This window comes from Emydura macquarii, unplaced genomic scaffold (genome assembly GCF_026122565.2).
Source record: "Emydura macquarii macquarii isolate MOO-44397 ecotype Brisbane River unplaced genomic scaffold, CSIRO-AGI_Emac_v2 contig_587, whole genome shotgun sequence".
In the NCBI taxonomy this organism is placed as follows: domain Eukaryota; kingdom Metazoa; phylum Chordata; order Testudines; family Chelidae; genus Emydura; species Emydura macquarii.
In genome coordinates this window covers 6,800,945-6,873,033 of record NW_027130724.1, presented here as the reverse complement: position 1 = coordinate 6,873,033, position 72,089 = coordinate 6,800,945, and the positions used below count along the sequence as shown (strand labels likewise).

At 43.2% G+C, this 72,089-nt stretch overlaps 2 protein-coding genes and 1 long non-coding RNA gene across 4 annotated transcripts in view; 2 read left to right on the top strand and 1 right to left on the bottom strand.

Moving 5' to 3' along the window:
* The window catches only part of TH (tyrosine hydroxylase), a 32,674-nt gene extending 17,142 nt beyond the window's left edge, over window positions 1-15,532 (top strand). For both annotated transcript variants that reach the window (XM_067540395.1, XM_067540394.1), the window contains 10 exons: window positions 396-484; window positions 1,544-1,611; window positions 4,986-5,036; window positions 6,244-6,389; window positions 7,177-7,312; window positions 7,449-7,518; window positions 9,018-9,074; window positions 10,308-10,403; window positions 10,579-10,712; window positions 15,373-15,532. In XM_067540395.1, the coding sequence (XP_067396496.1) occupies window positions 396-484; window positions 1,544-1,611; window positions 4,986-5,036; window positions 6,244-6,389; window positions 7,177-7,312; window positions 7,449-7,518; window positions 9,018-9,074; window positions 10,308-10,403; window positions 10,579-10,712; window positions 15,373-15,532 (1,007 nt within the window). The remainder of the gene's footprint in view (window positions 1-395; window positions 485-1,543; window positions 1,612-4,985; window positions 5,037-6,243; window positions 6,390-7,176; window positions 7,313-7,448; window positions 7,519-9,017; window positions 9,075-10,307; window positions 10,404-10,578; window positions 10,713-15,372) is intronic.
* A 14,724-nt stretch (window positions 15,533-30,256) lies between these two features.
* On the top strand, window positions 30,257-35,347 carry INS (insulin). The gene is made up of 3 exons (XM_067540393.1): window positions 30,257-30,499; window positions 31,867-32,079; window positions 34,293-35,347. The coding sequence occupies exons 2-3, from the start codon at window positions 31,893-31,895 to the stop codon at window positions 34,424-34,426; spliced, it is 321 nt and encodes a 106-aa protein (XP_067396494.1). The 5' UTR covers window positions 30,257-30,499; window positions 31,867-31,892; the 3' UTR covers window positions 34,427-35,347.
* A 1,551-nt stretch (window positions 35,348-36,898) lies between these two features.
* Window positions 36,899-39,948, bottom strand: LOC137147980 (uncharacterized). The gene is made up of 2 exons (XR_010918406.1): window positions 39,614-39,948; window positions 36,899-37,644 (listed from the first exon to the last, which is right to left on the bottom strand). It is a non-coding gene; the product is annotated as an uncharacterized lncRNA (long non-coding RNA).
* Between the last annotated feature and the right edge of the window lie 32,141 nt (window positions 39,949-72,089).

The following is a 72,089-nucleotide window of genomic DNA, read 5'->3' as shown; positions in this document are numbered from 1 at the left end:
TCAGGCAGGATCTTAGGTGTCTTATTGTGGTCAAGTATTATTTTACCCTTGAGAGGGTGAAGCTGCTATGAGTGAAAGCCAATTTCTTTCCTAATAGTTTCCTTTTGTCAGAAAATATTGTGCTGAGAGGTTGAAAGGGCAGCCATGTTTGATCATATGATAGGGCTCAATTTATGATGTCGGGTTGGTGGGGGAGGTGTACCATATGAAGGGATCATGGGCAGTCATTGAAGCACAGTGGTATCATATGCAATTAAATCATTCGGAACCATTATGGTCATGTGTTTATGCATGTGCGACATCAGGCCATGTGTGTGCTATGACCTTATCACCTCCAGTTGACATGAGATATATTCACTCAACTTTCACTTCTATGGTCTTATGTCTCTTTACAGTTTACTGGTTTCCAAGAAAAATCTCTGATCTGGACAAGTGTCACCACTTGGTCACCAAATTTGACCCAGACTTGGATTTGGATCACCCAGTGAGTAGATGCATTCAGAATGAGCCTCACTTTCCAATCACGTCTTCCAACAGAAATGGAGAAATGAAAACACTTGGGATTAGAACTGGTTGGAAACTTTTTGACAAAATGTTTTTTCATCAGAAAATGTTGATTCTGCAAAACCAAAAAACTATTCTCAGAAAAGGGTCTGTTTGAACTAAATTTCTCATTTAAAAGAATGTTTGAAAAAAGTTTCAAAATTGTTGCAATGTCACATTTTGACATTTTCAAAATGAGAAATTATGGGGAGGGTGTTGGTTTGTTTGTTCAAAATGACTTTTCACTTTGAAATTTAAGCTAATTCAAAATCAAAAGGAAGTGTTTTGATAGACTCGAACCAAAATTTTTCTGGATACTCAGTTCATGAAAATTTTTGAGATTCTGTCTTTTCATCGCAAATTGGGATAGGAAAGCTTTTCAAAATATCAAAATTTTTCCTAGGATGGGAAAACCATTTCTGGACTAGTTCACCCTATAATCCCATTTTGCCTATCTCCTTCTAGCCACTACAGGATTGGTTCCTGCAGGATCTTATATTCCTCAGTGCTTTGTCTAGTCTAGTTTTATCAAAAGATGGGGCTTGTACTACATTCCTAAGGAGATTGTTCCCCAGCCCAAAAGATCTCATTTCTGAGGAAAATTTTCATGGCTATCCAGTCTACATTTTAACTGGTTCTATTTCATAATTGGTTTCCCAGAGACCAAGTAGAGATGCCTTGTGTTTGGCTTGAAGGACCTTGCTTCCCAGAAAATGGATAGACAGGACATACATTGGGTTGGGGAAGGGCCCAATTCCTCCCAGCTAGAAGGAGAATACGGAGCTCTCACTTTGAGATGGGGCGTGGAGTTACCTATGGGTATGAAAGGAGGGGCCTCTGTTGTAATGAGGAGCAGCTGTTAACTGTTAATGTGTAGGTATGTATATCTCCCCCACCTTAGGACCTATATTAAATATGTGTGTGTGGTGATGGTGTGGGAAATATGAGAACTTTCCTGTTTGAAATGTTAACTAACAAACACTGTTCCCTTTTGTCACAGGGATTCTCTGACCAAGCATACCGACAGCGAAGGAAAATGATAGCAGAAATTGCCTTCCACTATAGGCAGTAAGACACTTTCCTAACATACTGTATATGAAGGAGCAATTTTCACAGCACAGTGCCACCTTCTGGGAACTCATTATGCTTCTCCCATAAATCTGTCATCCGTCAACTTTTCTTCGTCTCTATCCATGTTTTGCCCTTCCAATCTCCCTTCCCAATTTCTTTTCTCAGTTCCTCCTCTCTCTGCACTCATCCCAGATTCCTCCCATGTTTAAAAAGCTGTATGTTCATTAATTCATAGATTTTAAGGCGGTAACAGACCTCCTGCATAACACAAGCCATAGAACTTCATGCTGTAATTTCTGCATCAAACCCATAATCTGAGTCTGAGCTAGAGCAGCTCTTTTAGAAAGACACCTAGTCTTGATTTAAGGACTTCAAGTAATGGAGAATCTACCCCCTCCCTATGTAAATTGATCCAATGGTTAATTATCCTCACTATTAAAATTTTTTGTTTTATTTCTAGACTGAATTTGTCTAGCATTAGTTTTCAACCATTCAATCTTGTTATGCCTTTTTCTGCTAGATTAAAGAACCATTTACTATCAGAACACTCTTCCCCATGAAAGTACTTACATATTGCAGACAGGTCACCTCTAAACTTTCTCTTGGATAAGCTAAGTAGATGAAGCTTCTTAATTAGCTCATTATCAAATATGTATTCCAGACCCCCAATCATTTTTGTAGCTCATTTCTAAACCCTTTCCAATTTTTCAACATTCTTTTTGACGTAAGAACACCAGGATTAGACACAATATTCTAATAATGGTCTCACTAATGCTGGATACAAATGTAACACCACTTTCCTGTTCCTACTTAATATTCCTTTGCTTATACATCCAAAGGATTCATTCCCTTCCCAACCCCAGACCCTCGCTACAGCATTGCAATTGTAGTTCATGATCAGTTGATTATCTACCAAGATCACAAGTCCCTTTCAGTGTCACTACATTCTAGGGTGCTGTCTCCCATCTTGTAAGTGTGACCTACATTCTTTGTTCCTAGATGTCTGATCTTCTATTTGCCTGTATTAAAATACATATTGTTCAAATGAGCTCACTTTACCAAGCAAACCAGACTGGATTTTGTAACTGACTTGCCCATGTCATTTACCACTCCTCCAATTTTTGTGTCATCTACAAATTTTATTGGCAATAATTTTGTATTTTCTTCCAGATCATTGACAAAGATATTGAATATCATGGGGCAAAGAACAGATCCCTTAGAGACTTCAGTAGAAACACCCCTAATCAGAAGATGATTCCCCCATTTACAATTACTTTAAGATTTATCAGTTAACCATTTGACTTCAATAGCTGCTGTGTAACATCCTCTCTAGTTACTGATGGAATGGAAAGTATTTCCTTATCACACTAAGGCACGAATACATCATTTTGCTTCTTCCCAGATACAGAACAATAGTATGTATGGAATACTACTGCTTTTTCTGCATCATAACTGACAATTTTATACTTCTTAACGATCACCAGATCTATTCCAAAGTTAGGATTTTGTCTGTTTCAGTATATTTAAAGATTTCCTTCTTATTGTCCTTACCTCTACTAGCCATAGAGTTTCATTGATACCTTTAGCTTCCCTTATCAATTCATCTGCATTTCCAAATTGTATTCATTGCTATCAGCTTCCCCATTTACCATGTTATATATAAATATATATAATTATTAATTGCTACTTTTCTTTTTCCTCTTTACCAGGATGGTTTTTAACCAAAGAAGACTTCTTATGGGGAATTTTGGTTTGGAGGGGCTTCTTAGACATCTGCCAATGATCATTCACATTTTGATATTTACATTTTTCCTCCCCTCCCACTCAATTTTAGTCATAATTGTCAGCTTTGAGGAACTGTCCCTCTTAAAGCAGTGTGTGTATCTCTCTCTCTCTCTTGTGATTTATCAGTTAAAACATTGATCCATAACCATTCCTGCTCCTATCCTTCTAAATTTTCAGTAACTCTAAAGTAGGTAATAGTATCTTTAATGTAGTGTGTCACCTGCTCCCCTTCTTGCCAAGTCTACACTATGAGCTAGGGTTGTGTGATTCCCAGCTAGCATACACATACGTGCATTGGCTTCATGAGAGTTAGCATGAGCATAAATAGCAATGTGTCTGTGGTAGCATAAGCAGCAGAGGCACAGCTTAACTGTGCCAAGAACAAACCCACCTGAACCCTGTGGACACATATTCAGCACAGCGTAGCCATGCTGCCACTGCCTGTGCTGCTGCAGCTTACAATACTATTTATACGCGCTCCAGCTCTCATTGAGCTAGTGTGAGTATGTTTATGCGAGCTGGGAATTAAACCCCGAGGTCAAAGTATAGACATACACACAATTTAGGAAATATAGGCTATCCAGTGATTTTAACATACTGGTCACGTGACTCCTTCCACCAGGTTTCAGTAATACCAGTCCTCAATTTCTTTCCCTAAATGAGCATTCCTAATTCCTCCTGTTTATTTCCCAGCTTTCTAGCTTTGGTGTATAGGCAACTGAAAAACTGATTTTCCTTACGTCCCTTAATTCCTTACCTCAAGCTAGGCTGAGTCTCAGTTATGTGTTTGAGCATACGTGCAAGGTTTGACTCCTTAGCACCCATCCCAGTAGATGTTTGTTTAAAGCCCTTCTAACCCTATGTTCAGTTCTTAGCCCCATGACTCCAGAGAGAACTGTTCTAGACCTATATTCACATATTAGCTGTGTCTCTCATTAGTTTTTTGGACCGGAGCTGGGCAAATAATAGATTTTTCAGTTTTTGCTGGCAATTCTGAAAAATTGAAGAAGAAAAATAATTTCTGGTGGGGACAAAAATGACATTTTTTACAGCTTCAGTGAATCAAAATATTTTTAAAAAATTATTTTGTTTGGTCCACCATGAAACATTTTTGTTTTGACTTTGAGCATTTTAAAGATTTTTTTTTTTTAAATCATAAATAAAACGAAAGGAAGTTCTGAAATGTAAACTTCCAATTTTTCTAGAATTGTCTTTAGCTTTCATTTTGATCAAAACCATTCAACAATCTCAACAGAAATTCACTAACAGTGTTGGTATCACCAAATCAGCATTTTTTGCTGAAAAGATGTTTTGGTTAAAAAATTTGGCTCAACTCTTTTTATGATCCATATGTTAGAAACTTATGTTTCCTACTAAACCTGTGCTAACCCTGTGCCCCATATGCTAGCCTTGAGTTCGGTTTAAAGTTGTCTAATCCATATTGTATGGTGCAGATATTATACATCCTAAATTTAGCGCTCTTTCCTCAAAGGGAGGGGGGAGATTTCTTAAGACTGTGGCCCCATAGTGTACAGCATGTTGTTGTTGGGTTTTCTATCATCCTTAACCCAATATTTGTCTTGTAGCGGGGAGCCAATCCCTAGAGTGGAGTACAAGGCAGAGGAGATAGCTACTTGGTGAGTGCTGATTTAATGCAGAATCCTTTCTGGCTCTGTCCAGCTGAAGTAGAAACGATTAAAGAAATAAAAGATTTTGTCCCATTGACCAGCTCTGGGGGAGTGTGCTTTGGGCAAACAGACAAATCAGAAAATGGTAATGAGTTTATACTGGGACCAGCACTGGCAGTTGAGAACTGAATGGCTGTGGCCGGGTGTCTTAAAAAATATATCACTAAGGTATGGCTGTTGCCTGTTTGCCTCTCTGTAAAGAGCTCTGACGATCTTCATGGGATTCCTTGGGAGCTAAGGAACTCTAAGCGGGAGGGACCAGGAGGCCCATCCCTAAAGAACAAGAATGTCAGATGATGCTAATGTCATAACTCAGAGAAGGAGGTGCAGCGTGTGAGAAAACCCAACACTGTACTGCCACTCTGCTTCCTAACTGCTCAGTCACCTAACAAGGACTAAGGCACATCCAGGACCTTTTAGCACCATAAACCAATTTCTGCTGATCCTGCGCTCTAGGGGCTGAACCAAAGACCATTACAGTTCCACTTTTTCTTCTGTCCTCTTAGGGTATGTCTACACTGCATTTTAAAACCCACCGCAGCGAGGCTCCAAGCCTAGGGACAGGGTCAGGCTTCAAAGCCTGAGCTGCAGCCTGAGCTATGATGTCTACACTGCTGCTTTTAGCACCCTAGCATGCGCCCCATGAGCCTGAGTCTGTAGACCTGGCCTCTGAGGTTCGCTACCACAGGTTTCTGTTTGTAGGCCCGCTAATGAGAATGAGGATGACGGTTAACAAGGGAGCTGATGATGCATATTTCTGGATTGTCCATCGGCTGGCTCTCTTAATTGTCTATCGCTAGTGTGACTTTTTTTTAAAACAGCTAAAGCCCTTGGGACTTGATTTTTGTTCCCAGTTTGAAGGAATGCTTGATGCACCCTTGGCCTTAAATTAGTTATCTCCAGATACAGGAATGGTCCCTATCAACAGACCCTCTGACTTCTCCACACCCATGGTCAGCAAGGAGCACTTGAATGGAGAGTATGCATGCTCAAGCGTGTGTGTAAACAGATACAAACTCAATGGTTAAAATAAACAAGGGAGAGGAACTCCAGCAGGATGAATACTGGATCAGGTCTGTCCTGATGAGAGGAGTGACATAAACCTGCAGGGCAAGATCCTGAATTCACACCATCTCTCTCATCTATCACTCTGAAGGAGGGAGGTTTACACCACCCTGAAGAGTCTGTACCCGACTCACGCCTGCAAAGAGCACCTGGAGGCCTTTCACCTGTTAGAGAGATTTTGCGGCTACAGTGAGAACAACATCCCTCAACTGGAGGATGTCTCCTGCTTCCTAAAAGGTGGGTGTGGATGCTCTCCAGGGCCAGGAGTGGGATCACAGGGTCATGGGTATCAGCAGGTAGACATGTGAATCCATGGAGCGGCTGGGGTGCATTGCAAGGCAGTGTGTGACTTGGGGGGAGGGAACCAGAGGGTTAGGGTAAAGAAGTGCTTGCTGAGAGGGCCGACAGTGTGAACTGGATTGTAGGGTAGTACAAATGAGGGAGAGGTCTAACGTGCTCCAGAAGGGAAGTGGGGGCCTCGTGCAAGGGTTTGTACATCCCTAGGGAGTCCGAGTGTGACTACAGAAGAAGGGAGGAAGCCAATGAGCATTCTGGCCTCCAATCTGTGAATCCAGGGGGGTGTCAAATGGCAGTTCTTTGAATCATGGGCTTCCTGTGAGGAGTGTGAAGAAAGATTTGGGGAGAGGCTTACAGTGGAAATGTGTGTTCCAAGCACAGAAGTGAGAATTAACTCCAGGAGTGTAAGGACTGGGTGCTAGTGTGGAGGGTGTCTGCAGTTGGACTGACAGTCCATGCACTGAGATATTAATGCATGGATCCCATTGTACTCAGTGATCAATTTCAGAATTTGTCCCATCACCATGCCCTCATGGCTTACAGGGAATTTGCTGCCTATTGCAAGTACAGATGCTAGCTCTACCAAGGTAAAACTGAAGACATTCACTTACAGTCCTATAGCTTTTGCTGTAAGTACTGACAATACTATCATGGCTAATAAACACTCCACCCTGAAACTCAGCTCAAAGGACTCTCACTATACACATGGTTGTTTGGATTATTTCAGAGAGAACTGGGTTCCAGCTCCGACCTGTGGCTGGCCTGCTGTCTGCACGTGACTTCCTATCCAGCTTGGCCTTCAGGGTATTCCAGTGTACGCAGTATATCCGCCATGCATCCTCACCCATGCACTCCCCAGAGCCGTGAGTATTGCTGAGTACAATGCAGAATCTTCCCTGTCCTCACAGTGCTCCTGACACAGTGTCTAGCCAGGAAATGGGATTTAACTCTTTAGCAATGACTAATCATCAATTCTTCCTCTTGTCTTTCCAATGGAAGGGACTGTTGTCATGAACTTCTGGGGCACGTACCAATGCTGGCTGACAAGACATTTGCACAGTTCTCCCAGGTAATTAGCGCATGTTGTTCCTTGCATGGAAAGACCAGCAGTGGGTCCTGATGCTCAGGAGCCATTTTAGGGAATAGTGTGGGAACTCAAATTTATCCCAATCCCAGTTTCCCCCACCAGGGAATTACTGCAGGGAACTGGGTAGTTATGTGGCTATAGCTACTCCACTTCCAGTTTAACCCAGCAGCATAGTTGTGATTGGTATGGGACTAGTAGCTGTGTGGGAGCTTTCTCCTTCCACTGTCCTAGCAGGAGTTATTGTAGGCATGCTATAGGATCATGGACTAGACCTGAACAGATTATCCATAATAAACAATTTACCCAGGGGATTTAACCTTTATATATATATATATTTTTCAAATTATTCATAGACAAACTTTGCATTTTAGGAACTTACTCATTCTTAGTAGCTGTTCCTAGAATACATGGTGTGAATGTATTTCAGCCCATAGGTTACTTGTGCCCTCTCTATTTCGAGCTATGCTATTTACTCTTTGTTCCTTTCTGATGTGTGACTAGTCACCTAAATCTTCATCATCATCATTATTGTTATTTGTATTACTAGTGCCTCAGAGCCCTAGTCATGGACCAGGACGCTGTTGTGGTAGTTGCTATGAAGTTGCACAGAAGGAAAAAAGGTCCCTGCCCCTAAGAGGTTACAGTCTAGTATGACCACAGATGGAGACAGACAGATGGAGGAGTACAAGGAAACAATGAGACAGTATTGGTCAGCACGTTAGGCTGTGCTCTCGATGCACCGGTAGCCTAACCGTTTTCAAGTTTTTGGTAGGCATCATGGAAAAGGAAAGTTCTAAAGAGGGATTTGAAGGAAGATAATGAGGCAGCTTTATGGAGGTTTATGAGGAGCTCTTCCCAAGCAGGAGGGGCAGCGTGGGAGAAAGCATGAAGGTGCTTGTTTGAAAATTTAACACATTGGTGACGCAAGCTGATGTTTGCTGATTGGAGGTGGAAGTTGACATCTTGATACTGAGTTATAGATGATGGAGATAGACCATGAAGGGCCTTGAGCATGGGGTGTGTATCATTTCTGTTTACAAATTAAATGGACAAGACAGAGAGAAAGGAAGTATTATCCCTGTGTTACAGATGGGGGACTGAGGACCAAGAGTTTAAGTGACCTGTCAAAGGTCACATAAGGAGTCTCTGGCAAAGCTACAAATAGAATCCAGATCTCCTGAATACCAGCCTGGTGATTTAATCACAAGATCATCCTTCTTCTCCTGCACTCTCAGCCTCCATAGCAGAAGGTGCTAGAGGGAATGATACAGAAGCAGCTGCTATAGGCAGAGCTCAAAATTAGTGTAGGGCCGCCTGTTGCTGATTTCTGAATTGCTGACTAGGCGCTGGCATGAGAAGTCCATAAAATGAGTGACAACTGAACAGGCTAGAAGTCAAAATCATTAGCAAAACTGACAGGACTGAAATGGATCTGGATGTAACCCAGGTTTACGCTTTAATCCTGTTCCTTCTCTTTCCAGGATATTGGACTTGCATCATTGGGAGCGACTGAGGAGGAGATTGAGAAACTTGCAACAGTAAGTTTTCCTTTATTCTGATGGGCTCTCTGTTCCCTTAGCAGAACTGGTGAGCTCCTCCTCCTCCTTCAACTATTAGTGGCTGTGACGATTCAGGAGGATGTGATTCAGTTAGGAAATGGGACACTTTTCCCTGAATTACATACAGGTTCAGTAAAGGCACTAAGGTCGGTCATTAAGGTCCTGTCTCCAAATGCAATATCTTCATTGCCTCCCTCCTCATGTGCTCTCAGTCCAGTCAGCAGATGTGTCACCAGGAGCCTCTGCTTGTTTCCCAAACAGCACGCTGTATTACACCACTGGAGATGTTAGTGGAGAACACAGAGTTCTGGTTCCCCTTCTTAGGTGGCTTTCTCCAGAGAGTCACATACCACCAATGAAACATACAGAGCCTAGTCGCCGGGCTCTGCAGTGCCTGTTGAAGTGCATGCTGGGAACATGGCCTACCTCACTCACAGTGAGGGAGATCAATTACAAAAGATTAAGGTAAAACAGAGTTCACCTAGCTGCACATTAACCTCTCAAGTTTCCTGGACAATGGTACCCCCAGCTCTATATCATCTGGCATCACGTTTTCAAAGATGATGTGGGATTTACTGCAGAGCATTGAAGGGAATCTTTAGAGCTGGATTAAGTTACATCCTTTTTCTTTGAGTCGGTCTAACCCAGTTCAGTTTCAAGGCCAATTAGCAAAGGCATTTTGCTGCTACTGAATACTCAGGGATCTAGCCAGGTTATTCAGTACATTATCCAGAGAGATGCATGAACCATGTTGGAACTGGCTAGCGTTGAGCACGAGCAACACAAGCAACTACTTAGCGCCCCATGCTACCGGGGACCTCATTAAGACTGTTCACTCACTGTCTGTCTCAGTCTCTCTAGCAGTGGGTCTCTCCCCCAGATCTTCCAAGGGGGTGAACAAGGCAGCTCATCACCCAGCTGTGAAGGAGGGATTTAGTCTGGAGAAGGTCTCAATTTGTCAATGCAAGTCAGATGTGACCATAGTGGGCACGGTACAAGCAGACAGGCTAGAGAGATGCAAGCTGTTCCAAAGCGTATGGATATTCTGACTGGGGTTTGTGGCCAGTGACCTCTCTGATTCGTTTCAAACTGATCTAACAGCCCCAGGAAGACTGTTTTCTGATCTGAACTGGCTGCGGGGGAGGTGAAAGGAAAATGCTGAGGAGGGAGAGGAGGAGTGACTCCTTGCTTGTTTTTCTCTTCCCTTCACAGCTTTATTGGTTTACAGTGGAGTTTGGGCTCTGCAAACAGAATGGAATAATCAAAGCTTATGGAGCTGGGCTCCTGTCCTCCTATGGGGAGCTAATAGTAAGTCTCAACCTGCCCCGCCCTTCTCTGCTCAGAGACATTGCAGCAAAAGGCCCCTTTTCCCTCTGCTCACCTCCAGTTTCTTTAGCTCACCTGCTTTCCGCATCTCTCCCTCTCATGCACATGAGCTCTCTTCCCTGCCTTTAAGCATTGGCTCTTGTTTATGCTTTCCCAGCACTCCTTGTCGGACGAGCCAGAGGTCCGGAACTTTGACCCAGATGCTGCCGCGGTGCAGCCCTACCAAGATCAGAACTACCAGCCAGTGTATTTCGTATCCGAAAGCTTCAATGAGGCCAAAGACAAACTCAGGTAGGCTCCGGAATGGAAATGCTACCATGGCAACTAGCTACACACCGTTCATTAGATTATGGCCTGCCTTTCCCTTGGGTCATTCATAACAATACTTGGCACTTAAATGGTGACTTTCAGCCAATGATCTCAAAGCACATTAGAAACAATAATTAATTAGGCCTCACAAGGCCCCTCAGGCAGGTAAGTATATTCGCCTAAGTATTAGGTGTGTAAGCTAAGGCACAGTGAAGTTTAAAGCAACTCCGCAAAGCTCACACAGCAAGGCCAAAACTAACCCTCTGGAATTCTCACTCCTAAACCTCTGCTCAAACCACTAGGCCATAGTGCCCGCCGATCTAACCCTTAATCCTTCATAGGCATCAGAGTTGTAAATGGCTGAGAGATGGAGGTCAGATTGAATGAGGTAAAGGAATGGACACTTCTAACTCTACTACCTGACTCCTATGAGACGGGTCACAGAATGGAGCCCCAGCTCCACACACTCAGTGGTGATATGGCACATCTGCCAGCCATTCCGTTATTGCTGAGTGTGGGCAAACAGACCAAAGTCATAGTTGGTTGGAGATCCCAAGGTCTATGGCCGTATTTTCCCCCTGGATCTCCAGGCTACTCTCTCCTTTTTCCCCTCATGTCCCCTACCCCTACCACTCTACTGGCAGGCAGCTCTAAAGCACAACTATGTGAGCACCCGTGATGGGCAGGAGAATTTGGCTGCTGTTTAGAAGGAGCTGCGGGACTTTTTGTTTACTTTGTTCCGTTCCCTAAATTTTTATGTGGAAAGGCAACCAGCAGGCCTCAGTTATCAATAAGCTTCAATACAACTTCCCTCCCCCCTCATATAAATGTGTGTTAGATGACAGTAAATCATATTTGTATATTTGCCCTTTGGAAAATGCAACACTTTGGCTTGTAGCATGAATATTGCAGTGTATCTAAGACCCATGAAATGGTTAATTTGTAAGGCGAGCATCACTCAGTCCTTTCTAGGTGCCTGTCCTGGTCTTGTAGAAATGTTCAGCCAATGAGAGTTGTTCTGAAGATATAATGTTTCTATCTCTTGTTTCATTGGTTGAATACATCGCCACTCGGTATCCCGCTGGGAGAGTTGTATGGGTGAAGTTTTGGAATAAGGCACAATTCTCCTGCTCCAAATTGCTGGTGTAATTTGAATTTAGCTCTCTGTAAAATCAATTATTTTTCTGATTAGCCTTTGAGCTCCAGCACTTTACACTTAACTCCAAACATGGCAAGAATACAGGGCATTATTTTTAACTTACATAGCCCCATAGACTCGTGCAGCCCTCTACAGACAAAATGACAGGTTCTATCTCAAGACCTGGAAGATATCCTGCATACCTGCCCAGAACAACTGATTCCACACAGAGCAATCCACATCACTGCATGAGGTTATTTATATATGCAGAACAGTTTGTAGGAAGAAGGCCTGAAGTGATGCATCCAATCCTCAAGTGCGGGACATGTGACAAGCTGCAGAAGACAGCTCTGATTAGTCTATAGGACCATGCAAAGAACTGTGCCCAGGAGAACACTCTTACACTCTTTAGTGTCGGGGGGAAATAATATATATTTCTGTTAGTCATTAGGAAAGAGAAGGGGTTTGTTTTAATATCACACAACATACAGGACCAGGACGTCTCGAAGGTAGAATGCTCCAGTTTAAATAATGTGCTCAGAACCTGCCATGTTTAAACCTGAATCCCTAGTGAACCCCTGAATATACAAAAATACACTAGCATCACTTCCAGACCTTCAGGACTCAGTTACCAAGATGTAAGTGCTCTCAGGCTGCCCCCCTTAAGAAATGAGCCTTTTTTTCTTACTGCCAGATCATTAATTATCCACCTGCAGTTTTGAGAACCCCACTGTGCCACCGGTGTGGACAGAGGATTGCTTAGAATGTCTCCCACTGATGGAAGAAGCCCCAAGGCCATTTAGGTGTCACACAAGAGTTGAACATGAGGTAGCTTCCCTAGAATTATCATCATCCTGGCATCTAGGAGCCTCTCTTGTGGTGCTCAGTGATCACTCAGGCTCAGATCCACAAAGGTCCTTAGGAGCCTAAGCCCCAGGTTTGCAAGAGATCTGCTTTATTCTGTGCCGGATCCAATAGCCTTGTATAACAAGAGCTTCACTGAGCCCCGCACATACTGTCTGGGAAGCTCTGCCCTTAAATGCACTCCCCAAAACCACACCAGTAATGGAGTAGGACCTCATTGTGCTAGGTGCTGGACAAACACAGAACAAAAAGATAGTCCCTGTCCCAAGACGCTTACAATCTGGCACACACTTAGTTACCCATGAAGCTACCCACAGAAGGGGTGCTATGTTCCTATGCGCCAAGAGAAGCAAGATCTCCAAGGAGTTCTGTGCTATGGATGCTCAAAGGGAATTATTAATGTTTCCCCCCATGACTTTCCCCATCTCTATGTGCAGTAGACCACTGACATTTCAATAAGAGCTATTAATTCTAATCTGAGTAACAATGAAAAACAGTGTTCAATAAAGGTATGATTAGAAGAGAGAGCAAGGTAATACATCTGGCAAAAAAAACAAGAACTCCATTTCATGAAAAATTTTGACATATGGTTTCATTCCACACTGGAACAAAACTAGAACTTTTGGGGGGAAAACATTTTTGTGAAGAAAAACCAACAACCAAGAGAGACCGAATGACCCATCCACTCCAGAGTAGCCAATAGCTTAGTGATTACGGCAGTCATTGGGATGTTGAAACACCCAGGTTCAGGTCACTGCTTTGATTCAGGCAGATATTTCTTGTTGGAAAATACTGATTTGCTGAAAAAATTTCAACCAGCTCTAGAAGATAATACATTTTCCCAAAATTAACTGTGAGTGAATGGCATTTTAAAGGCCACAAGAGGGTGCCAGAACCTAAATAAAGCAAATGTTACTTGCTACTATAAAGACAATCAGTAAAAGATTCAGGTGAACCAGGTATGACAGATCTCAGTCAAATATTGGCAGCAAAGAGTTCAATGTGAAATGTGCAGGATATTGCTTTACACTGTTGGTTATTCTAGTTCTCTTATGCTTGGGTGCTCATCATCCCACTCAGTCAGTCAGTCCCTTGTCTGCCTCTATCCCACATGAACCTGCTGTTACCTATTTACTAATGTCAATTATTGCCATCAAAAATAATGAATCATGTAACGGGTTCATCAGAAATACTTTCTTTAGTAGAACAAACTTGTTCTCCCATTTTTGTAAGCTTTTTCAACTATGGGATGTCTAATGTCAGGATCCTAAGTCCATATTTACACAGCAGTGGAAAATCAGGTCACTTATTTAGGTGCCTAAATATTGGTGTAAGAAAAGTAATGCCAGAGACCCAGTTGTGACAGTCTTGGCCTTTGTTTATTAACTTATCCTGTGACCTTTCTTAGGTCTTTGTTGCACATTTTGGGTTTTAGAAGGCTGACAGCTATGGGCCTGATTTTTGAGAGGTGATCTACAGCTGAAGTCAATGGGTTAATGCTGAGTCAGGTGCAGGGTTACTAATTGCAAGTGAAGTACTGACTTGAGTCAGGACAATGTACAGAGAAGGTGTGCATACTTCCCCTTCACCAGCAAAGCTCTGACAACACAACCTCTCTCCCCCATGGTCCGCTCTTGGTTCCCAGCTCTTCAGATGTCTCTCTCTCCTGACAGGCAGCATTCCCTGCTATTTCATGCCTAACCAGAGACTATGAACTACGGGCAAAACTTTCAAGAGTACCTAAGGAGCATAAACCCCAATTAATGTCAATGGAACTTTGGTACTGAAGTCACTCGGGTGCTTTTGAAAATTTTACTTAGGGCTTCTCTACATGAGAAGTTATACGGGTCTAAATATACAGCTATAGTTAAATCACTACAGTTATACAGGTATACCTTGTCATGTGGACACTCTTATTCTGGAATAAGAATGGCTTTTTCTGGTTTAGTTTAAACTACTTCCAAAGTGACTTAAATTAGACTGGGAAAAGGCCCTCTTATTCCAGAATAAGAGTGCTCACATATGGAGTTGTGGTGGTATATCTATATTAAATTCACACCCTACCTTCAACCAGTATAACTTCCCCTTAGGGAAGTAAACAAACCCTCAGGCTCCAAAGACATTAAAGCCCAGATCCTCCAAGGTATTTAAGCACCTAACTCCCATTAAAATCACTGGTTAAATACCTTGGAGGATCTGGGTGTTAGTCACTTTGCCCTATGCCAAAATGGATAGTGTTTTGTCATCTACAGAAACATCTGCCCAGACTAAATGCACTGTCACATTGGACTAAAGGCAGCATTGTAACCCACATTTCCAGAGCTTCCTTAGCCCAATGGAAGGGGCAGGGACAAATTCATCCCTGATGTAATTCTAATATGTGGAAATACACCAGAGATAAATAGAGACGAGATCTGTGCCACTGCTATTGGAGATAAACTAGATGTTGGGATAAGTTAAGATTTTTTTTTTTTTTTTTTTTTTTTTTACAAATTTTTAAAATGGCAAGTGATTTAAAAACAGAGAAATAGTTATGAAGAAACTTCATGGCAGTATGCCCCCCCTCCCCGGTTTTTCAACCCACTCTAGTCATAGCCCCTTTCTAACTCTCTACATTTGCTTTCTGCCCTCTCCCTGCAGGAGCTATGCTGCACGCATCAAGCGACCCTTCTCGGTGAAATACGATCCATACACTCGCAGCATTGAGCTTCTGGACAGCTCGCAGAAGATCCACCACTCTCTGGAGAACGTGAGGGACGAGCTTCACTCCCTAATTGATGCGTTGAATGTTATCAGTTAATATGAAAACCATGATCCTCCCCTCCCCTCTGCCACTGGTGCTTCCTCCTTCCACCATCCCAGAGATGGCACCCTGCTTTGGCACTTCGCCGCTATGCTCTAAGCCAGCTCATGGGCAACAGCTTCAACCTGTTCTCTCTTAGGGTAGGTACTGCTGCCCATCACCACTGTATCTCCAAAGTCATTTAAAGAGGGATGTTTGTGTTTAGAGATGGCTCAGTTTGACTGGAAGATGGAAGGATTAAGGGCCTGATCCAAAGCCTCCTGAAGTCATTGAGAGTTTTCTTCTTGACTACAACGGACTTTAGATCGGTTCCCAGTAGAGTCTCACACTACAGTCATTCTAGGTGAGCTGTAGTTCACAGACTCAAGTGCAATTCAGGGAATTAAGAGCAGAAGAAATCAGGAGTCCTTTACAAATATCCGACATAACGGATCTTTCATTTAAGATCCCATAGGAAACATGCTCATTTAATTAAAAAAAACAAACAAAAAACTAAATAGCTTCATAAAGAACAAGCAGCCTTGCATCAAATCCCCTTTGAGGACAAAAAGGCTTCTAAGTGAATCCTACCAGCTCTAGGTCCTAGTTTGAGCTGAACTCCTAACGCAAATTAAACTTCTGAAATCGGGGTGGGCTCTTTGGCCTCGACTAAACTCCATAAGCTAAAACAAGCCTCCGAGCTACACCAAATTCCTGAGCGCCGTCAGACTCCCCGATGAAAGTGAACTCCTGAGCTGTATTAACCACAACCATCACCCCAGAACGGGAGCAACCTTCTAACTAGATTGAACTCCCCATCTGGAGTGACCTCCTTGGGCTTAAGAGCCAGTTATATAGACCCTTAGCCCCACCCCTAAAAGAGTCTGACCAATCGGCCCCCCTCTATCTGACCCAAAATGGAGTCAGACAGCTAGTAGTGAACAGTGTGGCCTTTTCTAGCTCCAAGGAAAACTCCACCCACATGTATAAATACCTAAAATCTATTTTTTCCCCAGGGTAAGGACAATTAGAAGGAGGGAAGGAGAAACCAACCCTTCACTGGAGCTCTATTTTCCTGCCTCCCATTGGGACTCATTAAGGAGTTTTACTGCAAACACCACACATCATCCTTTTAACCTATTCACAGAGTTACGTTGGGAGGGCCCCCATGCTCTGCCTGCTCACTCAGAGAGAGAGAATAACCCAAAAGGATATGCCATTCTGCATTCTGCCAGTTGAGGGCACTCATTCCAAAAGGGAGAATTTTAATTATTTTACATTGTTCAAATACAAGAAACAACCCCCTCTCTCTGTAGGCTGAGTAGAGGAAATATAGAGGGGTCAAAGGTGCCTTAGCAGGAGTGTCTGATGCTTTGATTCAGCAAAGCATTTAAGCACAGACTTAACATTAAGCACATCGGTAATCCCATCCGTGGTAATCTTTGTATTGACTTCAGATGTGTTGGATCACACCCATTGTGAGCTTGCTCAGGTGCTTAAAGTGAAGCATGTTCTTCAGAGCTCCGGGGCCAGAAGTGGGCACAACAGTACCATTTCCCCAAGCCTCATGACACGTGGAGGCAGTTTGTATAAAAATTACCTGGAAAATGAACGAGCAAACTGGTCACTGTTTTGACCCTCCTATAAAGGAAGCATGCTGGGGGGAGGAGACCCAGGGCAGGGAGGAGGAGGAAGAGACAAAGCCTTCATCTGATTCAGCCTTTAATTCATTCAATGATATTTGTGTGTACTAATGTCTCAATGAATGGTTCTCTCACTAGTTTTGCTGCTGCTGTGGATGGATCTGTCTGTGTAAAGAAAAACAATTTATTTTTCAGTTCAGAGTCGTGCTGCTGCTCACATATTATTAATAAAAAGGATTATATTTCTGGTCTAGCATCCTGGGTTTGGCTCCTGTGTCTTTTCTCATTTCCCGATCCAGGTCTGGCCCCATGTCAGCCGGCAGGACACAAACAAGGCAAAAGATCTCCGACTTGTCCCTTATACAGAACATGGACTAAGAGGTGAAAAGTGATCCATTGTGCCCTAGGTAACAGACGTATTTGTTGCTTTCAGAAGGTTCTATTAATTGCACAGTTACTCATGTAGCATTAGTGGAGATGTCTTTTTTCTTACAGGTAACACCAAACAGAAGTTTGCTTCAGCCTTGCTTTCGCTATCCTTTTTTCCTTCTTAAATTCCCCGCTATTGCTCTAGGGATGATCATGAACATCCTAGGGATGTCATTACAAGTGCACTTATATAGGAACAGATGAATGTTATTAACTGTAACACAATTAAAGTGATTGGGGATGGAAAATGCACCTGCTGCTGCTGGAGTTTTACCCTCTATGTCTAGACCTGCTCTGAGCAGAGATACAGACGAAGCAGTGGTTAACACAGCAACAGCCATCTGCAGCATTCATTAGTGCTCTCATCAGAGAAGCCACGCCAGTGGTAGTAAAAGTGGGAAATTAGATAGAGAAAAAAGTATTGTGTGGACACAACCAATTAATGACCTGCAAAATGTGTCACAAATATATAGAGAAGATTAATGTCAAAATCAAGTTAGGTCTGTGCAATCTTCAAAATATGTTACCAATATTTTCTACATGTGTTGTAATTTCTTGCACACTTCTCTGTGGGTTATAAATGAAGATGAGTCAGCTAGCCTGACCTACAGTCACACCATAGGGGGCTGATTCTGATCTTACTTCTGATATGCAATGGTGTAAGCATTTCTACTGCAGTCTTTGGAGTTAAAAGCAATGTGAGAGCCCCAGATCTGCAGAAGCCCCAGATCTGCAGAACCGGAAAACTACTAAAGCATTAAGGCTTATGAGTATTCCCATTGAAGTGAATGGGATTGTATACATTTTTAAAGTGAAGCATGTACCTTGCTGAATCAGTTTATTGACTTAGATGAACTTTGGCTCCGGCCCAAATCACAGCACAAACTAGTGCAATTCAATGTTTTAGGTTTTTATGAAAGATGATTTTGTCCTGAAAAATATCAAAAATATTTCCTAGGAAATACTTTGTTTTTAGCAAACAAAAAAGTGTTCCAAGTACTAGTTATTTAAAAAATATAATTGTGTATTATTATTCTTCAGTGACTTTTAAAAAAAAAAATTGTGACAGATGGCTTTGCTGTACCACAGTGGCAATCCATGAACTGAAGCCCTGCCTATGGCCACTGGAGATGGATTCCTCTATCTTTGGCACTTATATATTACATGGTCACTATTACTGTAGTGTGTCACAATCTTTAACGTATATTTATCCTCACTATACCTCTGCAAGGCAGCAAAGTGCTGTTATCCCCAGCTGTCAGAGGTTGAGTGAGACTAAGGAATCCAAGGCTACTGTCTATGGCAGAGTGGAGAAGTGAACCTGAGCCTTCACTCCTGCAATGTGATGCATGTGGGCAGACTGCTGAACTCCTCAAAGCGCTATTGAAATCAGACTCTAAGCATCTTAATACCACTGTGCTAGTCTTTCCAGTTTACAGAAAGGGAAACTGAGTCACTAAGAGAATTTAAGTATCTTGTCCACAGTCACACAGCCAGTCAAAACCAGATTGTCTGAATCCCAATCCAGCCTTCCTCTCCATGCAGTGCATGCCCACACAGATGCATACCAAAAAAACAACCTTTGCAAAGACAGGTCTATACTGCTCATTTCATTCATCACTGCAAGGCAACCACCTCTGGGTGGAAGCAGGAGCACTTTAGAATAGCTTTTGTTGAAAGAGGAATGATACACAGAATAAAAATATGAGAGCAGTGGGGCCTAGTGTATAAAGTTCTTGTTTAAGATTCAAGAAGCTCTGGTTTTATCTAGTTCTGGGACCTGGAACTAGTCATTCCTTGGCTAAGTTGCCCCTCCCACTTTTTGTCTGTCTTGTGTATTTAAACTGTAAGGTATCTAGGGTGGGAAGAATATTTCGCTATGTGTATGTACAGCTCATAGCACAATGGGGACTGAATGGCAGATGGGGCTTCTAGGCACTACAATAATACAAATAATATATAAAATACTGATTCCAACTGCAACTACAGGAAGTAGAAAGAGCCACGTTAGCATATGGCCAGGACACTGGTGTTATTAATGTCACTTTTATTAAATATGTTACAGTAATGGCAGATAAGATGTGCTGAGCTACTCATGAATCCTGTCAGTGTGTGTATACGTACATTCACATAAGCACATGTGAATTTATGTGGATAATAATAAGATAAAAATAATAAGACCTGAGCCATCACCCAAAATTCTAATCAAGCTCAAATCAAACTTTTTTGAAAGCGAGAGGCTAAAAAATGTTCTGCACCTTTTCTTTATTAGTTTTCAGTAGTCCAGCTCCGTTGCAGCTCTGCGTTGTTATGTTTGGGATTGGAAACAAAAGTCCTGCAAAAAAGCTGGTCTTGTGGTATTTCTGGCATGACCAAAAGCAGTAAATATCAAGAGATCTCATGAAAATGCCTGACAGAGATTTTCGGCCCCATTTTATTGACTAGTGAGATTTGGAGAGCTCAAACAAGGATTCACAGTTAAAAATATATAAACATTTACTACAAAACAGAAGTCATAATAATATAGCCTTGATGAGTTCTCAACATACAACTTCCATTACAAACTATGCAAACAGATTACAATTATTATTCAGCATTTTTGTAGACTTAGGTGAATAAAATGAGCTGTTGGTGGCCGGATGTTCAAACCTGCACAACTTTTCATATATGCCTGCCTTGCATATATACAAATTGGGGTTTATGCATGTCCATGTCAATATGCACACACAATTCCTGGCTTGCATATACTCATTGGGTATTGCACATGCACAAGTCAAGTTTGTGCTCTACTGTGAATGGAGTTTTGGATGGGTCGGTTTAAAAAAACCTGTGATTATCCTAACTAGAGATGGACCCCCGCCCCCTCCCACCCCCCCAAAAATGAACCGTGTCTCTGAACAACCCAGAATTTTGAAGAGTTTGGATCCAAAATTAAATTTCCAGCATCAGACTCTGAATCCAACTAATCTGTGAGTGCTGGTTCATCTAACCTTAACCCTACCCAACCCAACCTCCAAATCTTTAGAGGTTTGCCCCTCATTGACAAGGGGAGAGATGTGTGCATACACTGCTATATAAATTACTAGGGATTCAGGCAGAGGGATGCTGGAAGTGCTAATTAGGAATGAAACACAGGTGCTTTTTGAGATAGGGATGCCAGATTTGAGGCACAGAGTTAAGCAGGAACTATCTTAATTGGTCTTGTTGGAGAGACAATGATGTAAGATCCATTTTTATTCTTGCTGTTAATCCCTCTTACTCCTTTATTATTTACAGTGATTTACTGTGTCTAAACACTTGGTAACTGAGCAAATGAAATGATTAAAAAAATATTCAAAAGGCCTGGGAAATATTAGGTATCCTGTTCTGATGATCCAATGTAACAATAATAACCTGAGAGAGAGAAAAATAGTGAGAAAGGGGAGTTGTTCATTCTTATTCCACTGAGGTCAGCCCTAAATAACTCTTGTGCCTCCCTTTGGGACACAGACAAGATAACAAGGACAACAATGTCAGAGCAAGGTACCGGGCCCCTCGATTTATAGCTAAGGCCAAACCACTAACGAACAGATTGGAGCTCTCTTTCTAAATGTTGATAAGAACTGAGAGGAGGTAACTTTGAGCTAATGGGACCAGATCCTCAGCTGGTGTAAATGGGGAAAGCCCCCACTCTTAGTGATAGCTCATTGCCTCGAGTCACTTCCACACAGTGATAGCAAGAGGGATTCTGAAGCACCAGATGCAGCCTGCACAGCTGACAGCCCCTGTGAGAGGGAGAGCAGAGAACCAGCTCTCCACTAATCATCTCCCTTAAGGACCTAGAGATTCATGTGCCTGTCTCCAACCAAACCACTCTCCAGCCTACCACTGGCTTGGTTTCTGTGAACTCTGTAATACCAAGGGTGCTTATCAGTGGGATTTACACCTCGTTGTCTAGGTACCCAATAAACCAGTAGTCAAAATCTATCTACAAGTTATTGCTGAGCTTCTAAGTCTTAAGTGCTCCAAACAATCCACTTATCTAGTGATTGTTATTGGTATCAAACCCCAAGGGATTTGATAGATTTCTAGAATAATTGGGAATGTCTTAAAGACCCATGTGTCTGTGTTTGTAAAAGAGAATTAACCCTTCTGTAACCTCACAGTGCAGCTCAGGGCCAGACGCTATTCAAGAGTTAAGTGTAACTGATGATACACCAAGGTATGGATAAAATAAAGGCATTCTGGGCACAAGCCTCAGAACAGCAACCTCCCCACTCTGTGCCTCAATTTCTCCATCTGTAAAATGGGGAAAAATAATGTCACTGACCCCTCTTTGTAAAGTGCTTTGTGATCTGCTGATAAAAAGTGACAAGAGCTAGATATTATTAAGAAGTCCAGGAGGCACAATGATCTTAAATTCATTCTGAAGGACAAATTGTCTTATTTTCAATACAAAATACTAACACTTGATGTCATGCTTAACTTAAACTACAAACCTTCTAAATGACCCAATCTTCCATCACAATTAACAAAATCTTCCATGTTATTGCTTGGGAAGGAAGGATATGTGGAGAAGCTTAACCAAAGATGGAAGGGTGGGTGGAAATCAGAATCATCCATGCTCCCAATTGACTGTGAAAGGGGATGAAGGAATTGGGCCAATTGTTTCCTCCCTGCTATAATGTCACTGCTGGATGAAGGATTCATATTAAGAGCTGGACTCAAGAAGCCATGTGCTCTGTATAGCAAAACTTTATTGAACCTTCTACCTTGTGAACAATGCTATGTATTCTTACATACCTGTATATTGTACTCCTCGTATTCATTAGCTACTTGTCCATATATACAGCTATAGCTCTTTTCTCAAGCATTCTTGTAATGAATCTGATCTGATGTCTGCTACAAAAGCCATGGGAAAAGTCTACTTGACTTCATTGGATTTTGGATCAGGCCCTCCATTTTATACGATGTACCATTGCGATGGATGGCACCCTACAAACAAAGACGATGACAAAGTTCCCTGCTCAGAGGAGCTCAGAAAGTTGTGAAATTCAGTCTGGTAGTAATGTTGCTCCGGTGGCCCCATAGCTGGAGGGAAGATCAGGTCAGCCCATCAGAGGTGTGCCCAGCTGACAGCCTGGATTAGTTTATAGAAACAAGCTGGATTGCTTTTATCCCAGATAGTGGAGTGAAGTCCATTTTGGCTTGCACAATGTCCCTTTTGACGAAATGATCTCTCTCATTGTACTGCTCCAGATAAGCCTTTATCGCTCGCCATCACTGCTCTCCAACTCCGGGCCTCCATCTCTCCCCCACAGGCAGAGATTCCCTGCCACACCTGTAGATTGAAGCTACATCCCTCTTCAGATACCACATGCTTTTAATTCTGGATAGAAATCCCCTTCTTGCTGTCAGTTCACCCAACATTTCCACTGAGGATCCCTCATTCCCTCTATCACTTTGTTATTGTGTGTAATGCAGTAGCACACTGAGGGTCCATTGTACTAGGTGCTGAGGATTTAATAGAGAGCTAGACAAATGCATAGTGAGAAACAGCCCTGGATTCTACAGTCTAATGTAACAAAGGAGTATAGGGGAAATGACTTGCTCAACGTCACACAACAGAGTGGGGAACAGACTCCAGGTCTCCTGACTCCTAGTCCAGTGCCCTACCCTCTCCACTACATTATGTCCTCATCTCCTCTTTTTCATTATGCCAAGCATATGATGTAGTATGAGGGAGAAGCACATGCAGAATGACACAGAATATGGGTGCAGGGTGGGACTGTGAATTGATGCACTGACCTTTCACCATTAGACTCCCAGAAGCTCTATTTTCCCACCACAGGGTACAAAGCAACCCCCATTGAAACCAAGGGGATTTACTTTCACACTGCAACTAGAGAAACAGACCCCTGGCTTCCAAACCAGACTAGATGTCAGTTATGTCCTTTGCTAAGCGGACATCATAAAAGCTGCCCCAGAAGACATCAGATCTTTACAAACATCTTGAGAGGCCCTGTTGCTGCTGGATCAGTATGAAAATGCATTGGCAAAAATGGACGGGGAAAGTTCAAACAGTGCTCATGTACATTATGTCTAGCTCTGCTACTATTAGTTTAATAAGCAATGAATTCACCCTCAATTAAAAAGAAAGAAAGAAAGAAAGAAAGAATATGACGATGACAACACACGATCCCTAGAGAGAAAGAGTCCCTGGTCTCTGCCCCATTTCCTGTAAGATAGGTGTCCACATCACAAAAACCGTAATCACAGCTGATGGACTCCTGAGAGGATAAAAGACGGACCAATCAGCTTGTCAAGTACTGAACTTCTGTACCCGTTTAATGGAGTCAGGGCTTCAGTTTCTACGGCTGATGCATACCCTTTCACGAGCACTTAAATCCAAACTGAGAGCAGATGAGTAACAGTTGGATGCCATTAAACAGAAGTACGATAAGATCAGGCTGGTGAGAGAACTATCAGTGGCATGGGGATAGGGCAGCCCTAGCAGTGAATGGTGAACTCAATACAAGTGAGGCAGCAAAAGCCATGGGTGTCACTTGTGGTACTCATTGGTTTACTCACCGAGAACTTGTTCACCTCTAAATCTGACCTTTGGTTTCAGTAAAACTTGCACAAACTTGTAATCGTTAACCAGTCCCCCCATAATAGTCCTGTTCTTTTTCAGGACAGCGTTAAAAATGCTAGACATCTACTGTAGTAAAGGTTTATTGCGCTGGCAACAGACTGTAAAACCTGATTACACGACACTGAGGATTGCCTAAGACAAGTTCCCATTGAGGTAAGCGCTTAGGGTCGGGGGAGACACGAATCTTGCTGGAAGATAGTTTCAAGTCACGTTCAGAGCTGCTATGTCACACAGGACAGAAGTCATGAACAATGCAGCAACCCTTCTCAACCCCACACAACATGTTCTTCTGTCCAAATGACAGAGATTGGGGCAGTGTAGGGGGATTGAACATACTGTTCAAAGCTAACCTAAAAATCAAAGAAATGTTGATGACTTTGGCCCCTATTCCATCTAATCAAGTGAAGATCCAGAGATAGGTGTACCCCAGAATGAAACTGAGTGAGCTGGTTGAGATTTTTCACACATTTTTCACTGAAAGATGGCCTTCTTTCAAAAGCACAGCTTTTTGCAAAAAATTTGTCTACATTAACACTTTCCTTCTTGCACAAAATTTCCCAGAACAGTTTTATCAATATTTTATTTAAATTTATATCAAAATCATTGTCAATATTTTTTATTTACCAAAGCCCATGTTTGAAATGAAATAAAATTGATGATGATACTTTGGACAAAAAAATCATAAAAAGCGTTCACAAGAACTGGAAAATGGGTATATTTTGAACCCCAAAACAACTTCGGAATTTTGAACTTTTCCCCAAAATCATTTTCCCACCATCTCTAAAAACTGAGCTGTCTGCAGAAATGGGAAATGAATTGAACGAAATATAAAATCCAATAGTCTTAAGTAAGTGCTCTCAACCACTGCCGAGACTCAAACCATGGCAAACCTATGGGAATTACTGTCTGGGACAGATAGTTTGGCTTTTCTCCTTTTCCATAGCTAGCTGCTATTTTTTTCCTGAAAAGATCTATGCCATAAAATAATAGATCATATGCTACAGAAACAGGATGAGATTTGCAAATCTGCCGAAAGGATTTGGATATCCAAAATTAATGGGAACTATAGATGAAGGTATAGGCCTGTGGCCAAAGCCCATTTAATCACAAAACAAAATTGGTTTTGCATGCAACTGGAAACAGTGCTTCAGACATCTAAGTATGGCCCATAAATGAAATGATAGGACTAGGACAGCTGGAGCAGCAGCACAGTCAGTGTCATGTGGGTCAGATCCTTGGCTGGTGTAAATCACAAGAGCTCTATTGACTTCACTGGAGCCATGTCATTTTTCAATAGCTGAGGATGCTTCCCAAAATGAACAAAGTGTCACAAGCCCTTGCTCCAGAGCAGGCTCCTCTTGGAAGCAGCCCCTATGGCACTTGACTTTCTAGATTAAGCAAATCTGCTGCCCTCCAGCTCTAAATTGTAGCCAACAGGCAGCAGCTGCATAGGCACACATGCCAGAGTCAAATGGCTGCAAAGGATGCTTAGTATAGGTGGGTGGAAATGGGGATAGTTGCAAGGATATGCTGACTCTGAGGTAGTGGGAGCTTACCGTCAGACGTTTCTGGGAGAGATCAGGATGCTGAAAAGATCCTGCTTATCAAAGCTCGTTTTAAAGCCCCTAGAATTTTCAATAGCTCTGAGGATGGAGGCTGTAAACAAAGAGATATGGGCCTCTTCTCTGCAGCAATCTGTCCTAGGCACCCAGAGAGAGTTTACAGTCCGGCCTTCCTGCTGTGATGCTTTTGATGCCTAGTAGCTGTCACTAGTGACTAAACTGACAAAGCAAAGAGCAGGGTTGAGAGCAGACAGCCTTGCACAGTGTCTCTGCTCAAGGGACACTGCTCTAAAGTGTGGAAAAGAAAAGAGGACTAGGAGATATAAACAAAAGTAAAAAAAATAATTAGCAGCATAAAAAAGACACATTGGACACTGCTATTGCCAGTCATATAAGAATGAGGGAGCACAAAGGCAACAGATAAAAAGGAAACACTTTTCTAAAATAACATCACTTGTAATTAACCTGTGGAACTCATTGCTTTAGGATATTATTGAGGCAATCAGCTTAGTGAACTATTGTTCTTCAAGAGCCTTAGTTGTGCTGTGTATTGATAAGGGTACACATAGCCACATTGCAGGAGGGGGAACTAAAAAAAAAATCTAATTTATAATGGGACTTGTGCTCCTAAATCATTTATGTTTTTTTGCAAATGCCACCCATAATGTCAGGAGTTTAACATGCTGTGGGATTCATTTCTTTGGATTGATATATTGGGAGAGATTGCCAAAGGCACAAAGAGCTGGTTGGCACCTAGTTCCAATTTGGGGCTTTGAAAATCTCCTGAACATTGTATAATTTCAGTTTTAAGAGTTAGGCTGCATTTACCCTAGAAAGCAGGTAATGCTTTAGCCTAGCCCAGTGGAAAGTAGATATGATTAAGCGAATTCACTGTATTCAGATCTTCTTGGCAGCCGAGCCCCTATGCCTGAATATGCCGTCAGATCATTCAGTAGTGCATAAAAGCTTTTGGGGGGGCAGGGGGGTGGAGATAACATTACTATTAACCAATTTGAACATCATGACTTTAGATATATTAGCATGAGAAAGAGAGAGAGAGAATATATAGCAGGGACATGACTGATAACCTTGACTTACATCCATTTAGGTAAATAAATCTTCTATGTAACCACTTATCAGAAATTTGCCACTTTTCAAAAACCTTTCTGCTCACATAGTCATTTAGCAAACACACTCTATTCCCTAAAAACATGAAGATGCCAAACAGGAATTATTACTTACTGAGCACTGATAGCAAAAGAAGACACGATCCTTTCCCCGAGGACTTTAGGCTCTGATTCAGCTCATCCCTTTTTACACTGGTCTGAGTCCACTGATTTCAATAGAATTCTGATTTATACTGGTGGAAGAGGAGAATCAGGCCCTTAATTTCTGAAATTAAACAGACAAGAGAATTAAGAGATCTAAGGTCCTGAATGTCAGAGGTGCTGAGTGCCTGTAATACCAGTGAATAGTGTAACAGGATGCCAGAAGATGGCCTAATCCCGAACGAGTCTGGATTTTTTAAATGCATTTCTTTTGCTGTGGGTCTTTGCAGAAAAAGTGCATTTTGAGGAGGGTGGCAGCAGCTAGAGGAGTAGAAGGAAGTGACCTCAGGGATGCACAGTAGATGGAGCCATATTCTGAAGGTGAGGCAAGAAGCTGCAGCCTGGTGGGGTAGGCTACAGCACCAAGTTCTGAAAAAGAAAACTAATGCCCCTCCCCCCTTTGCTGGTTAGTCCTTTTGACATCACCAATTTGGGTAATGCTGGTGTAGATCTTCATAACATAATGCTTTTTCCATCTCTTTGATGAGCAGTGAAATAGTTAAGCACGTTGACATTTAAAGTATCATCATTGACATCCAGGTTAGCAGCCACTGACATGAACAGGGCATCCCACACCTCAGAGCTACTGTTTTGGGCTCTCTGCAAACTCAGGTGCAAACTTCTTTACAGTGGTTACACTCACTTCATGTTCTGAAGATTTTGTTCTCAAACCATACCAGTTACAGACTGGAGGACGATAGGGAGTTCCATCCATACCCCACACTTTGGGAAACAATGGGCAAGAGCAAATCAGTAAAGAGGTTATTGACAAGGAGCATCTGTTTGTGATCAGATAGTTAGAAAGAAGGCTGATTTTAGCAGCAGAATTCTGTAGCGAGTGGAGAGGAGTAAGATGAGTTTCAGGAAGGCCAGAAGAAAAGGAGGCTATTGAAGGCAAAAGTGAGATATGGTCCAAGCAGTGGTTTTGGGAATACATAGGGTGTTTCTGTTGATGTCTGGTAACTTTCCTGCATATGAACTAGTTGCACTTGAACGTATAACTCCTTTTGGGATCATATAGATTTCCCTAGGATATTCCTTCAGCCTCTCCTTTGCTCATTCTCACCCAACCTGCATTCTGCCGTGAACTAAACAGCTACACCTTGTGCTTTTTATCTTCCATAATTCCCTTTATTGCTGCATGATAGAGACACAAAGGTAATAAAGCTCTTAAGGGGAGCGGAGATGTCCACCTGTTTTATTTCCCCTATTGATTTGGATACGAGTACGGAAGAACAAAATAAAAAGAATTTTTAAAAAAAAGTGTGTCTGCAGTGTGTAGTTTTATACAGCACCTTTTTACGCTGCAAGTGCTTTCCAGAGTAACATAGCACCTGGACAGGCAAACATAGCAGTCATTATGCACTCAGCAATATGAACTCTGAAAAAACATGGAACAGCAGCAACTTCCCATGTACTCTGAGGAGAGAGAGAGATAAATTCTGCAGCATTCTACTAGAAATTCTGTGGCATCTTATGGTGAATTAAAAAAAAATCTTTTTATGATTATGAATAATTTAATCAGTACAGTAGCCCCTCCATTAATCATTCTGATATTAAATTCTATTTATTTTACTCTGTCCTCATATTTTCAGTTTACAGTATGCTAAATGTTATTATTAGGATTCAGAATTAACAAGCTAATAATATAAATGGGGATAGCTCCCAGCTCTCCAAGCTATTCCTTCAGGCTGTCTGCAGACACCAATGGATTTTTACATTTGGATCACATTTTTAACTTTCCATTGAAAGGCAAGAAAGCTAATTCTTTTAACAAAAAAATCAAAAGAGATTAATAGATTCCAAGGCCAGCAAAGACCTTGAACATCATCTAGTTTGATCTCCTGTCTAATACAGGACATAGAAATTCCCCAAAATAATTCCTAGAGCATCTTTTAGAAAAACATCGAATCTTGATTTTAAAATTGTCAGTGATGAAGTAGAATTCTGCAGAAAATGACATGGCAGCAGAATCGTGGAATATACAAGTGCATGAAGGTTAGAACTTGTTTCATTCAGAAGGGTGGATGAGCAGTAGTAGTGAGGACTCAGACAATGATATCCTGTTTTCTATTAAATCACTCCCCACCCCACACACACGGGAGGAACCTGAATTTCAGTAGCCCACCATATCTAATTACCTTGAAGGATGTGTCTACACTACAGACTTAGCTCAAGTGAGTCAATCTTGATTCAGGCTAGCATGAGAAAAGGTGACCTCATTGCAAAATAACAATCTGCTCTAGGCCACCAAGCATGGTAGTTGCGTTGACCACTGTCACAAGCAACACACAATTGAGGGGGGTTGTGTCTGGATGGGGGAGTGCATTAATGGGTTCAATTAAGCTAGACAAAGGTGAATCTCTACTCAGGGGAAGTCCTACAAGTACAGCAGCACCCCCTCCCTAGTCTTGCATTGTAAAGGTCACATACAGCTTAGCTCCCATATCAGTTTCAATGAAATGGTCATCAGGAAAGTTTGCCAGGTGTAGAATGCAATTTTTAGTCAACATGTGAAAAAGAGAGAGAGAGAGAAGGAGAGCGAGCAAGCGTGAGTGTGCAATCCATCCCTCCATCACCTGCTGGCTAGTGCATATGGCTGGGATGCAGAAAACCCAGGATCAAGTTCCTGGTTCAAATCAGACAGAGTAGGGACTTGAATCTGGGTCTCTCGTTTGGCTATTCCAAGGTGGACTCATGTTTTTGGCTGGTTTTTCAGCCAGCCCTTGTATAGGACACATCCACCTAGTTATGCCAGTGCTCCTTTTTGCCCCATACACGCTTACATAGGCAGTATACATGGCCTCAGCTATCCTTCCCTATAACAAAGTGTTTTCTTTCCTCTTTAACACCTGGCTCCAGCACACTCTCATCAACAGCCCCAGCCTAGCATCAGTTACTCAGCAGGGTGAAATTAACCTAACATATTAACATGTTTGCTTTTCTCTAATTTTACACTTCAGAAACAGCTGTTGAGACTGGCAGCCACTTGGCCGTCTCATTCCTGGCAGTGTCTATTGCCCTGCATTAGTGTAATCGTTAGAGTTTTAATAGCAGCATTATCTCCTGCTAAAAGGGTCACCACAACTCAAGGTAGAGCTTCTGCGAAGCAAACAGGCTGCAGGTGAAATGAGATGGAAACTGCAAACTGTTGCTTCTATCTTCATCCTCCTAAAGACCTGTTGACACTGTGCAGAGAGGACTTAATGTGCCTAGGCAGCAAAAATTTTGGCTAGGGCATTGATGGAGAAGGTGGAGCTCTGACTAACTCCTGTTGTTCGGACAAATGCAAAGGATATAAATACAGCAAAAAGAGGATGGGGAAGTCACTACAAAGCAACCTTTGCCTCTCCAAGCAGACCTCACATCTCCCGCTGCCACCTAGTTGGGTAAGTCCATTTTCTTCTCTATCACCATCATCTCAGCTTCTATCTGTGCTTTTTTCAAGCTATTTTCTTAAGAGAATGTAGTTCCAGTGAAAGGTGGTGTCTTGAGAGCTCTGACAAATGATGTCATCTATCTGCAGTGCAGGCACAGCATATGAATCAAAATTTCCCATACTGTCCTGCCAAAGTGCCTCAAGTTTGACATGAATGTGTTACCGCTAGGACATTTGCTTCTAGAATGTCAGCATCCAGGCCCATTCAGTCTTTGTAGTCCCTCTGCTAGGAGAGCAAACCAGGGTGATAGTAAGTGTCAGTGGTGAGGGTGGTTTTGTGATATTCATAGCACAGATGGGCACCACAAGTGGGAAGAGGTGACCACTGAAGCTCAACAGTGAAAGTTCATCTGGAGTGCTTTCCCTCCAAATATTTATTGCTGGGGTAACCTGATGGAAGGGGGGAGGGAACCCACAGGGTTTTAGACAAACAAGGGGATATTATTTGGGCTAAAATTAAAAGCAGTTCCTTATAATTGGGTGTTGAAGGCTGCCTCCTTATCCAAGCCATGGCTGAGATACTTTGGTAGGAAGGGTAGGGAAGCTGGCATTGCTATGGCTTATGTAGGACCTGTTCTGTGGATAAGCAGAAGCTGCCTGATCAGGTGTGTTTCACCCTTTTGCATGCACCTTGGGATTAACATCACATAGAAAGAGGATTTCAGTGTTCCGATCAAAAGACATTAGCCCAGGTCCTGGTGTGTGGTGCAGCCATCCCACGAACATAACTGGCCATAGAAGGTCACCTTGGTGTAGGTGCAGTGCTGCTATTGTGCGTCCTACAATACAACCCTACAATACAACCCTTACAACCCAGTGCTGGTGTAGGGATTTCCAAGTGCGCCTCTGAGCCTTGGCTGCTTTCCTGACCCAGGCTTTGGGGAGATCATAGACTATCTTTGTATTATCTCCCCTGAGGTTCTGAGCAGCTGCTGATGTGCAGGAATGAGGAGCAGTTCTTTGTTATTTCATACTCAGGCACTCGGGGTCCAGTCAAGTTCTTTGGGGGAAGAGGCCAGGGGAAGATAAATTAGACATGAGCCGTTTTCTACTGGGCTGGGTTCCATATGTACAGGGTACGAGCTTTATTTTTAAAAAAATTATTATTGTTATTCATGTAATTACATGGGAGGCACCAAAGTTTTCTTGCTACTGTGGATTCATAAAGCCCCCATAATTCTATGGAATTGATAGAGAGGTCCTTCCATCACCTTGCATTGAATCGCATGGATTTAAGATGCACCATGACCCAAGTCTAATATTAAACTCTCTCCTGCTTGCCCTCCCCGTCTCCCCTTTCCCTCATTCTCTCTCTAGCTTTCCTAGGTCTCACCCATCTCACCATGGCTCTCTGGGTCCAATCACTGCCTCTCCTGGCCCTCCTTGCTCTTTCCAGCCCCACCATCAGCCATGCTGCTGCCAACCAGCACCTCTGTGGCTCTCACCTAGTGGAGGCCCTCTATCTGGTGTGTGGAGAACGGGGCTTCTTCTATTCTCCCAAAGCCCGACGGGATCTTGAGCAGCCCGTAGGTAAGTCAGTTCTTTCCAGCAGTCCCACTTGGCTCCCCTCCAGCTCACATGAGCTTCTTTCACTTTGTAAACCACTTCTCTTTAAGGAGGAACTCGCAGGCTATGTATATACGTGTAGGAAACATATTGCTAAATCATAATGAGAAGATGCCTCTCCATCACAGGGTGGCCTGTGAGAAAAGGGGAAGTCTGCATGGCAAGTGTTGGAAGGGAGAAAACTAGGACACACCGTGTCTTGATATTTCCATCTGTCCTTCAGGGCATGCCATTGAAATGTTAGCAGCCCCCTTCTGTTCAATGAGGAGAAAACGTATGAAGCAAAGAAATGATACTAATTAGTATTATTAATTTGTACTGTGGTAGAGTTTAGCAATCCCAGTCATGGACCCGGCCCCCATTGTGGTAGCTACTTGGAAATACAGAATCAACCAACCATATTTCAAATGAAGCTTTATTATTTTTCTCCCTCTCTTTTTTTTTTAAACGTAAAAGCTGGCGGGGTGGTCCTGCAGTAAAGCACCAACGCTGCCATGCAGTAGGAATTATCACTGAAGACTGAAACGTGGCTCCTCCCTCAGAAAGCAGGGGCTGTGAACAGTGCCATTCCCAGCTCCTGATGGGGTCACAAAACACTTCGCACTGACAAGGAGGTGGTATTGACAGGCACCAGAGCTCTTCTCAGCCAGTTGGTTGAGCACAGAACACTTGAAGGAAGGACAGGGCTTGTCTACATGGCGCTGCAGTCCAGATTATGGGGGTGTGAATTGTAGAGCGCGCTAATGCGTTGCTCTCTACCTGCTTTGAGTAGTCCCTGCAGGTGCGAACTAAAAGATACCACGTTCACATTAACATTGTCCTGTTTGAAACCGCACTATGTCAAAGCTAACGAGATACCCTTTAGTTCATGCCAGCAGGGTCTACATGAGGCAGTCAGAGTGCAACATGTTAGAATGTTCTACATTTGACACCCCTGTTGCGGCGTTATGTAGAAAAGTTGTTAGGCTCCCTAGAATTAGTATGGGGTCCTGCCATGGGCTAGGTGCAAAGAAGGAGTTCTTCAGCCCAAGATTTCAGGTGCGTTCAAAGGAGAAGAGGCGCTCCACCATGTAAAAATGTGATGGTGTTGAAATCAGGAGCTCACTAGGACACCAATGGCACTGTAACATCTGCCTGTCTGTGGTGCAGAGTTAGTGGGCTCGTTTCCAAGCTATTCTGTTTGACAGTAAAAGGATTGACTGGAAAATTTCAATTGAACAGGAAGCCCTTCAGTGCTTTTCTTAACACTTCTAACACATAAAACAGAGAGCCCCAAAGCACTGACAAGCAAAGAGCCGGGGGAAAGTGATGCAGTAATGGAAACAATCAAAAATTTTCCATCTAGACTTTTGTTGTTGTTGAGAAAGTGCCTACTTCCCCCATGCACAAATTTTTCATTTCATCCGAATTTCAAATTTCCATCTGTTGAAAATGTTTGTAAAAATCCTTCATTATTTTCAAAAAATTCAAACAAATACATACCCTTTTCCAGTCATCCCTAGGCCACCTATAGGCCTAGTAAAGAGGAAGAGGTTATTTAAGATCCAAGCGGCAGCACCTCCAACCTCACAATTAACCCTTGCCCACAATCACTTGGGCAGTGCAGTTGTTTGCTCAGACTCACAAGATGACGACTCCCTGAAACGTTTGCAACTCCAGCCTAACTCGCCTCCATGTAACAGAGCACCACATCTTACAGTAGTCTATTACCAGCCAGACATCTCATTTAGTTCAGGAGGTCTTTCTCTATCTCCACAATAATTCTACACCCTCTTCCCTTTAGTATTGCCAATAACCATCAGGCATGGTCGCTCTCATGAACTACAGAACGTGGTTTGAACATGAAACCAGAGATCAAGTGTGAAAAATTGGAGCACTTTTTTTTTTCAGGTGGGCGGGAGGGTGAAGGCAGGTATAGTTGCATATATAAGACAAAGCCCCTAATGTCAGGATGGTTCTGATAACATCAGGACGTCTGGTCACCACAAATACAGGGCCTCTAGATGCTACAATAATAAAATAATAATAATAATAATGGGAAAATACATGCAATTTTTTCTGCTATTTTTCAATCTGTTCTAGATAGCAAGTACTGGTCACTTATAAAGAGGTACCCCAGCTGAGATACAAAGATAATTCTATATATGTTCACAAGGTTTTCTTCTTTTTCCTGGCAGTGAATGGCCATCTGCAGAATGAGGTGGAAGAATTGCCATTCCAAGAGGAATATCAGCAAGCGAAGAGGGGAATCGTTGAGCAATGCTGCCACAGCACCTGCTCCCTGTATCAGCTGGAAAACTACTGCAATTAGAAGAGACACAGGTGGAGTGGAGTGTGTGTCTGTGAGAGAGAAAGGCACTTTTGATACTGCACCTTCAAAGCAATTGAATAAAAATGCTGTGAATCTACTTAACGAGCTGTAGAATTCATTATATGTTTGCCTGTGGAGCCTACTGTATGTTTCAGGAATCAGAGTTTGAAAAGTTTTGAAAAGTCCTTTGCAGTCTGATAGGTCTGGGTCAAAGAGATCAGAAAGGAGTGGAGTCACCCATCATGTAACAATGCCTTTATCCAACTCAGAAGACCTCTTGGGATTTAAAAGCCCTAAAAGAGGAGAAAACAATGCTAAACTGGGCACGTCAGGGTTAGTACTAGAAACTACCATCAGCCACTTAGTGAGGGGTAGTAAAAGGGGGTTTAGATGAAGCATGTCTTGCCAGCAAATTATTATCATACCATCTCCATTAACACTTGATGCTGACCAACTTTCTGTACGTCCATGGTCCAAATATGGAAGGACTGCTGGAACTCATTCAGATAGCAGAAGATAGCATCAGATTGCCATAAGCAAAGAATGGAGTCATCTCTTAACTATAGCTGGTTAAATTAATCATTACGAACTTCTGATTATTAAGTGAGTCCAGCTCTCTTTCTGTTTGCAAATTGCCCGCAAATAGATCGTGATTATTAAAAATGTGTTTGTTACTCAAAAATCTTTGACAAATAATTGATAGAAAGCTAATTTTAGCCAAAGACATTTCCCCAAACCATAGACAGTGATTACTCATTGATTGTTCACTGTTCAGAATCTCCTGTGTGAGCTGTGGAACGTGGAACTGTTTCTGTTCCTGACCGGACCTTTCTAACATTCTGCCACTTCCATTCAAAACAAGTTGTTGCATTACAACTTGAATTTCATTTCTTGATTAATCTGATCTGCAGCCCTGAAATGCACCTACCCCAAACTGCCTCTTCTCTGTAAAATGAACAAGGTTACTGAGATTCAAGTGCTGTGTGCTTTGGGAGACCATTCCCATCTAATTTTTGCAACCAGCATTCAACTTTATCTTCCCTTTATCTTCCCTTTTCATGTGCTTAACATCTAGCTCCTCCACTGTAACGTCAGCTATGGAACTACTTACCCCCTTATAAAGAGAGACAAGGTGGGTGAGGTAATATCTTTAACTGGAGCAATTTCTGTTGGTGAGAGAGACAAGCTTTATAAAGGACATTTAATTCCCCTGACTAAAAAAGCAAGCTTCTCGAGGTGGCTGCATCCATTTTATTCCCTCCTGTATCTCCAGTGAATTTTTGTTTCTTTGTCTGCAGTATAAGAACCCCCAATTCTTTCCTTAGGAGGAAAATTTTGATCATTTCACTTGGAGTTCAGTACATGAGAGAGGCTCCTGAAACATAGTAGTATGAACACATATGTCCCCTCTTCCCTGAAACAAGAACAATGGTTAATTTTAAATTGCTCATAAGCAGGTGTTTTATAGCGTGTCCTCACTGATCTGCAGGTTGACAAGCATTACCTGTACTGCTTGGGTTCTACCTGTCCATGTCTCTCAGAGATTCAGACGCCCCAGCCTGATCCACCCCAAGTCCTCTTCATGGAACCCGGCCCAAAAGATACCAGAACTGCTGCATCCCAGCAAGGGATTACCATAGCCGGGTGCCAGCCTTTAATATGTTCCCAGAGTACAGCTCCTAGTTCCAGCACAGACACAATCTGGCAAAATTGGTGACAAGTTCAAGGGTTGGAAAAGTGGGGGCACACGTGGGTCACCTTAGCAGAAGGGCAGGCAGGAAGCAGACTTGTACAAAATGGAAAATCAAACAGCATGAGAGACTTTCCTTTCAGTCATTGTCATATCTGACAGCCTCATACATGGGTTCATTTATCCTCACCATAGCCCGGGATGTAAGGCAGTGTTGTTATCCCCATTCTACAGCTGGGAAATGGAGCCACAAACTAGTTCTATTGAAAACTCCCCTTGACTTCTACAGGGACAAGATTTCACCCAAAGAAATTAAATGACTTCCCTAAGGTCACACAAAGGCTGTGGTAAAAGCAGGGACTCAAACCGCATCAGTGAGGTCTTAGTCCAGCACCTTTACCCCAAGACTATTCTGGTCTCTGCACCCCAGCCATACAATTGCCACCATCCTGGACAAGAAGCACATTTCTTTTGTCTCTACTCCGTAGAACTGTGGGGCCTGTAGTTGTGCTAGGAAGACTCAGGTCACAAGCCCGAGGCTGGGAAGATGTGACAAGAAGTTTGCACAGCTGCTGCTTTCACTGCACCCGGCTCCAACCAAGGCTATCTGAGTATCACTTCATTAGTTTCTAGGGAAGACCCCAGAGAAGAACTTATCACAGCCATACTGATGCCAGTGAGGCCACCAGGATTCAGATCATTGCAATAAAAATACCAAGGCAATTACCAACGATAAGGCTGTTGTTTAATTAAATTCAGGCATTTAGCTTAAGTTCCAGCAATCACACACTCTCCATTACGCCCGAGAAGCAGAGCTACACTGAGCCACAGAGACAGAAGAGAGATTCTGAGGCTGACTCCCACTCACAAAAGTGGAAGGCCAACCAAGTCAAAGGAGAAATGCCTCAAGAACAGAGATCCTTTGTAAGGCAGATGTTCTTCCCCTCAAAGACCGGATTTAGAGGTGCCAGAGTAGTTCCTTCCTTAGAGAGAAACACAAATTGGGGTCCCCTTAGAAATAGCAGAGGAAGAGTCCTGCTTAAGTGAGTCTTGTCCAAGGACAGTCTGTTGTGGCCTGAAGTCATGTCACTTTTCACCAGGAACCTGTAGGATATGCAGTGCTGTAGAGGGAAGAGCTCAAGAAACACTCATGTACTGCAGAAAGTGGCATTGGTAATTCAGCAGGTGGCACTCTTCCCTTGGAATCAGAACTGAGCCAGTGCCCTCGCCTGTCACTCTGCTGCCGGACGTGCTGTCTCTTGTGTGAGGCAGAAAGCTGTGCAGTTGGTCACTCGCTCTCTTTAGCATAGGCAGATTCAGACAGTGTTGCCAGACTTGCAGCAATGGAGTCCCACTAATACTGGTAAATAATAGTGGGGCCCACTAATACTGGTAAATAATACTGTTATTTACTGCTCTTGCTCCAGCGCCATATGGTGTAGTGTGTAAGCTGCTTCATGAAGACAGAGCTCAGGGTGATGTCTCAAGCCCCCACAGGGAAGCAGGATGTCTCCCCCTTTATCTTGGCCTGGGATAGAGTACAATGCAGATTCTTTCTCCTCCTGCTCAGCAAGAATCCTCCACCCTCTATTCCCCTAACTCCTCTCGGCCAAGCATGCACATCACTTCTCTGGCCATAGCCCATTCCACCGTAGGGCTGAAATCCTATCTCCTTACTCCTCCCTCTCCCACAGCTGGCATGAGATCAGAGTTTGTGGTGGGTGGGGAAAATTACTCCCTGCTTCTTGGACCTTGCCAGTGAAAGCCCCATCGAAGGGCTTTGCAGGGACCCCCAGATTTTTGTCCACACCATCCCAGACGCTGTGGAAGAGAATGCTCAACATGAGTGCCCACCCAACAAAAAGCACCCCCCACCCTTGGTCTTCATAGAGCCTGCCTCAAAAGATGCAGGAATTCCTCCCTCCTCCTCTGTTCCTTCTTCCAGAAGAGATTCCCTACCTCTACCTTCCTGTGCTTGCACATGGGCACCAAGAAAAGATTTTCTCACTTGCTTCTTCTGCCCTCTTCTCCCTCCTGCCCCTTTCCCTTAGACAGTCTACCTGCATATAGAGGAGAGGGGATGAGAATGGCTGGTTCTAGTAAAAAATCAGCAGCTCTCAGGCACCTGGGATTATATTCCTATGTGTTTAAAGCACTTGGATACCACAATGATGAGTATGAGATCAATGCCTAGAGAGAAAGCGGTTTTACAATTTTTTACATGCTGTCAAAGTTTAATAGGGACTGCCCAGTAAAAAAAATCAAGGCAGCTGCACATTTACATCACTGCACATTCCAGGGGTGCTATTTATCTTGTGTAGGCCCCCTATACTGGTGGTGTGACCTGAGAGGAAGCATCATATATTTGCACTATTGCCATTGTGCAGGTGCTTATCTCAAATTAGAGGAGAAATGTCTTCATTTACTATTTGTATGAAAGTAGCACCTAAAAGCCCCTGCTTAGGTCAGGATCTCACTATGCTAGATGGTGTTCAGATACCTGCAAAGAGAGTGTCTATGCCCAAAATAGCACACACTCTAATCAGACAAAGATTGTGAGTGAGGAAGTTATCATCCTGGTTTTATAGAGGGGGAACTGAAGCACCAACAAATTAAGTGACTTGCTCAAGGTAGAAGGGGAAGCGTGTGTCAGAGACAAGAACTGAACCTGCATCTCCAGCTTCTGTTTTAGAACCTTAACCATACGAACAGTCTTCATCTCTGCTGCCTCTCTTCTGCTTGGTAGTAAGGGACATCCCCAATAGAGAAAGGGCTTAGCATCATTCCTCTTCCCCACCCTCTCAATGAGCAACATATACTGACTGTTCTCATTGGATATAGCTACATTTGTCTGCCTCAGACTATCAAAGGCCAGGCTCTCCCCCCCTTCTAGTCTAACATTTGGGGGAAAGAGTTGGTGTTGTGAAGGGTCTGCTGCACTGAATAACTGTATTTGTAAAGATGACCTGCAACTGGGAAAAATAAATCTGGGCCCTTTCATGCTATGTTAAAAAGACGTAAAAGGTTTTTGGTAAATTCTTATTTTTTCATAACTGAGGAATACTTGATCTCATTCGCCACTGATGATACTTCTGTGTAAAACCAGCTTAATTGACTACATGGAGGTCAGTGCAGTTATATTCAGTGTTGACTGAAGCCCATTGACACTTGTCTTCCCTGTTCTTACTAGAGAACTCCTTAAAAGATCTAATGAGCTCAGAGTCTCTCTTGACTCTTTAGTCAAGTTGTTTTCAGACCTTATCAACTCAAACTCCTACTAAATAGATCACTTCCTGTCTCATTTGCTCAAGTTTCTCTCTCCCACCTGCTGGCTGGGTTTGGAAATTAACTTTCCCCCTATCTGGCATCCCCTTCTGTCAATAGTTTGGGTTGGAGCCCCTTTCTTTCTCTCCCTGAGTCAGGGTGCTTTCTCTTTATGACTCAGCCCTCATGACAGGTCACTCTGTAGTACCCCCCAGGGGGTAACAAAGCCTCACCAGACAAGCTGTCCATATGCCTTCTCTGGCAGTCTTCTGTTCCAACTCCATATGTCATTTTCCAGTGGAAGGTAGGGGAATCCAAGCCCAACCACTAATCCATATCCCATCCCAGGAACTAGCAATCTAGGTTTGCTCAGTTTCACACCTCATTGCTGTTTCTGTAGGCCCCTTCCTTCCTTTCCCACTTCTATCTCCTTGCCTATCTCTGGGTTTACCCACCACAGCTTTCTCTACTCCCTATAGCTACTTCACCCCTCTAGGTCTCTTGTAAGACTCCTTAGTCCACAGCAGGACCCCAATGCCTTCTCTCCCACCTAGCTCTCCTCCTTATCCCTTGCCGCCGCCACCACCATCAACCCTTCCCTCTTTGGAGTGGCTGCTGACAGCCTCCCTAGAGCCCCTGCCTGCTCTTACTTCCTGGCTTTTTACACCTAGGCCAGCTCCTCCCCCAGCTGGGTTTCAGCTGCTGTTAGGCTCTACCAAGCTCTGGCTCCACTTCAGCTGCGGCATATAATGTTAATTGGCCCCTTCTAGCCTAGATTAATCCACTCAGGGCTGCCATGGGGTGAACACCCTATTGCACAGCTCTTGTAATGTCCCAGTGTAACTAGATCCCCAGTGCTCCATGGAATTTTTCAGCACAAACAGGGAAGTTAAGACCTGATATTTCTATTGAAAGAAAAAAAAATCCCAAGTAGAAACAATAACATTTTCAGGCCTTCTTCATACCGTAGAAAAGAGTGGACAGGGGGGACACATGCAGTTTTTTTTCCTTTCCAGGTCACCTGTAAAGCTCTCCGTGGATGTGTTGTTATGGCAGACTCCAATCTGTCTGGTAGAGCTGATCTGAACAGTTGATCCTCATGCTGCAAAGCGAGCAAAGATGGAGGTCTTGCTTGACATCAGAGCCTCACCCAACATTGTTATCTTAATTTCAGGCAACTGCAGAGTTCCTGAGGCATAACAGGTGCTTCCCCTCATAGGGATAGAGTCCCCCCCTCTCCCCATATTAACATAAACAAGAGGGTGTCAGTGGGATAAGACATGGGAGAATCATCACTGAGAAAGTTCATCTTACTGGATTCTCAAGGAGAATAAATAACATAGCCTTGCAAACCTGCCTAGAGCCTAGAAGCTGGGGGTGGGGGTGGAGGAGGGAGAATGCAAAGCTGGCATTTTTAGTAACTAGAGAGATGAGAGAGCAGGCAAGGACCAAAGTCTATTCTTTCTGGTTCAGGTCATGTAACATTGATAACCTTTAGTCACTTCTGACCATGTCTGAACAGTGTCCAGATTGAAATTGCCTAATATGGCCTATTAATTCCATTGTTTCCAGCTCAGTTGCACAGAGGGTACAGCTGGGGGATAGGGAAAAAGAGTAAGTTAGCTGCCTATGTTACCTAACCTTTTTCTGAAAGTGATGTAAGCAATTTGCTCAGAAAAAGTCAAACGTGCCTTTAGTTGTCTACAAAGCACTTGGCTGGTTTTTCTAGGAATGGGATCTATGAGTCACATGTACTGTAACCCTTCCCAGTAATTGTACTTTTCTCTACTGCTTGGGGAGAGTGAGGGGAGGCAGAGATAGGAGAGGGTCTATTTTACATTTGAAATGTCTGGGCTAAAAATTCACCATTGGAATGAAGGACACCAGGCTAGGGAAGTGGGGAAGGGAAAGGAGAGGGGGGAAAAGTAAACTACACAGGAAAAATAAAAGGCAAGCCGTAGCTTTCAAGAATCAAGTCAAAACTAAGCCATTCGTACAAAGAAAGGATGTAGACATCACTAGGAGGGGCCTTACCATAACACTCTTTAATTTAATTTCCCAGACAGACATGAACAAAATCTATTTAGTTTCACAGAAGAGTCTAAATATTTCCCTATTCTGATCAACCAAACATGGGCACAGACATGCTCTACCTCCACCCTATTAATAAAATATGGGACTGGTCTCATATTTCTGAGAGCTTTGAATTAATACACCAATGCTCTATATTAATGTAAACACTGGCAGCTTTCTCAGGCTAGCTGTCTACACAGAACTAAAACTCCTATCCCATCATGCAATAAGTCTTGTGTAAATCCCGAGATGGATTTATTCAGGGACTTTTGTTATTCCAAACTCCTGGTCAGGATTATGGAGTGAAACTTCCCAGCACTTTACATTTATTCAAGTCTGAAATTGGTTGCTGACATGGGAATGGGTGGTAAAATCAGGGGAAGAGCAAGAATATCTCATGTCATATAACTTCTCTCTTCCATGCTAGCTTGAAGGCCACATTGATCTCAAGAGGGCAGTAAGGGGTGGGGGAAAACATGATAAGGAAAGTTGTGTTCTTTAACATTTTATCATGTAGATAGGAGGAGAAGGAAACTAGAAACAATTGTTCAAGAGGAATGATTGTTTCCCTCTGATAATATTAAAAAATGGACCCCTTTCCTTCTCTCCCCAGAAACAGTTTTTTCTAGAGTGACAAAGAAAATACAAAATGGTAAGCATCGAACATCTATATACAAGGAACCCAAAAGAGATGGAGCTATTACACTTGGGACCAGGAAGTGACGGTGACTCTTGGTTTTCAGAGCTCAGTGATTAGGATATATTCAAATTCATTATTTGTGTTATTATTTGTGGAAATACTCCCAATGGTCAGTCCAGTATTTGCTTTGCACAACTCAAGAATTAAGGTTCCATAGTTGCTGACATGAAAATCTAACTGAACTAGTTAAAATTATTACAATTTGTAATTCACCTGTAGTAACAGTTGTGGAAATCCATTTATTTTACAAGGCTTTCCATCTTCAAGACTGGATGTCCACATGACTCAGTTGATAGTCAATCAGCAGTGCTTATTCTATTTTACCAGAAGCTAAATTGAACTGTTGTGTTCAGACTTAGCAGATGGGTTTTCTGTTACATCCCAGAGAAATCGCTTCCATATTCTAGAAACCAAAGGGGTCTAAAAATCCTCTGAATTCTAGAAACTCTGAATACTTCTGTATTTTAGAATTCAAAGCTCCACAAACTTTCAAAGCAGGATTTAGAAAAGGCTTCATTTCTGCTTTCCAAGTGATGAGGGAAAGTGAAGACAAAGGTGCTCGGTTTCTCTTTTAGTTCTTTCTTGAACAGTAAGCAACACACTAAATGAGTCTTTGTCACTAACCAATTCTAATAAAGGGATCTACTTTAGATTTCTGAGAACCTATTATTAAAATTATTATTTATGTTACCAAAGCACCTAGTATACCTAGTCATGGACCAGGACCCCATTGCGCAAGGCGCTGTATGCATTGAATATAAGTGTAAGGAAAGCACCTAGCACAGTTACTGAATAATGCTGATTAGAATTTTCAGTTCCTATTTATATTCTATGCAGCATGAAAAATCCAAATAAAACACCCCTACACCAAATTTAAGGCCCCTTTCTAAAAAGCACACACTTTTGTTCTGTTCTGCTTGCTGCCTGCATTATCTCCAGTAACTTGCTCTTTCAATGACAGAGCATTACCATCAAGGACAAAAACATGGAGATAGGCTAAGAACTGTGAGGATGTGAGAGAAAAAGTTCCTTTTACTGAGCCAATTGTCAGACATTGAGGAATGCAGCTTCCCTTTGGCTAGTATGAATTCCATTACAGACAAGGTTAACTTGAAAGAGACTATGGTCAAATGGATCCAGCATAGAGCTGGGAGCCAGGAATGCCTGTGTCCTTATCCGAAGTCTGTTGTCGTTTCCCCATGTGGTCTTGAGCAAATCAGTTCATTTCTATGTGCCTCTGTTTCCCCAGCTGTAAAAAGGGGATAACGTGCTTCCTTATCTCATAGGGGTTTTAGCAGCAGTAATTAGCTACCATATGTACAGTGCTATGAGAGCACATGGACAGGAGAGAACAGTGTATCCAGATTCTAGACAAATACAGCTTTTAATAGAATTATTATTAGTTACTTGGATTGTGGTAGTGCCTAGAGCTCCCAGTCCCATTGTGCTGGGTGTCTGTACAATTAATTTGTATACCTCTGGGATACCTTGAGTATTATAATAAGTGCAATGATTTTATAACCAAATTATATTCAGTTATTTCAATGCAGCTCAATTTTCAGTGACAGTCTGTTCCTGGGAAAGCTGATAAGAATGTCTTCACCCCTGAGGGTCTCCCTCCTTCAGCCATGGAAACGTTGATTCGCTCCTGAAGATATTTTGGAGCACTTTTAAGGACCAAATTTTCAAAAGTTGGCACCTAAGTTGCACTTCCAAAATTTATGCTGGCACCCATTTTGTGACTGGCATTTCCAAGTGCAGGAAAAGTAATTGTAGGTGTGTGTGTCTATATGTGCACGTGATTACCAGCTTGGCTGGTGCAAATGCTTGTTTGCCTACAGTTCTGTGTGCACTAGGGATTCTGTACACATGCACATTTTTGTGGATGCTGTTTAGACAGCCACTGATAGAGCCTCATCTGAGCCTCAGCAGCACTGAAGTCAATGCCACACCAGTTCACTCCAGCTGAAGACATGGCTCCTAGTTTTGAATATTTGCCCACTGCTGCTTTTCAAGCCCAGCTACTGTGCAGCATGCAGGACAGCCCTAGATACACATCAGGAAGGTGGACAAGTAGCGATCTGAACTCATACATACCTAGGACAGACAGTGGCACTGCCCCTGTTTGTAGCTCAAGCAAGATTCACGTATAGAATCCACTTCAAAGTTTGGCAGACCCGTTGTACACGTATAAGAACAGGACAGCTCCCCAGTTCTTATAATCCAAAAAAGAGTTGCCAACACTTGTTGTGGATTCCTGAAGGGTAAGTGACTGAGGGTGACAATGTGATATCCATTTACCCCATCATGATGTTTTGCATCACAATCTCGAGGGGGGGGAAGGGGGAATATATCCAGAGCAATTTATTCTGACTCATCAATTGCCTTGAAGTGATTTTTGTGGTGGTGGTGAGGACTCATGCCCCACTAAAATATCTTGGCTGGCTCTGCTATTCTCGCAACAAACATACAAAGGTCTCATGCCAGCAGTGGAGGGTAATTTGAAGAAAATGCAAATAAAGACTTAAGTTCATTCAGATTGTTTGAATAGAGAACTGAAAACTAAGCTGTGGAGCGGATTGCAAGACAAACTTTTTGGGCCATGGTGTTGTTAACACTGCCTAGAAAGGGAGGGATAAAAGTTGCCCTCTGTCCCTGTTTGTGAACATTTACCAAAAAAGAACTTGGTCTAGTTTCTAGGAAACAGGGTTGAATCACTCTGAAATAAACAATGCTTGTATCTAATTGTGAATCAGAATTACCTCTTTAGAACCAAGTGAGGCAAATCAGCTGTTGGGGGGTGGCAGAAGTTGTCAATGAAGCTTGTGCAGATGTCTCAGATAGGGAGTGACAAATGATGTCGGCTGTGTGACCAGCCATCTCAAAAATGGTATCTGGCTTTATCTAAAAAGGAAGAGAAGCTTCCCAATTTGCTGAAGCTAATCTCACTGTATTATTTCCCTTTCCTGAAAGGCACGGACAGAGGAATACTATTAGTGGCCCTAAGGACTACTGGATTCATTCCTATATACGAAATAGCCAAACTAACCCAAGGTATTTTTTAAAAGATCAGGCCAGGTTTTAGAATATAGACATGTGATGCATTTTAAATCCACCTACAGTCTTTCTTCTGACCTGGGAAGATATTTTGCTAAGGAATCCCAAGCTACTATGTATGTAAAGCCTGTCTTCTCTTTAGACTGGCCTCAAGAATGATGCACCAATTTTCAGCAAAAATCTTTGCTGGGGTGTCCAGCCCCTTCCTACTCCTGCTCCACAACCCTCCCCTTTCAGATTGTTGGGGCTTTGGGTCCCTGCTGTAAATCGAACTCCATGAACAGTCCTAAATAAGTATCTCTGGATTATTTAATTTTTGTTTTAAGCCCTGAATAAAAAAGTGCAATTGCTTGTTTGGTCCAAACCGAATGCCACACCTTCAGCATTCACACTCCGATTTCTGCTGGTTAACACTGGCATTAACAGGCTCAGGACACTAAAGGGATGTCAGCTGAGTTGATAGAGCTTACAAGGAAATGGTTCTGAATCTTCACATTTTTTTTTCCGAAAATTGTAACACATTTTATGACAGAGGCCCAGGAAAACAAGGATATGTCATGGGAAGGGGGAGAACAAGAGGCTCATTGGGGGAGGGGGAGACAGCAAGCCCAGGCTGGGGAGGAGGGGAGCCCCAGCAGGTGGAGGTAGAAAGAGACCGGAAACTGAGCTTACTCCACACTCATCCCTCAGTGGTATCTCCTGTCCTAGGGCCCAGCTCCCCACTCCAGGTGTTGTGACCTGGCCCAGATGGTGGCAGTGTCACTCAGGTTAGGTGTGCCTGCCCCTCCGTATATAGAGATGAAGAGGCATTCTGACCTAGAGCACAGGGTTGCAAAGCCACTCAGGTTTGGCACGCCTGTCCCACCGTCTCCATCTACGGAGGCATTAGAATCATAGAACAGCGGTTCTCAACCTTTTTCCCCCGAGTACCACTCAGGTCAGGTACAGTCAGGTCAAGTACCACTTGACCTGATTGTACCTGACCCGAGTCAGGTCGGTGGCAGCGGGGTTTCACAGCGGCGGCGGGGTTACATGGGGAACAATGCCCTTTGCCGAAACCCTGTCGCCATTTGCCCCTTTTCAGCGGCAGGGTTTCGCAGCGGCCGGGGGGGGGGGGGGTTCCCCGGCGGAGGGGGACTTTCAGCGGCGTGGTTTGGCTTGCGTACCACCCAGCCTTCTTCGAAGCATCACTGGTGGTACGCGTACCACCTGTTGACCAAAGGAGGACCAACTCCAACTAAAGCATCCCAGCTCAGGTCAGGTAGATCAGTCAGGTCATCAGTACCACTTGACCTGATCTCTCCAATTTGTCCACATCCTTCCTGTAGTGAGGGTCCCAAAACTGGACACAGTACTCCAGATGTGGCCTCGGGAAAAAATCTGCTGGAATGGCAGCCCAGTATGCTGTTAGCCTTCTTGGGGTCCACTGTAACCCCCAGGTCCTTTTCTGCAGAACTGCTTTGGGATTCTTCCGTCGGCACTTGTCCTTGTTGAACCTCATCAGATTTCTTTTGGCTCAATCCTCCAATTTGGCAGCTTAGGGGTTTCACAGCGGCGGCGGGGTTACATGGGGGGAACAATGCCCTTTGCCGAAACCCTGCCGCCATTTGCCCCTTTTCAGCGGCAGGCATGACTTGCCCTTGGTGAACCCATGCTGACTGTTTCTGATCACCTTGCTCTCCTCCAAGTGCTTCAAAATGAATTCTTTGAGGACCTGCTCCATGATTTTTCTGGAGACTGAGATGAGGCTGACTGGTCTGTAGTTCCCTGGATCCTCCTTCTTCCCTTTTTAAAAGATGGGCACTATATTTGTCTTTTTCCAATCGTCCGGGACCTCCCCCAATCGCCACGATTTTTCAAAGATAATGGCTAATCACATCGGCCAACTCCCTCAGCACTCTCAGATACATTGCATCCGGCCCTATGGACATGTGCATGTCCAGCTTTCTAAATAGTCCTGAACCTGTTCTTTCACCACTGAGGGCTGCTCACCCCCTTTCCATACTGTGATGCCTAATGCAGTGGTCTTGGAGCTGACCTTGTCTGTGAAGACAGAGGTAAAAAAAAGCACTGAGTACTTCAGCTTTTTCCACATCATCTGTCACTAGGTTGCCTCCCACATTCGGTAAGGGGCCCATGCTTTCCCTGTCCACCTTCTTGTTGCTAACTTGTAGAAATCCTTCTTGTTACCTGTCACATCCCTTGCTAGCTGCAACTCCAATTGTGCGTTGGGAAATCTGGGACAAATGCTGTCCTGGAGTCATTCAGCCGGAGATGGGACCGGGACTTGAAATGTACATTTTGAGACTGTTCCACCCAATTAGGGATGGGGTGGTCACCCTACTGACCACATGGGCCAGGTTGCAAGGTCAGGAAGGGAAAAGAGCCACTTCTGGGGCGGGTGGTCGTGGACTTTATTCAAATTCTCAATTACCATGAACAGCGTGACCTCTGTGCCAGAACAGTAGCCTTAGTAATTATCAGCTACAGCTGGTCAAATGTTTTCAAATGTCAACACATTTTATCATCAACATTTTGAACTTCAACTAAAAAACAACAAAAAGAATGAAGAAAACAATGCTGATGACAATTGCCATGACTTCTTCCACACTCAACAGGCCTTTAACCTATATTAAAAATACAGAAATAAATGTAACAGCTTCCCCAGTACATGAGAGGAGGTGCAGGGACTGGCAGAGGAACCATTAATTCCTCCTTCCTCAAAGCCTGCAATGAAAGATGAACACAGATTTCTGCATTTTTTTCTCCTGCAGTCCCAGACGTGACCAGTAGATGGAGTACAGGTTAACTCAACAAATCCTGTTCCCAGAGCTGCCCTGACACCATAGTTGACGTAGGTAATGAAGGGTATGACAACGAAGTAAAATATGCCCTGGAATTCTGATCCATCACAACTGGTTTGTGTGTATGTCTGCAAGTGTTTACAAAGGGCAACAAAATGTAGGGATTTTCAAGCTTCAGAAAGCTAGGTGCTGCACTGATTAGAACAGGAGATTGAAATCTGGGGGTTAGGGCTAACTTCTGGACTCATTTCTACTTGTGTAAATCCAGAGTAGCTCTGCTGAAACCTATAAAGTTCCACCAGGATAACAGACATCAAAGTCTGACTTGTGGTGACTCTGTCCCCAATTTCCTGTGAGATCTTGGGTAAGTCATCGAGTGTGTCTCTTCCCACAGCTGCATAAATAGGACCAATACTACTCGCCATTGTAAATGTGGAAGAGTTTGGACTCTTAGGTGCTTATGACAACTGAACCTGGGCAGGTTATGTGAATGTCTGCCCATCGCTACCTGTTACTATTATCCAATATTTATTGAGCACCAACGGTGTGCTCACTACAGCACGAAGAACAAGCGCATGGTCACTCCCCCTGCTCCCAGGGATGAGGGGAGTCAATCAAGGCTGCCACTCAGACAAGCCAATCAATCATTTCAAGGCTGTCAGTCACCTTTCCCTTCTATTTTGAAAAGGGGATCGGTTAAGAAACGCAAGCAGAGAGCAAACCCTATAGCTGAGCCTGGCCCCATTCAAGTCAAGGGGAGTTTTTGCCATTGATTTCAGTAGGGCCAGGATTCCACCCCTCATAAATATAATGCAACACTCATGGACCCAACTACAGCAAGCAGGGACTCACGAATATTTAGAGTCACTTATTCATGCCTCTCACTACAGCAATGTGGCCCTACCTCTAGCTCCTGCTGCAATATGAACAGTTAATAATCACACCTGCCTTGCACTGCTTTGCTCATGCATCTCAGTCCTGCCCCGCCACCCACCCTATTGCACTTCTCTTGAGCTGAGACCATCAAGTGTCCTAAAAGTTTTCCTCTAGTTCATAGACAGTGGCGAGCCTAGGCTGTTCTGGGTGAAATTCTATGGCCTATGCTATGCTATGCAAGATGCATATGCCTATGCAAGATGATCATGACGGTCCTTTCTGGCCTCAAAAATCCATCAATCTATTGTGTATAAAATTGTTGGACATGATATGCCGAATAAAACTAAATAAAATCTTCTTGGACTGAGCAGCACAAATGATTACGTACATCCAGACCTCTACTGTAACTCCTAGATCACAAGGACTCTCTTTATCTATATGAACAGTAAACCAAAAATGCTATTTGTTTCCCAGAGAGAAAGTAACCTTGTTACTGTACATTGCATATAGTACCAAAAGAATGTACAGTCAAGGTGTCTGTAAACCAACAATATCTTAGCTCATGACACTGGATCAAGTCCTAGAATCAAGGACACAGGACCAAAGAAACCAGAACAGTAACTTGAAAGAAGCCTGAACAATGGGGGGAATGATGCGTAAATAGAGGGCGTGTTTCTGATAAAAAATTCCAGCTGATTTGTGGTTTTGGTAAACAGAATGAGGGACGCTGCATGGTATCAGTTTGCAGAAGCACATTCTGTAACCTCGAAGCACCAGAGAGCTGGAGTTTTGAAAGCAGTATTTCTGTCAATAATAAAGATATTACTTTGCACTCAACATGGCATCTTTCATCTGTGAATTTAAGTGCACTTTATAATATTTAATTAACACACAACAATCCACTCCCTGCCAGCCAGGGTTATGACTAATTTTCAGGCAGGTGTAAATTGAGATACAAATACAGGTTTGGTATGGAAAGTTCCTGAGCACCCACAGCTCTAATTAAAGTCAGTGGGAGCTATGGATGTTCAGTACCTTTGAAAATTTGGCTTTAAACTGCTTGCCTAAGGTCACACAGTGAGTCAGTAGCAGAGGCACTGTGGCAGAGCGGCAGGAGATAATTGCATCTCTTGATTATTGCTCAGCTTCCCTAATCACTAGACAACACTCCCACAGCTGGTCTTTGGTCTGGGTCAAGTGGGGATACAGAGAGAGTGTGTCCCCTCATACTCTTTATCTTGTCATAAATAGGACAGGGTGGGAAACAATTCTCCTGTCTTGCAAATAATTTTGCAATCCTGGAAATTTTCCAGTTGGCCACCAGGATGAATGTGAGACCCTCCCACCCCCCAAATCAATAAATATTTGAGAGAGAGAGAGACCCACCCACCTGAGCATAGCCAATAGCCCAGTGGTTGGAGAAGTCACCCGTTTGCTTTTATACGCTGTTACCAGTTTGTAGCTGTTTTTACTAGCAATTAGGGTTCACGTTTCCAAAACTGGGCCACTGATTTGGGGTGCCCAACTTGAGCCTGATTTTCAAAATCTTGACTTCAGTTACAGCTGATGGTGCTCAGCACTTCTGAACAAATCAGGCCCCTTTAAGGAATCTTATGTTGGCCACCCAAACACAGCGCCCATTTATGAAAATGCTGGTCTTAATCTTTCTGAAGCAAGGGCCTCTTCTTCTGCTGTCTCCACCTTAAAAGTAAGTTGGAATTCTGAGTTCATGACCTAAATGTAAAGTGGATTAGACGTAATCCTCTTCCAAAGTAAACTATCTGTGTATCCAGGCACCATTTTATCCAAGCTCTAAAGTTTGTCAGTGACCATGTGATGTTGGCTAATTCTAGCTGTGGCTACCTAGAAAAACAAAAGGCCTCCAAACGGGCTTGTAAGGAACTGCCGCTACTGCAGTAATAAAGGGGCTGGCCCAGTTTCTGCTACTATACCAGTGTCCCATTTGATCCCAAAGATCAAAGATCCAAAGATCCTTCATCTTGCAACAAAACCTCCTGCCTGTCCATGCAACGAGGAGCTGCCAGAGCCTCCTGTCCTTGTGCAGTATATAAATGTTGACATTCAAAAGCAAACTGGAACTTATCATCATCTACCATTTTATACTATGCCAGTGCCCAAAGACCCAGCCAGGATTGCAGCCCCACTGGAAAGTGTCTGAATTCTAGTGTCTTATTCATGGTCCCGGGTGCGTGCCATCACCTTCCCCCTCTCCAAATCACTTGGGCCCGGAAGCCACACTTAGCCATGCATGTCAATTTAAGCAGGTAAGCAGTCTCGTCATGGAAGTAGTTAAGTGCTTTGGTGGATCAGGACTTTAGAATTTCATTTGTCTTCATTGTTGCCTGCATTGCTATCTCTGCAAACTGGTTAGCCCCTGCACGCGTATTCTTTCATACCCCCTACCCTTCATCTTGAAGTCCTAGGAATCTGGTGAAATTGTGCTTCTGTGCAAGAGAACTAGGGACCGTGAAGGGAAGGGACTCATGATATTGAAATGTTTTGGGTTTTTTCCCCCAATCTCATGATTTTGAGTTGAGGGTTGAATGCTTGGGATAGGTAATACTCTGGGTCTGGGAGCTCTCCTTTTTCTAACACAACTGCTCTTATGCTCTTTAAATGAATGTCTGGACATTCCACCACCCTGTTCAGGCTAGCTTAACAAAAGGTGAACATGCCTTTGATAAAAGATCTTTTTGATTTGCTTTGGGTAAGTGTTAAGAATTAGCCTCTGTGGCTGGGTGGGGAGGGGAAAAGTGGCCTCTGCAAAAGGAAAGAGTGGGGTGATGATGTGACAGAAATTAATGAGGATTCACTCCACATGGGAAGGGGCGATTGTATGAACTGTCTTGTGTGTGTGGATATAGGGGTGAGGGATATGACCCTTGTCCTCCACCATTGTGTATTATATTTTGTTTGTTCAGTATAAAAGTTTTTCTAAATACTTCGGTTAAATGCAGCAGATTCAGGGAAGATAAAGGATTTGGTGTTTATAAACACAGATATAACATTTTAAATGAAAGAGACCCAGAGATTGATTTTTTTTTATGTTAAAAAAACAACTTTTCACAGGAGTTGAACTCACTACCTTTGAAATATAATGCGGACATTATCTGTCTGGAGAGAACTCATCAGTAGACAGGAGCTAAATGTGTTATGTTGGCCAGCAGAGGGTGCTCACATTGTTCCCGCAACAGAACAGAACATATTGGAGACGGCAGAGGAAAATGAATAAAAAAGTGATCATAAGACTTAGACGTTTGATATAAAGGCCCTGAGCCTGCATGAACTCCTTGCGAATGGAGATTGCACCCACGTGGAGCTCCACTGAAATCCATGGGGGTCTGTCCATGCAGACATCATTGCAGGATCAGGGCCAAAATATTTTCCTTGGTGCAAATCAGGCTCTATGTGCATGGAATTCACAATTTAAAAATTCAGATTTAAAGTACTGTTCGGTTTTGTTTAGCTAGGCAGCAAAGGCAATTTAAAAACCACATTTGGTTATACGTTCCTCCTGTAAACAGAGCTCCTCTGCAAATGTCTCTCCATAGGTGAGGTTCAAGTGAATTAGGAGTCCAGGCCTCATCCCAGTAAAGCCAAGGCTTCTAATGATTTCAGTGGAGGAGCATTAGGCCCCTGCACAAAAGAATAAAGGTCCAGAACTTTGTATTGTGGTTGTAACATAGCATAACTTCTTTGACATTTGGTCTTGTTACAGGGCCTAATCAAAAGCCCATTGAAGTCAGTGGAAAGACTCCCATTAACTATAACATCAGGATTAGCCCCATATATTTGTTTTCTCACATGCCTTCAGGTCACTGTTGCAGCTCAGCTTTCAGAGAAAATAACTCCCACATTACTGTTATCATTTCTATTTCTATTTTCATTTCTATTAAAGCACTTCCTAGTTATCACCCACATGGCACACAGTACTAAACAGTGAAATAGCCTTTCAAACATTATTTCAGTTCTTCTGCTTCCAGATTCAACTGAAACCAGGAAGAACACTAAGATATTTTGGAACCAGCACTAAGTTTAGTTCCAGTCTGAGTCAATTCTGATCACTAGCCTAGGGTTCTGTTCAAGTTTAGGCCAAACAGAGAAAAATGAGCAACACACACTTTTGGTAGTTTTTCTTTGCCCAGTAAGGGCCCAACAACCAACATTTGTAATTTGCTCTTAACTTGACTCTGTAAAAGGGTCTCATTTATTCTCCACAAAGTCTCACTATGGTAGGCTGGCATCTGTTCTCATATACAATGACATAAGTGTGCAGTTAGTTACACAAATTTCTGGAGAATCTTAATTACTTAAATTCCCCAGGTTTTTAAATGAATCCCTTTCATGAACAAATGGGTAATTTTCAAATCTTAGTTCTACACAGCTCAGTAACTGGAAAGAGACTGATGCAACATGGGTACATCTACATTGTAAAAAAAAAAAAAACAAATAAACAAAATAACCCACTCCAGCACCAAGTTTCAGAGCAGTGAGTCGCAGCGCCCAAACGGGAACACTGATATTGCTATTTTCAGCCCCATAGCACGAGCCTGAGTCAGTTGATCTAGAATATGAGACTCACTGCTATGGTTTGTTTTGCAAACAAAGGTATAAACGAGATCCAATGGCTGGAAGTTGAAGCTGGATAAATTCAGATTAGAAATAAGGTGCAAATGTTTACCAGAGGGTAACTAACCATGAGAACATTTTATTTAGCGATGGGTAGGTTGTCTATCACTTACACGCTTTCAATCAAGACTGGATGTTTCTGAACGCTATGCTCTAGCTCAGATAGAAGAGGTGGGCTTGAGTCAAGAATCACTAGGTGAAATTCTCTGATTCCTAAGTTATGCAGAAGGATCAGACAAGATGTTCATAATGGTCCCTTCTGGCCTTAAAATCTATTTAGGCACCAAAATAAATGGCTAGATTTTCAGAAGGGCTTAACATACTTGGTGCTGAGCTTTCCTGAAAATCTGGTTCCAATTGTGGGTGCTGAGCACATGAAAATCTGGCCCTGAGCTCTTTGGAAATCTTCTTTTTCCACCCAGTTGGTAAATGTTTAACTCCTAAGCAGTGAGCTGGTACAACTCTATACTATGACCCAGCAGTGCCACTGTCCAATTCCATTCTCTAGACAAAATGATCTGATTTTATATTCTCAGTTTTCAGGATGCGTTTCATCAGCTGTGAGTCTACAAAAAAAGATCCTTTGTCTGCCTCAGGGCTGGCATTTCAGAGCTGGGTTTCTGAACTATTTTGTGGCATGTTCATATTAAAGTCTCTCTTATCTGTGCTAAGGACCCAGTATGGTATTGGTTGATGCTCCCAGTACCCACTCTCTGGAGGGGAGTCCGCAGGAGCCATTGTCTGGTCTGCGGAGGGGGGTTTCTCCATCCTCACCCAAACTTGTGAAGATTTTCAGAGGTGTTTTTGGCTATAAAAGCCCCATGCCATCATTAAATCATGGACTTAGAATGTTATATATAGCAAGCAGGCTAGAAAGAAGAGTATCTTGATAAACACTCACTGGTTCCCCCCCCCCCCCCGCCCCGGCCTCTTCTTTTACATTTCTTTTCCTTTTCTGCACTTCTCCGTCTGTTTCTTGATCTATCTTTTTTTTAATTTTCTGAGTACCTTTTCCCCTCCCCGTCCATTTCTATCCAAACTCTCACCCTGCCCAAATCCATTGCCCCACTTGGGCACAGAGAGCACCAGTCCTCTTCATCCTCCATTAGGTGGATGATGAGAGTGTTTTGGAGGTGGATGCATTAGTTTTTAGGGTGTCATCTTCCAACTGTGATTGAACTGACCAGGAGATGAGCTGCAATGGTTCACTGATCAAGTGGTCCCACTATCCAGGTAAGCCCCAGGACACAATGTCCAGGTTGCTCCTCCTACATCACCTGGATAGGGAACTCTGTGCCCAGTTTTAAGATGGTTCCCTAGGACGCACTGTTCTGATTAGGCTACCCATATGCCGTAATTGTTGTGGGTCCTAGTACTTTTTGTCTATGTGTTCCCCTTGTCCTGTAGAAGGAGCATGTCTGCAGGGGTGGAAAAACAGCCTTGATAAACCAAGCTCTCCGATCTCTATCACACAGATTCATGAATATTTATAGCCACTTATTCATTGCAATTTGCATAACGGATTATTTGGCTGCTCTGGAGAAAGACAGTGTTTGAATTCTATTTATGCCACTTCACAGCTTCTGCACACCAATGATTTCAGAGCACAACTGCCCTTCCCATTCCCAGATTTTGTTATTTCATTCCCTATACACAAGGGGGAACTGAAGAGGACAAATAACTAACCTGACAAGAGCGAGCGAGCGAGCGCGCGAGCCATTTTATTCTGAATCTCATGTTTGTTTGGTTTTCCTACAAACACTAAAGCTTTCCAGTATAGGAAAAACCTTCTTTGATTCACTAACAGAACAAGTTTTGTAGGTCATATGACCATGCAACATGCCATTAGCAGATTGCAGCTTCAAAATAACAATGATATGGCCCAAGATAGTATGTAGCAACTTGGCTCCAGGCTAACAATAAAAACTTAGAGAAGCTTCCTAAGCAGACATGTGCAACTTGTGATATAGGCCTGTCCATTCAAATCATGCAACCTGTTCTCATGCCAAAGCTGGGCTGCTGGCCTTTTAAAAATGGGCAACAGTTAATTATAATAATTAGAATGGAAGCAGATGAAACAGAAAAAAATGCCCAAGGAACTGCAAGGTTCAAATATGACTACAGGTCTCATTTTTTGAGGCTTTTGAAAGTGAAATACAAATAGCTCTATTTACAGGTAGTGCAACTAAGCTGCCATTGTCTCCTTTTTGGACCTGGAAGAACCTCGGGGCTCCTGCACAATGCTGTAAAATTCACTTCAGTTTTAACCTATAATCCCCAACGTAGCTCTGCTCTTCCACAACCTCACACTGCTAAATCTGGATTGCTTCTGGGTGATCAGGTGTAGGAAGAGTTCAGCCTTCCTAGTCACAAGACAGTCAGAGAGGGCAGAGGTGAGACTTCATATTCAGACAGAGTTGTATGGTTCAGTAATAACATAATAGTAAATAACTGTTGTCTCCTTTACAGAACCTTCCAGCCAAATATCTCAAAGTGCTTCACGCACATTAATGAGTTTATCCTCTGTACATCTTGTGAAGTGGGTATAATGTATTATCGCAATTGTACATATGGAGAAACCGAAGCACACAGCAGTTAAGTGACTTGGCCAAGATCACACAGGGAGTATGTGGCAGTAGTAGGATTAGCTAGGCTCCGGCTCTTGTGACTTTACTGCAAGACCTTTTTGCTCTGTGTATACAACACTAACTTGCCTATTTTGATTTTGCTGCTGAACAAAGTTTGGCAGACTATAGTGGGGTTGCTAGGTGAACCAAGAAGCCAGTGCTTAATTTTTGTCAGGGCTGAGCCCCGGCACCTCTAGGCTTAGCAATTCATAGCTCCAGCATCTAAGGGCTTTCTGCATCAGTTATGAATGTAAAATAAATTATTTCATCCCCGGCATCTAATTGCTTGAGCCCCAGCACCAAGTTCATTACAAATTAATCACTGCAAGAAACTGTCCTGGTGAGAAGGCACTGTGGCAAATTGCCTAGACTTACCTGTCAATAAGGCAAGGAGCAGCACATACTTCAAAAAGGCTTTGGATGAGAAAGCTCACTCTCCAGAGCTTCCTTTAAACCCCAACAACAGGCAGGTTGGGAAACAGTTACCAAACCCAGGCACTCCAGGTAAATGTGTGACTATTGCTTGCATTTCAAAGAGAAATTTGCATTCTTAACCAGGAGTCTAAAACCAGGGCCTGTTGGGCTGAGAGCAGATGAAACAGAGAGAAGTGTTTGGACCTATTTTGTGACATTTGACTACACTCATAGTAGCAAGGAGAGATCTTGAGAGAAGTAGGGCAGCCCTGAGGGGAGACATTTAACCTCCCTCTGGGTCTCAGTTGCCCTTCTGTAAAATGGAAATAATAATTCTCCTTTTCTCCCAGCCTTTGTCCGACTTGTCTATTTATCTTGTAAACTCAGTGACGCAGGGACTGTCTCTTATGATGTGTATGTACAGCACCTAATACAATGACTCAGCTGGAGACCTCCAGGTATTACTGTAATACAAAGAATCAGTGTAGCCCATGGTAGCAGGGACTACAAGAATCAAAGACCCAGTGCCCTAGACTTTATGTTTTCACCTGGACCGGTGAGTACCTTCCTGTGTAATTTAAACTACATTGTCCACACTGATTTGCAGACACAATGACAGTTTTCTGAAAGCACAGCTTACCAGCATGATGCCATGGCAACAAATATTGGTGGGTACGACTGACGTGCATAACAGGTAATGTAAGAGGATCTCTATTTGGTGGACAGTCAAAGGTGGGTGGGTGTTAATGACGACAGGAAGGATGGTCCAGGAGTTAAGGCACTAGCCTGAGTCTTGGGAGAGCTGCATTCAGTTCCTTACTCTGCCATAGACTTCCTGTGTGACCTTGAGCAAGTCACTTGGAGGGTGAATCACAATGGTTTTTAGGAACCTAACTCCCATTGAAATAAGTGGGAATCGGGCACTTATCCCACCCTTAGTCTCTTTGTGCATCCGTTCCCCGTCTGTAAATAGGGATAATATCCCTGCCCTGCCTCCCAGGGGTGCTGTGAGGATAACTACATTAAAGATCGTGAGGTGCTAAGATACTGCAGTGCCAGTGGCTATGTAATTACCTTCGATGAATTCAGGATGATACACACTCTCTCCCCTTTTTCCATTTTTCCATTGGTGTAACACCAATACCTATTCTTCCAGTGGGGTTGGGAGTTAGGTGGGCATAGCTATAGCACTCAGGGGTGTGGATTTCTCACCCCTGAGCACCACAGCTGTGTCAACCGTGAGTTTTAAGTGTCAGTCAGGCCAACGGCTGGCAGAATCAGGCCCAGCACCATGCATTAGATTCACCACACTACTGTGTTCCCAACATCCTGACCCTTTTTTTTTTCAATAAACAAAAGTTTTTAAAATCATTCTTCTTCTTAAAATCAATTCCACCCTCTTCCCTCTGTGCCCCTCTCCCTCCTCCCTGCCCCAAACCCTGGAGGTCACATCCTAAACAGACAAAATCCGGGAAACTCAGAGTTAACCCTGGTATTCCTTCCTGCCCTGTTGCTGTGAAGAGAATAGCTTCATGGAAGCTGCAGCCAGTCAGCCTTCACCCTGCATTCCCTGGCTGTGCTATTACAGCTTCACTGAGAATCCCTGTGGTACCAGAAGGGTGGAGGTGGGTGGGAGAAAGCAGGCTGTAAAATATGTATCATTCACCGAAGGGGCTTTGGGCCTCCTGATTACATTTCTGTTGACAAGGGAAACCTTCCCAGCAAGCCCCTAATGAGTAATGCCCAGATCCTGCAAGCTGCTCCAAAGTCAATGAGGCCCCCATTTGGGCACAGGGGCCTACAGACTTGCTCAATAGGAATTTAGAGTCCAGTGAAACTTGGCTGGGGACTTTAAAAGCACTTAAGTGCTTTAGGAGCATATCCAATGGGATTTGTGCTCCTATATCACTTAGATCAAGATCCTCAAAGGACCTGGGCCTTGGTGCCCTAATGCCTAGAGCACTGGACAGGGGTTCAGGAGGTCTGGATTGTATTCCCAGCTCTGCCACTGTCCTGCAGATTGACCTTGAGCAAGCCATTTCCTCTGCCTGTGCCTCAGTTTCCCCATCTGTAAAATGGGAGTAATGAGACTGATCTCCTTTGAGATCCACAGATGGAAATCCCACCCTTTATGACTATAACTGATCAAAGTATGGGGAAAAATTGTGAACATTTTCACAAAAACTCTGTCCCTCTCTTTTGCAGAGAAATGTCAGACTTTAAAAAAATTTTCAGCTCACTAATGATGACAATTCTTTGAGAAGTGGGTACTGAGGATGCCCACTGGCTGATTTTTCAAAAGTCCAGTCTCTCTGCCCATGTTTTACTAGGTGTTTTTTCCTCTACATATTAAACTAATCTAAGTCAGTGTAATTCCCCTGGTTGCTTTTAAAGGTTCATTTTTTAGAAATCATACTCCTGTTTGGAGTTAGACTGATGGGAAAGAGATCTTTTGAACTAGTCTGTCTTCAGTTTACTGCACTTGTATCATTTGGAAAGGGTCGAACCGGTAGGTGTAGATTTTATTTTTTAAATCAAATCAACCCCAACCCTGAATGATTTACTCTGAGGCTAAGATCTTGTGCCCCAAAGTTTCACCTGGTGGATTTTTATGGCTGAGTAATAAACTAATTTGTGGAAAAGGAGGGGGTGCAGATTTAACACACTGATACAATTTCCATTGCTATAATTACATGCCTGTTAATCATTAATCACATTCATGTATTTGCATAGCTACAGAGGCTCAGTGTATTAACCTTTCATAGCTGGAAATGTTCTACCCTGAGGACTCCAGAGCACTTAGGGCCTCATTCAGAGTCTACAGAAGTCAAGAGGATTCTTTCCATTGACTTCAACGGGCCTTGGATCAGGCCTTTAAAGGGGAAGAAAATGGGGCAATTGGCATCATCATAGATTCATACAGCTTTGCAGAGCTTACATGAGACTTTACCAGTCTGAGCACAAAAATGTGCCCTCCCCATGAAGATAGATAAATAAATTATGATATTTTACTTCCAAAAGAAAAAAATCCCATTCAAGAGAGCAAGTAGACATTCACATGGGTGGGTTAATTTTTCAGCTGAGCGAATAATTTGCGGTGAATAATTTACTAGGTGAATTTAGCTTCTGTTTGAAGAATATCTTTGAGCAGATTTCGGATTCCCTCTCTCAATCATTTGCATTTATTTGCTGCTTTTTTGCCAGGTGTAGGTTGTTATTTTTTTTAATTACTGATTGGATACCATAATGGATGTTTTTGGTATGAGACTACACACACAGAGATGTATAGTTTACATAGGCAGGGAATCTCTGTGGCCCCTCCACAGTCTAAGGCTAAGAGAAGGGTAGTGCAAAGACTACCACTAGCCACTGTTGTGGAACCTCAAGATTTTGTGCTACTCTGAGGAGTCTAATTTACGGCAGCTTCCCAATAGCTGCTTATGGTCTGCTCCACAATACAGAACAGAGCAGGAGCCAGTCAGTATTTTGCATTATGGCCCTGCACATTCTGGCCACTGGCTCCACCCCAGTGCTGCAAACAAAGTAGGCATGAACATGACAGCCCAACTCCTGCCTGCAGGCTGTTTACAGCCCCTACATACCAAAGTGGGGAGCACAATCCCTCCCCCTGAGTATTTGATATGCAAATTCCAATCTGCATCGGTTAGCTGTGATTGGTCACAGAGGTCACAAGGTATTGTTTCTTTTCCCTGATTGGATGAATGTGGCTCTTGTAACAGGAGCAGGGCTTGACAAATACAGGGGCTTTGATTCTCTAAGGGAGTGAGAGCAGATAAGGTGTATGTCTACACTGCAATTAGACACCAGAGGCCGATCTGTGCCAACTGATTGGGGTTCCTAGGGCTCTGGCTGTGGAACTGTTTAATTGCATTGTAGACATTCTGGGACCCTCCCTTCAGTGGCCTACCGTGGGTCTCCAGCATCTGGGGGCCAAGCCTGCATTTGCACCCCCCTGCCTCAATCGCCCCATCCTGGCGCAGGGCAGGAGGGGTCCCAGCGCCGGCCCCCAGCTGCCCCGAAAAGGGGGGGTCTGTACCTGCAGGGGAGGGGTGTGAGGCCTCGGAAGGGGCGCAAATGCAGGCTTGGCTCCGCCGCACCCCCTCCCTGCACTTACCCACCCCACAGCGCCTGTCTCTCTTGCTTCAGCCCAACACAATGCATGGGGGAATGGGGTTGTGGGAGCAGGAGCATGTCATGAAGGGCTGGCCTGGCACCTCACACTTACCCGTCGCTCCAACCCCGCAGCCCGGGCCGGCCCTTCATGACACGCAGGGGGCGCTGGAGGGCCAGTGTCGTGTGTCGTCCCCCCCCCGGTCCCCTGGGCATTGTGAAGGTCTGGCTTGGTGCCCCCTCACAGGCCAGCACCCCACGGCTTGGCACCCCCCGCCCCCACCTCGGTACACCACTGCCTCCTGCCTCACAGTGTCTTAGAGCCTGGGCCATCCTGAACCGGAACATCTGAACTGCAGTTAAACAGCCGCTTAGCCCAAGTCAGCTGGCATGGGTCAGCCGCAGGTTTTTAATTGCAGTGAAGACGTACCCTTAGTGGGGTTGGGGAATGAAAAGACATTAATTAATAAATAGACAAACCTTTTCGTTTGTGGGCCAGGCAGGCCTTACCTAAGGCATCATTCCTAGAAAGAAAAAATAGACTGCAGTCAGATTTATGATTTCAGAGCACAGTCCAAGTTATAAAGGGTGTATGCCTGACTCATGAAATTGCCTTTGCACTGGGGCTCTGGCAAACCTTGTCCCCTTGCTGAGTCATGCAGTATCTCATCCCTGATCTGCAGGATGTCAGTTTTGTTCACCAGGCCTTCACTTCCAGCACATGCCCTCTGACCATGTCTTGGCCTTTCAATAAGATTTTTGCTTCTGTGCAGCGTTGCTGATGCAAACACAACTCTCTTAAGGGGAAATACGATTTAACATCATGAAACAATACTACATATAGCCCTATCCAGGCATGACACCTGTTATTTAGAAGATTAATTTATCATTTTGTCCCTTCAAAGACAGTGGGATCACCTCAGTGGAGCTGAGTGTAGACTATATACATTGTGCATAAGTTACATTTTAGAGGTTAATCAGTTCTCCTGATGGCACTGTATTCATTTACAAGGGTAAACTAACAAGTTTACAAATAAGAATTAAAAAGTAGGACATTAATGTATTGTTACGTCAAGTTCATAGGTCAACTCAGACCACATGCTTGTGAGAGGAAGAATGGTCCAATGGTTCGGGTACTAGCTTAGCACTTGAGAGACCGCAGTTCAAATCATTGTTCTGTCACAGGTTTTCTGTGTGAACTTAGACAAGTCAATTGTTTTCTTTGTCTCAGACCCCCATCTGTAAAGTGGAGGAAATAGCACTTTCTTACCTCACAGGGGTGTGGTGAGAACAGATATATTAAAGGTTGTGAGGTGCTCAGATACGACGGTGATGGGGTACCATAGATATATTCCCAATCTAGAGGAAACTCACTTTCTGATAATATGCAGCATGACCTTCAAATCTGAATTGTCTAGGTTGGAGGTGTTAGACTGCATTTCTTTAGATTGCCTGAATTATAATACTCCATACATGATTAGCAATGGTCCAGCTAATTCAACCAAGAATGGTTATCTCAGATATTATTTTCCTGCACAGAGCACAACGCTGATGTGCAGATAGTTTGGGGAACAATCACCCTCTTGCAATGTACCACACCACCACCAGAGGTGCCATGTTAAAAGAGGATGTAGTATTTTGGGAAATGTTGATTAGTTGGCAATGTGAGATCCGTTTCAGAGCAATGTCTGAGAAGTACATTAAAGTTATTCATAGGGGATGACTTAATTACCTAAGCCTAAGGTCTGAAATACTCAGACACCCTGGAGCCAATTCCAGAGTCAACTCATTTCTTCATCCTTTTCAGTTAGATAAATTGAGTTCCTTGCACTTCGCTGTGTATATTTTTCTGATAAGACAATAAAACCTAGATCTTGGCTTCTCTGCATGGACGTCTAAGATTCCATGGAACATTTAATTAAAAAAAAAAAAAAAAAAAAGAGTAGGGCAAGGGGCACTGACCAGTGTTTTTGGCCAAACTTTTCCTTCTTTCTTGTGTGCTTGGGGATTGCTGCTTTCCACTTGAGAGGTGACTGCATTTCAGTGGTGTGCATGATCCACTCAGCTCTTTGGGATCCTTCTGCATGGAAGGAACCGTCGTCATTATGGCAACCCAAATGATATTTTGAGGATGCCTGGGAACACCCACCTTAAATATCCAAAGCATCCTCATCTTGAGCCTTGGAAATCTAAGTTGCACTTTGGATGCGTTTGTTTCTTGTAAAAAGACCTCTTTCCTAACACCAGCCGCTCAGTGCAATGTCTGCCTGTTTTCTTCCATTGCTGTTCTTGTGGGGATTTGGTCCCACTCAAATACTGAGCCACCTTCTTTGTTGATAGGCTACAAACTTGAATGGCTGGCCCTGGTAATGGCAACACCTTCCACACCTTTGCCATTAATTCCTCAGGCCATCTGGAAATTTTTCAGGGTTGGGGTAGAGGGAATGTGACTCTTCTATTAAATGGACTGGATTATTGTCCCTGCCCCAAGAAGATAAATTTCTCTGTAATTAACACTATTTTTAAACAAGTGTGGCCCCGATGGGGCAGAACAATCTCTCTCCTGACAGTCTGTTTCAACGAGTCTTTATTGCTATTATTATTTGTATTGTGGTAGCACTTCAGATCCCAGTAACAGGTCAGGATCCCCCTGTGCCAGACAATCCCTGCCCCAAAGAGATCACAATAAGTAGTTGCTGTTAGCTCTTATCTATTGTTCCTGCTTTTGTTTTGATTTAATGCTGTGGTTAAACCCCAGCCTGGTGATCCTTGCAGTTTGTTTTTCTGGAACCCCATTTCCCACTCTATGATGCATTGGTGCTGTGTCAAATGGAACTCCTCATTCTCTCAGTAACTCTTAGGGGTCTCCAGGATCACAACAACGTGACTTTCATTTGCTTGTACCATGCCGTTACTACTGGGAGTGTTAGTGGATTGCTTCCTAGGACCTGGTCTAAAGCCCATTGGAGTTCACAGGATTTGGATCACACCTCCAATGATCGATTGTTCCTAACAACCACCATCGCTTCTCCTCTGCATGAAACACTACATTTGGCATGTTTGCAGCCTCATTTTGCAGGAACTAAGGACTGAGTGGCCAACACAGATCCACAGAGAGGCAGCCTGCCCACGTCAGGGTTGAGGCAGCGTGATGGATAGAGCTGATTTAGGAAAGTAAAAAGACGTGAAAAATTTCAACACCTGGACGTGGTTTCCATTTCATAGCTTTTCCGGGTTCTTTTTAAAAATAATTTCCCCACAAAATGTTTTTATCAAAATCATCTTCAAAATCTTTTGTTTGCCAAAACCTAGGTTTGTGCTAACCGTAACTTTTTGGATAACAGTGGCGACGTCGACAGAAAACGCTGTGAAAAATGAAACATTTCTTTACGGGTCAACAGCAGTTACCAATATTTTTTGTTTTTTTAAAAAAGGCAAATTGTCAACTCCAAAAAATTATTCATGAAGAAAAAAATATTGACTGGATCCTTTGACACTGCAGTGTGGAGTGGCTGCTACCTGTGTTGTCTCTGTCCTATGGGTAGTGAGGACTCCCCATTCCCCATAGGTATTGATGCAGCTAATTGTACCAGCAGAAAATACATTAAAAATTAGAAACTGAGCATTATGGGAAGTAGATCATAGTGCATACAGGTTATGTATGGAGAGGTTTGTGTGGGGTCTTAATTCAGTCTTCTTTGTACTTCGATTCAGTGGTGTCTTTAATATTACATTTCACTTTTATTTAAACTGTTGGGATATTGGATTAGGTGAGGAATTCCACAATTCTTAGCTTTTCAAATAACATGTCTCTGATATCACCCCGTCGGATCCTTCTCCCCCACCTGCCTTGGGAATCCATTTAACTCTTTTACTATCAATGCAGCCAATCACAGAGGTTGGACAGAACTTTATAAAAGCACATGTGGGCGTGGCCTGGAATGTTTTAACCACACATGTGATTTGTTTGCCATGGTGCTTAAAAATGTCTCACCAGTGGCATGTGGGATGTAAGAAACACTTTAAATTCAGGCACGGAAATCTCCCTGTCACTAACATTTAGAGTTGGTGCCTATAAATCAAGGGGCAGGAACTGGGTCTGTGAAAATGGGCCATCTGTTTGTAATCCTGGATCAATGCACAGTTATGTTATACATGGGATAAAAATGTATAAGGGATAAAATACTCAGCTTTTGGGGTATTAGCATCACTACATAATGGTTTAGGATGAAACTTCTATGGACAGGTTATTCCGTAACAAAGCTTTGCTGCTGATGTAGGAACATATGATGGTCATTTGGCCAGGCCTCCACGTTGCTCGGAAATAGTGCCTTCTCCAGGAGATTAATGGGATGCATTGCCAGGGGATCATGAGATTTACCCAAGGAGTTATGGGCGCTTGATCCCTCCTTTCAAAATTCCTTTGGAATATTCTTCAGAATATTCCACAAAGCCTTTCAATATCTCCCAGAATACACAGTTGCTTGAAGCTGTGATGGGAACTCTGGGATATTTACCCAGAAGGCACTGCACCTGAATTGACTGAATGGAGCCCTGCGTATGGAAGGTGGCCAGAACTGCAAGTGGAGTAAGCACCATTAGTCACCTCTGGAATGTTCACACTGATCTGTTTGTGCAACAAACAGGGCAAAACAATGTATAGAATTACGAAGAAGGTGGCACTCTTGCCTAGGCCAGGCCTTTAGGGTCATTGGGTATGATGCAGCAGAGCAATTCCTAAATGCAAAGGGTCAGGTCTTTGTCTGATGTATAACAATGACTTGGATGAAGCCAGGATGATATAGTTTGTTAAGCTGATGGGGCAGAAATTAATGAAAAGAAAATCAAGGCAGGGGAGATATGTGAAGCAGGGAGGGGACAGAAGAGATGGGAGGTTGAGCTGCTAAATGAAGTTGATGGATTAACCACGTTAACAGCCTCTTAAAGGGTGGGCCCTGGTAGCCCCTGCTCACTCCCATCTTCCTCCCATACCGTGCTCCCTGGTCACTATAGGGGAGGAAGCCGGTCCCTTAACAGGCTTTTTAATGATATCACTGTGCATTTTCAAAAGGCTGTTAAATGATGTCATTAAAGGGTGGTTCCTCCTTCCACAGCTCTCCAGTGTTTTCCTTTGACGGCCAGTCGGAGTGTGGGTGAGGGAAGCTATTCTTCAAAAGTCTGTCAAGGGATTTCTGCCATCAGCTAAAATATAGGTAACAGCTTTCTTCACAAGTCTTTCAATCAAGTCTCACCAGCTCCACACCCCCAGCCAGCCAGCATGGTCTAGCCTGAACTGCCATTGGTTATTTTTTGACGATGCTTCTTAGGGTCAAAGTGTAATCTCTGTTCTGTTGTTCCCAGATTGGGCAGATTCTGCCTTGGCTAGCAGGGGAACGGACTAAATAACATATAAACTATCTACTGTTTGAAGCATGGACTCTGCTCACCTGCCCTCCCCCCAAGTATCACTGTAGTATTAATACTCGTCATATCTATAGTAGCTTTCCTCTTAGGATCACCAAAGCATTAGCATTATAATGTATAACAATCCAATGTAGACTTTACTGATGTGGAAACTGAGGCGGCAGAGAGAGATTATGTGAGTTGCCTAAAGTTTCACAGCTAATCAATAGCAGAATCGGGCATAGATGCCAGGGAACCTAATAGAACTGTTGCCTCACCCTCCCCGTTCCATTCCTCATGGAGGGACAGCACAAAGGCCTTCCAATAAAATTTGCCAGTATCGGAATTAAGGAAAAAGGATTATTTGCATTGTGAGAGTGCTTAGAGGTCCCTGCTGAAATTCAGGGTCGCATTGTGCCAGAGGCTGACCGTACTTATAGAAAAAGACAGTCCCTGTCCTTAAAAGCGTGTACTCTAAAGGGAGTGTTATTACTCGCATTGTGCAGATGTGGAGCTGAGGCAGGGAGACAAGAAAAGTCAGGTTTTCAGGTGTGCACAGTCCCCAGCACATCCCCAATGACAGCTGCTAGATGCTAAGCTGTTTTGGAAACCTGGGCACGCTCACATGGGAAGTCTGGGGCAGAGGTGGGAACTGAGCGCCAGATCTCTTGAATCTCAGGCTGGTAGTGCATTAATCACACCATCATCTTTCCTCTTTCAGTCCTGCAAGTAATAACCCATGGCAGTGGTGCGCTGGCAGGGGCCCGCAGGAACTCCTTGTTAGAGTCGTATCACCCAACTAAAGAGAAGTGATGCTTTCTTGATACTGCCAAACCATCCCTGCTGGCCCACATAAATGAATCTGGAGAGCACATTTTCTGCCTTGGGAATGTACCAGGGTGCAGCAAGGGGCAGGTATTTTAGAAATCATGCTCCTGGGGATGGAGGGGAGGGGGAAGAGAATGTCCTCAGGGCCCCGCTGCGAGGTCCTCACCTCACCCCTTTACAAATTACACAAACTGAGCACCATGCTGTCCTGTCAGTGTGCTCAGTGTATTTTTCAGCAGCAGAGTATAAACATTTCCAGCGAAGTGCACTTAGTGCACATTTGTTTGCCAAGTACTGTTGCCTCCCTTCCTTGGATATGATTATGAGAAAGTGTTTTGTTTAAATGATAAAACGAATCATTCACCTCCCCACTCTCTCCCCCGCTACGCTGTGAGCACACACATCCTTGGTACAGGGTGCCTATCCCAGGCAGAAGGGGAACATTTTTGCAGGGACCTCCTCATTTAAAATATTGGCAATTCACCACAACTTTCATAGCGGGGCTTCCTGCTAGAACTCATCCCAGTGTGCACCATGAATAGAAATGAAAGCAGAGCCGCAGCAATTCACTGACTCCAAGTGCACCATCAAACATCATCACTGATATCACAGTAGCTTCTAGAGACCCCAATGAGGCTAGGTGTTGTATGAATATAACAGAAGGGCCAGTCTTTGACCTGAAGAGCTTACTATTTAAATGGACAAGATGGGGAGTGAGACACACACAGGAGAGGTAATATTTTTTATTGGTGGAAGGTACAAGCTTTCCACCAACAGAAGTTGGTCCAGTAAAAAGTATTATTTCATGTACCTTGTCTTTCTCATATGCTGGGACCAGCCCAACTACAATAATACCATAACCAAAGATGGGGAAAAGAAGTATTATCACCCACATTTTATGGATAGGGTGCAAAGGCACAGATAGATTAAATAACTTGTCTCAGGTTTCACAGAGCCAGACATTGAACCCAGATCTTTTGAGTGCTTTTAACCTAGTACCTTAACCCAGGACCACTCTCTTTCTCTGAAAAGAGCCTGACCAAAGAACTACTCTGTGGTGCAAAGCCAAAGGGCTAGCAGTCCCAAAAGTGAGAAAGAGGAGGAGGTAGAAGCAGACAATAAAATGCCATTTTTCTTCTCCCTTCGTGTTTCCATTGCACTGAAGCTGCAAAATTCTGGTCAGAATTTCCAACACCATTTGTTGGATCCAAGAGTCCATCTCATTTTAAATGCTCCCGGGACTTCAGAGAGGGAGTGATGCTGCTGAGTAATGAAAGAAGGAGAAGATGAGGGTCTCTGATAAAGAGGGAAGTGGCTGCTTGAGAACTCCTAAGAATCACACCTAACATCATCCTGAAGACAATGAGGACTAGACACAAGGACCCATTGACTAAAGTGCAGCAGCAACGAAAAAACAGTGGAAGACATGCCTGAAAGATACATAGCTAAGATTCCACAATTCCTTAGAGGTATTTTGTCTTAGCCAACATATTGTGCTGTTTTAAAGCAATTAATTACTCAACAGACATATCTCCCCCACTCGACCCTGCTTGGAATCTCTACAGCAACCCAAAATCTTGTATATATTCCTTAAATGTGTCATGTGTACGTTGATAGTAACAAGATGCATTAGACACATTTAAAATACGAACCAATTGGTGATATTTCCTGCCTGAGGCAGGAACAGGCAAAACTAGTATATGCAAAGATCTTCTGGATTTTCTATGCAGAGAGAAAGCCATAGAATTTAAGTAAACTTGAAGACCCCTGTAGAATACATCAGGAGCAGAGCAGTTCTTGGACACACCCAAGTTTCTTCCACACACACAAGTTTAACCAAAATTTGTGCGGACCCACTTACGTTTTCTTTAAAACTGAATATTTTGGCGTAGCTTGGGCCTGTAAATTTATCAAGGCAAATGAAACCAATGTAAGCCAGGTTAAAACTGATTTCAGCGCGCCCACACAGGGGTTTGCATCAGTTTATCTACGACGGTTTAAAATCACATCTTTAGTCAAACCTGCGCAACCTGGTGTTTCAACCGGGCTTTAGATTGTAGGGATTTGCTACTGACTGAAGGCAGATGTCATCACATGAAATATTGCCTTTGTGTTGCTGCTGTCCAAAGCTATCCAGTGGGTGACAGAAGAATATTGCTGCTTGTTACTGGGCAGTACCTGGAGGCCCTAGCTGAGATCACGGGTTCCAGCCCTATAATGCTAGGAACTGCACAGATGCATAGTGAGACACAGTCCCTGCCCCAACAGGAATCCAATCTAAAAAGTTCCTTGTCTGCCCTCCTGCACCATATTTCCCAGGTGTCACTGGAATCTCTTTTAACCTAGAGATGATTCCATAGACATACACAGAAAGTCATAATTCTATATATTTGCACGCTGCTATAAAAGCCAACTTTGTCCCTTGTTATTTGGGAAGACTTGGTTGTGCCTGTTAGAGTTTCCCATTTGTGTTTAAAGTTTGGACTTTCCTCCCCATGACATTCCAGTGAACATTTCCATGGAAATACTTTAGAAAAAGAAAACGGTGATGTGGTTAGCTGTCAATACAGCCTCAGAGCTATTTTTCTTCCCCCTGCTGCTACATCATACCTTTGGATCAATTCACCTCTCAGGGAATTAATCCTGGGTTTTGCCCTCTCCCCCATTTCTTTCGTAAGGATGATATTTGCCTAAGGCTTAATGTGTTTTTCTTTATTTTGCTTTGATTTCCAATCCCTCCCCACCACCCTCCACCCCTGAAATACAGACACAGTCACTCCTTTAAAAGACAGGGAAAATAACCTGCCTTTTTCTCTTTTGGTCAACAGCTCTTTCTTTTGTGTCTTTCTTTCTTTCTTATCCTCCCCTCCCCTCTCCTTTCTTGACACAGTGCACTATTTATTTGCATTGAAGGATAACTAAGAAGCAATTAAAAGATCAAAGGCACAAACACAAGTGGATCCAATAGCAACTTGTGGGGTTTATTTTGTTGGTGGTGGTGATGATGATGATGATGGTAATGAAGGCTCACCCAAAATGCTGGCTGTTTTCACTGAGCTGGTGAGACACCTCTCATGATCGGGTCATCTCTTCCTTAGAATGTATTTTTTTGATTATCGCTATTTTTCACCCTCATTGTTTGCTGTTGCAGTTGTTTACAGGAAAATCACTTGTTTTTCTCAGAGAGATTAGCACTCTCACCCTCTCTAGGTTTCTTTTGTCTACTCAAATGAGGTGGTGCCGGTGGCAAGCTGGGGGAAGGGAAGTCAGTTCTCTCTGGGCTGGGAGCCCCATTTGATCACTGTGGATATGGTTTTGTTTTTAAATAAAGGGGGAAGGATCGTTGTGAAAAAGAATACAGCTTTCTTTCCCATCTACTGAAAGTTTTACATTAGATGGGGTGTAAAGGCCATGGCCATGATTTCCAAACCTGGGTGTCTAAAGTTAGGCACCTAAATAAGTGGCCAGGTTTTCAAAAGTGCCAAGCACTTAGCAGCTAATTTCCACCGAGGTGTGGAAACCAAACCACTTATTTAAGTGCCTAAATATGGATTTAGGATCCCAACTTTAGGTTGAAAATCTTGCCTGTATGTATGTTTTATCAGCAGCCTGCCCTCCTCCCTGTTCTGCTGACCTCTTTAGTTTAAGGACATTGCACTGGCATTGGATTGTTTGGTTGGTCTGAAATGCAATGACACAATCCAGACATGGAAAGAAAATTAGGTTTGAATGTTGTGATCAAAAGAACAACCTGATGAATGAACGGATTCTTGAGAGGGTGACGTGTGCTTTTGGAGGTCAAAAGCTTATAGAGGAAGTACCAGTCCATCTCCATCTTCAGCTTGTCTTTAGAGAGTTTGGGACAAGTCTTCTAAATTCCTCTTGTTTGGAGAAATCCTTAAGTCTATTCCCAATCTCAATAAATAAATAAAACCAACAATTATAAAAATAAATAATTATTTTCTATTAAGTATGCATTAGCACATTGTAAGCAGGCCTTGTGCATCCTAGCTACTGAATTGCATTAAATATTTGGGCACTGACTGAGACCTGGGAGGTCAGGAAACCTGAGTTTTATTCCCATGTCTGTCACTGACCTGCTGCATGACCCTGGCCAAGTCAGTTCACCTCGCTTTCCACTCCGACTCTTTGTCTTTTCCATTTAGATTGTAAGCTCTTCAGGGCAGGGGACCGTATCCTTACTTATGTGTATGTGAGGCACCTCCCACAATGGGGCTCCTATTTTGGTTGGGGTCTCTATTGGCACTACTGTAATAGATAACAATAATAATACATTTAGATCCCAACAGCTTTACATGCACAATTAACTATAAGCATGGGAGAAGTCCCATTAGCTTGATTGGGATTATTCATATGCATAAATCTTTGCAGAATGAGGCCTTAATTAGTTGGTTGACAAACTGAAAGTGAATAGGCAAACCTGCCATGTAAAGGGGTCCCTGAGAGCCAACACACAGCACTCGGTACAGAACATACTGTGTCTGTATGCCCTAGATAGGCAGAGCCTCCATATTTATCTTAGGATAGCAAGGATGTTAATGAAGTTATGAATGATTAACAGCTTACCAATCATAGTGAACAAACCCCTCCCATGCCTACCCCTTTGCTCCTGAAATCCTGCATGTGCTGAGTCACTTCAGTCTGTAGGTGACTGTAAACTAAGGCCTGCCTCCCATACCAACTGCTTCACTGACTGAAAATCACCTTTACTAATCACTGAAACATGTCTTTTACACCAGGAGTTATTCTGAAGGCAACCCGCAGGAGCAATGGTGAAAACGCAGCTGTTGAAAATAAAATATTAGAATAACCATCTAGATTTGATTTCTTGGCAAGAGAGGAATTTTGACCAAATTAAGGAGCTCCAAGGATGTTGTGTAAAAGAAGGAAAGATCAGATTCAAGATTCAGGTATTCAAAAATACTCTCTGACTTGGATGAAACATTTTCAGTGTGGAAAACTGGTGGTTCTCCTCACGAAAAAGAACTACATGGATTCACTACCTGGTACCCATTGGCTAATAAATCACAACTGATCTGATATTGGATTTTTTCCCCCAGAGGAATACTGGTGGAATTAAATAAACACCGATGAGCTCAAAGGCAACCGTTCCTAAACGGTTGAT

Bases quoted from the DNA above. Each gene is read 5' to 3' on its own strand.
- INS (XM_067540393.1), top strand. From the start codon at position 31,893: ATGGCTCTCTGGGTCCAATCACTGCCTCTCCTGGCCCTCCTTGCTCTT. The intron at 32,080-34,292 runs GTAAGTCAGTTC...TTTTCCTGGCAG, and splicing joins GGATCTTGAGCAGCCCGTAG to TGAATGGCCATCTGCAGAAT.